This window comes from Dama dama, chromosome 15 (assembly GCF_033118175.1).
Source record: "Dama dama isolate Ldn47 chromosome 15, ASM3311817v1, whole genome shotgun sequence".
NCBI classification, from domain to species: domain Eukaryota; kingdom Metazoa; phylum Chordata; class Mammalia; order Artiodactyla; family Cervidae; genus Dama; species Dama dama.
In genome coordinates, this window is record NC_083695.1 from 22,460,668 (window position 1) to 22,532,756 (window position 72,089).

The 72,089-nt window shown below is 39.0% G+C and overlaps 1 pseudogene; it reads right to left on the reverse strand.

The window, feature by feature from the left end:
- Nucleotides 1-26,074: 26,074 nt before the first annotated feature.
- On the reverse strand, nucleotides 26,075-57,995 carry LOC133070587 (nicotinamide/nicotinic acid mononucleotide adenylyltransferase 1-like; annotated as a pseudogene).
- Nucleotides 57,996-72,089: the final 14,094 nt, after the last annotated feature.

Consider the following 72,089-nt stretch of genomic DNA (forward strand, 5'->3'; position numbering starts at 1 on the left):
AAAGGAGTGGGGTGCATTTGGCCTTGGACAAGCTTGGAGGACTTTTCCTTTACAGGGAACTTAAAGTTGACACCTTCCATCAAGCCAGCCATTCTTTCAGGAAACCTTTCACATCTCTTGCAATTGAAAAGAAGCTAACACTGAAGTCTCTGCTTAGAAGTTCTTACAGATTGCCTCATTAAGAGAGACTTGGATTCCTACGTGGCTAGAAATTTAAATAATTTCCGAGAAGTAGAAATATAAAACCTGGAATGGCCACTTGGGTGATGGGGCTGAGATGAAAGCACCCCGATGAGAATTTTTATAATTTTAAAGTTTGTATGAATTCTTAGAAATTCCACAGAAGTATTGAAGAAATGGACCTTGATAGATCCTATAGTTAATATCTAAGGCATTTGTTATGATTATCTTTCAGACTACTGGGCCATACAGAGAGAGCTGGGTTGGGGTTACTGGTATTCTCCAGGAGGTCTGGAGGCCTTGTTACCATCTTTGGACATTTGGTCTGTTTTACCCACAAATAGTTTTTTATAATCATCTCCAGGAAATGTCAAGTGTGTGTGATCATCCAGGCTCCTAGATGTGACTGTGAGGTGAGGTTCCAGTACCTAACCGTGTTATGAGGAAGGTTGTTCAGCCAACTTGTGCTTGGACTAAAGAATTCTTCATTTTAATACAACTCAAAAACAAACTATTAAACTTTTTGGTGTTTCTTCTTACCAAGGAAGTTGTGCTACATGCCTCCTCATCCCATTCCTCAGGCTCACCACTTCCCTGAACCTTACCCCATCATTGTCCCTCATGTATTTCCTGTATCCCTAGGTAAGGCTTGAGGGTGGTGAGATTCTGACAAAATAGGACCAGTGATAGTGTGTAACATGAGGCTTTGGAGGGGATGCTATTTTTATTTGGTAACAAAATATAGAGATGTCTGTTGCAAAAATAACTTGCTAATAGAAAGCAATGCTTTTTCATTTCTGCTACAGCCAAAAGGGCACCATTAAGATGCTCTGCTTCATGCCACACAACTTGAACACAACACTGCCTAAATAAAAGCAGTGTTCAGAGTCAGCGCCTTGTGAGACAGCAAAAGCCAATGTCCAGGCGACAGTCCCTTCCCCACACCACCTGCCTGCAGGAGTTAGCAAGGCAATCAAAAACCCTTCCTCTCTTCCCAGATTGTGAATGGATGGAAATATATTGACACTGAAGTCTGTTTTGTTATGGATGAAAGTTAGTCTGGGGGTTGGGAATTAACTGTACAGCCACAGTGGTTTTTTAATTTATGCCTGAGTGAATCAGGCTTACCCACCCAGGCACTGGTGGAGCTGGACAACCTCAAGCTTATAGCCCCAGACAGACTCGGGTGCTTCACCTCAAGGCAGAGTAGAAAACAAGCTTGACCTGAGGACAGGCTTCTCTGAGAATTTGAGGGAAAAGATACACCATCCTAACAGTACACAAAAGAAAGCTGAAGTGGCTTTATTTGTATCAAACAAAACTGGTATCAAGTTAAGGGATATTTCCAGGGATAAAGAAGGTCTTTCATAACTGTAAAATGGTCAATTCATCAGAGGATGTACCTAATCAGTTCAGTTCAGTTCAGTCGCTCAGTCATGTCCAGCTCTTTGTGACCCCATGGACTGCAGCATGCCAGGCCTCCCTGTCCATCACATACCTCCAGAGCTTACCCAGACTCATGTCCATTGAGTCGGTGATGCCACCCAACCATCTCATCCTCCGTCGTTCCCTTCTCCTCCCACCTTCAATCTTTCCCAGCGTCAGGGTCATTTTAAATGAGTCATTTCTTCACATCAGGTAGTCAGAGTATTGGAGTTTCAGCTTCAACATCAGTCCTTCCAATGAACACTCAGGACTGATCTCCCTTAGGATGGATGGGTTGGATCTCCTTGCAGTCCAGGGGACTCTCAAAATTCTTCTCCAGCTCCATAGTTCAAAAGCATCAACTCTTCGGTGCTCAGCCCTCATCGTAGTCCAACTCTCACATCCATACATGACTACTGAAAAAACCATAGCCTTGACTAGGCGGACCTCTAGAGTTCCAAATTTACATGAAGTGAAAACTGACAGAATTGAAAGGAGATAGACAAATCTACAATTATAGTTGGGTATTACAACATTCATCTCTCAATAATTGATAGAACATATAGACTGAAAATCAGTAAGGATATAAAGCAGGGGTCAGTACACTCTGAGCTTTGGTCCAAATTAAGCTCATGGTGCATAAATACAGTCATATCTACTGAAGCTCTGACTCAATAGAACTTCAAATTTGAGTAATTGTGACAAGGAATGTATGGTCCACAAAACTGGAAATATTTACTATCTGGCTCTTTACAGAAAAAGTTTATAAACCTCTAGATCTTTGATGTACAAGATAATATTATCAACCAACTTGTCATAATTGACTTTTTGTAGAACACTCCATGGTACAGAAGAACATACATCCTTTTCAAGTATACATGGGACATCAAACAAGATACACCATATTTGAGCTGTAAAACAAGTCTCAATAAGTTTTAAAGGATTCAAGCCTGCAAAGTGTATTGGAAGTAAATTACAGATCAATAACAGAAAGATCTCTGGGAAATTCCCAAATATTTGAAAACTAAAGAACTCACTGCAAATATTTCATGAGTCAAGGAATCAAAAGGAAAATTAGAACATATTTTTAAGTTAAATATACAAATTAAATACATGCAAAAAACACAATGGTAGGCTACTGCTAACACAATACTTAGAGTATATATTGCACAAAATACTTATCTTAATAGAAATAGAAATTAAAATTTAGTAGAAATTTTTAAAGATCTTAAATAAATGACCTCAGCTTTCACAGTAAAGAGCTACAAAAAAAGAATATTAAATTGATTCTAAATCAAATGGAAAGAAAGATCGGGGCAGAAAGAAATAAAATGCAAAATGAAAAAATAATTTTTATAAAATGAAACATTCTTTGAGGAAATCAATAAAGTTTATATATTTCTAGCCCAACTTATAAGAAAAAAAAAAGACACCAATTACTAATTTTAGGAGTGAGAGGAGTGACATCACTCCAGATTTTACATGTATTAAGAAGGTAGGGAGTATATAAACAACTTTATACTTAGCAATTTAATAACTTAAAGTGCAAAAATCCCTTGAAAGATACAAAATCCACAACTTGCTCAAAAAGTTGAATAATAATCTATAATCTAAATAATCAATAATCTAAATATCCCTAAATCTATTAGAAAATTTAATTTTAGTTTAAAACTTTACCACAAAGAAAACTCCAGGATCAGTTGACTTCACTAATGGAGTCTATCAAATATTTAAGGAAGAAATAATACCAATTCTGTATAAGCTCTTCCAGAAAACTGAACTAACTTCCTAATTCATTCTACAAGGCTAGTCTTACCATGACACCAAAACAGACAAAGATATTACAAGGAAAACAACAATATCTACAGACCAATATCCTTCATGAGTGTAATTACAAAAATTCTAAACAGAAGTTTAACAAATTCAGTACAGTGATATATAAAAAGAACAATATATTTGACCTAGTGAAGTTTATCCCAGAAAGGCAAGATTGATTTAACATTCAAAAATCAATCCATAGTTCACCATATTAATGAATTAAAAAAGTAAAATGATATTATCTTCTCAATAGATGGAGAAAAAGCGTTTGACAGGATTCGGTATAAATTTCTATTGAAAAATTCTTAACAAACTAGAAGTAGAAGGGAAATTCTCCAGTCTTATAAAGGGAACTTATGATAATCTACAGCTAACATCATACTGAACATCATGCTGAAATCAGGAATAAGTTAAAGATATCCACTTTACTTCTTTATGACATTGTATTGGAGGTGCTAGCCAGATCAATAAGGCAAGAGAAAGAAATAAAGCATCTAGATTGCAAAAGAAGTAAAACTGTGTTAATTCATAGATGGCATAAACATGAATAGAAAATTGTATGGAATCTGTAAAAGCACTCCTGAAACCAGTAAGTTTTGCACGGTGATGGAAGGCAAGGTAAATACACAAAATCAGTTGTAGTTCTATAAACTGGAAACAAGCAATCATAAATTGTGTTTAATAAAATAATATTATTTATAACAGCATTAAAAATATGAAAGTCTAATAAAAGATGTATAAGCCCTGAACATCAAAAACTATAGCGAGATGGGAAGGAGGTTCAAGAGGGAGGGGACATACCTACACCTACGGCTGAGTCATGTTGATATATGGCAGAAACCAACACAATGTAGTAAAACGATTATCCTCCAATTAAAAATAAATAAAAATATATCACTGAGGGAAATTAAAGAAGACAAGTAAATGGATGAATATACTTTGTTCATAGGCACAAGTCCTAATGTTGTTGAAATAAATTTTTCTATAATTGATCTATAAATTAAATACAAACACAGTAAGAAAAAACACACACACACACACACTACACAAAAGAAACCCAGCAGGCTCCTTTTAGCTTTCTTTTTAGAAATTGACCAGCTGATTCTTATTTTTCTAAATTAACTTTTTGTTGGTGTATAGTTGATTTACAATGTTGTGTTAGCTATACACACACATGTATCTACTCTTTTTAAAATTCTACTCCCATATAGGTCATTTCAGAGTATTGAATAGAGTTCCCTGTGCTATTTAATAGGTTCTTCTCAGTTGTCTATTCTATGTATGGTGGTGTGTATACATCAATCCCAATTTATCCCTGCCCCCCTTTCCATTCTAGTAACCACAAATTTGTTTTCTACATCTGTGACTCAACTTCTATTTTGTAAACAGGTTCATTTGTACCATTTCTTTAGGTTTCACATATAAGTGATATCATATATTTGTCTTTCTCTGACTTACTTCACTCAGTATCGCAATCTCTAAATCCATCCATGTCACTCTAAATGGCATTATTTCATTCTTTTTTATGGCTTAATAATATTTCATTGGGCTTCCCAGGTGGCGTTAGTGGTAAAGAACCTGCTTGCCAGTGCAGGATACATAAAAGATGCAAATTTGATCTCTGGGCTGGGAAGATCCCCTGGAGGAGGGCATGGCAATCCACTCCAGAATTCTTGCCTGAAAATTCCCATGGACAGAGAATCCTGGTAGGCTACAGTCCTAGGGTCATGAAGAGCCAGACATGACTGAAATGACTTAGCACACTTGCACGCACAGTATTTCATTGTGTATATACCACATCTTCTTTGTCCATTCCTCTGTTGATTGATATCTAGGTTGCTTCCATGTTTTGGCTATTGTAAATAGTGCTGCAGTGAACATTAGGGTGCATATATCCTTTCAAATTATGGTTTCCTCTGGATATATGCCCAGAGGTAGGATTGCTGGACAATAAGGTAGTTCTATTTTTAGTTTTTTCAGGAATCTCCATACTATTCTCTATAGTGACTATACCAATTCACATTCTCACCAACAGTGTAGGAGTGTTCCTTTTTTTCCACAATTTCTCCAGCATTTTATGGGTTTTTGTAGGTTTTTTTTTTTTTTTTTTTTTTTTTTTATGATGACCATTCTAACCGGTGTGAAGTGATATGTCATAGTTTTGATTTGCATTTCTCTAATAATTAGTGATGCTGAGCATATTTTCATGTGCTTTTTTGGCCACCTGTATGTCTCCTTTGGAGAAATGTCTATTTAGATCTTCTGCCTATTTTTTGATTGGGTTGTTTGGTTTTTTATTTTTTGACAGCTGTGTGTGCTATTTGTGTATTTTGGAGTTTAATCCCCTGTTGGTTGATTTGTTTGCGAGTATTTTCTCCCATCCTGTTGGTTTTCTATTTTGTTGACAGTTTCCTTCACTGTGCAAAATGACTAGCTGACTCTAAAGTCCATATGGAATTCAAAAATTCTAGAATAGCCAAAACGATTTTTGAAAAAAGACGAAGTTGGACAACTGACACTACATGATTTCAGGACTTGCTATAAATGTATACTAATCAAAACAGAGTGGTATCGACATAGTGATAGGCATCCAGGGTCAGTGGAATAAGACTAAAAGTGTAGAAACACATCCATACATAATTTTCAGCAAAGATGAAAAGACAGTTCAATGGAGAAAGGATAGTTCTTTCAACAAATAGTATTTTTTTCAACAAATAGTGTTATCTATCACATTTAATCCTCCTAAGAAGTCTGTGAGGTCAGAGGTATTATTATTCCCATTATTATTCCCAGATGAGGAAACTGAGGTCAAGCTAATTTGCCCAATATTTCAAAAAAGTAAGTGGTGGAACTGGGATATGAACTCTATTTGACTCCATAGTCCATTCTCTTAATCACTCCACCATATATCATAATGTGCTCTCTAGGAAAACAAAATACCAGATGCCCACAAAACCATTTTTAAGACAGCTGATTATTTACTAAGTAATTTAATATTTTTAAATTACAGAGATGAAGATTTTAAAATAACTTTCAACACTCTGGAAGCACCTACATATTTCAGTCATTCATTCATGAAATATTTATTGAGTGTAAAGGACAAGACGATGCTTCTTTATGCACTAGTAACTGCTTACATACCAATAATTGATATGTGACCATCAGATCATTGAGATCCTCACTTAGAAACAAAACTTTTAAATTTGGCATAAGCTATTTCATGCACTTTGAAGTAATAAAATGGCATTTCTTTGTTTTGAAAAAATCCATGTATTTTATAACCTCAAATTGGCTTTCTCCCATTCTTGCAATTACTTTTGAGCTTTGATGTACAGGATTGCATAAGATGCAGTCTTAATATAATAAAACATAATTCTGGATAAGTCACAGGGAAGAACTCTTTCTGCCTAACTCATTGGCCATTATCACAGCTTTGTGCTTAGTTTAAAAATATATAGAATTTAGTATGTCAGAAACAGAGCTTGAGGCATTGAAGGGTAGCATATTTCACAGAGTAATAGTAACTTTAAATTTCTAAAACCCTACTCTATATATAGAGTAATATGCAATAGAAGATTTTTTAACCAACCTCTATAGATTTTTAACCAACAACTATAGACAGCTCCACAGTATGCACTTCTAATGAAGTTGTCTGCACTGAGACTCAATTGTATTTTTCCCAAAATCTGTTTACACTGGTTCTATTTGTTCCTTGTTATGTAATTTTATCAAGTAGTTTAGAAATCCTTATGAGTACAAGAAGAGAATTGTTTTTATAAAAACTTAGTTCAATGAATTACTTTTGAGTCGAGTGGGTAAGCTAGTGGAAAATTTTAGTTTTTCATAAAATTATAGATTCTAAAAGAATTCTGTACTCATCAGACAGTTTTGCAAATATCTAAATTCCTTAAAGAACCCACTTTAGAGTTAATGAAACTTGAAAAGTAGATGAAGTATTATAAGTGTGGTTTTTGCAAGACAGATGACGGTAAACTCACATAAGCAAAGGTGCAGAGTCCAACAGGAGGCCATGACTGCATAAAAGATTGACTAACCAGTGCATGTTTACACATCTGAAGTTGAAATAAAAGAGTGAAAGTTTCTACATGTATTGTTGTTATTCCTTACTCACTTTTAAATTTCACCTACAAATCACTAGTTTTAAGAGCATAGAATAAGAACACTTCTACTTAACAGATTCTCCCTGGGCCAGTTCTAAATGAAATTGTAAATTAGGAGAATTTTTCGTTTCCTCTTAGAATCACACTTCATCTAACCTGCCTGCTTCTCTTCCCAACCCTGCCCCCATTGGCAGTCAGTACCAATGGGGTCTAATTTAGTGGTGTTAAAACTAGATTGAGAATCAGAATTATCTGGGGAGCTTTAGAAATAAAGATTTCTCCAGAAGCTGGTCTCCAAAGGTATGCTTTTAGATGGAAGATAAGGCCCAGAGATCTGCTATTTATAAAGCTGTCTAGATGATTCTCAATACCAGCCAGGTTTGGGGGATGCTGCCCAATTGCACTGAAGAATAAATGACAACAAATTGAGTGAAGTAAATCAGACAGAAAGTATCATATGATATTCCACTTATATACAAAATCTAAAAAGAATTGATACAAATGAACTTATTTACAAAGAACTTATTTACAGAAACACATTAACAGACTTAGAGAATGAATTTATGGTTACCAGGGAGGGAAGTGGGGGGATAGGATAGTTGGGGAGTGTGGGACTGATATACACATACTGCTTTATTTAAAATGAATAACCAACAAGGACCTATTGAATAGCACAGGGAACTCTGCTCGATATTATGTAACAACCTAAATGGGGAAAGAATTTTAAAAATAGGTACATGTATTTGTCTAACTCAATCTCTCTGCTCTATCTCTGAAACTATCACAACATTCTTAATCAACTACATTCCAATATAAAATAAAAAACTAGAAAAAAAATAAATGAAAAAGAGTAGCTTTAAAAGTTACCTGGTGGGAAAAAATGGCAGAAGAACTGCAGATGAATATGATTGATATTTCATCGTTAGTGCTTTAAAAAAAAAAAAAAGCTGCGTAGAGAGGGGAAAAAAGAGCCTCGGTGGAAAAAATAAGCCCCTTAACCTCACATTTTAAGATGGTGCTCAACAAAAGTTAAAGTGCGTTTTCTTTAATGCAAATAGGTTCTTTAAGGAATTTAGACATTTGCAAAGCTGTCTAATGAGTACAGAATTTTTAGAACCTATAATTTTATGAAAAACTAAAATTTTCCACTTCACTTATCCATTTGACTTTAAGGCAATTCAAACAAATTTTATTAAAAACAACTCTGTTTTTATACTCCCATGGTTGTTGTTGTATTTTTAATTCCTAATTATTTAAAAATTTTTTCATTTTATATTGGATTATAGTTGATCTCTATATCACTTCTCCATATCTCTGGGTCTCTCTCACATTCATATGCCCAAAGAATCTTATTGTGTTGCCCAGTCAACATTCAGTATGGTGTGTCTTTTGGGGCAAGCTCTTGTGTTAAGTTATCTTATGGATTACAGGTCAAGTGTAAATTATAGATAAGTGAGTGTCTTTGAGTCATTTGCCACTCCCTAGAATATTTTGTTAATGGTGCCAGGGTAATGAGGTCATGTGCGACATATTCATAGGGAATCACTTTAAACTGCTTTATTCAGAGCTGGATTATGCGTGGCGGATCCTCAGGTTATTGTGATAGTACATTGGAATATCAGAACCAATCAACAAATACACATTTAAGATGGAATATATAAAAATAATTATAATACAGCTGCATGTATAAAGGAAAATCTGAGTTTATATTAATAACATGACCAAATTTGAGTGAAAGGATAAAATGGAAGGAAAAGCATAGATGTATAATTGTAAGTTTTTTAATGAATAGAGATTCCTCCCTTTAAGTCATCATTGCAACATGAATAGCTTTTAAAATATATACCCACTTAAAAGGAGTCTCTCTCCATTTATTTCTACTCTTTCTAACATTAGTTAATCCAACTATTTTTGAAACAAAGCAAAAAATTTGCAAGTACACATTATGAAATATGAAGAATCCTGGGACCAACTGACCGCTTCAGTGATTATGAAGACTGTAAACTATTTTAAAAAGCAGATTTTTCACTGTTCTTCATTAAGGTCTGATTACCTCGCCCATTAGCATTTGGCTCTTTTATTATCATGATTGTGAAATACTGTAGATGTTACCACTAATGGGTAAAGAAAGTTGACATGGTGATCTTGATTAACTCATCAATAATCATTTGGAATAATTTTTCTTCATTCAGTGAATGGATCATTCGCGTGCCCTATAATAATTGTGTACATTGAGGTGCAGGAAATTAGCATAAAATTATCTACCCTGGAGAGTTAGTTTCCACTTCTAATACCACTAAAATTTGGTTCAGACTAACATTTGAAAGCTTTATCAAATGAGTGAAATAAAGAAATGATTCCTTGGCCATTTTTCTCATAATGCTGTTGTTAGTACAGCCTTTCATTTTTAGGGTTCCACGCTAATTAAGAGCAAGATTAGAAATGTAACAGAACACCTAAATCTCCTTTCATGCTACTTTGTTTTTGATAAGGGGAAAATATCTAGAGGTCTTATAAAACAATATAATAAAGACTCTCTATAAATAAAAAAATCAAATAAGGAAGTCATTCCACTCTTCTTCCACTGATTAAGAAAGAAAGTGGTGGCTTTTCAATTCCAATTCTTAGAATGGAATTGAGATTGTTAAGTGAGTTTAATGTAGTTTAGCCTTCATGTCTCAGCTACTGCCAGAATAACTTAGAAATGCAAACTTGGTTGTACAAGTGTCTTAACAATCACCTGATCTAATCCAGAACAGAAAACTGAGAGACTGATTTACCCAAAGTCATTTATTCGGTGGACAGCAAGATGGAACCCCTTACCCAGATCTTCTAAGACGTCATTGCCATGAACAACTTGACTCTGGCGTGAACCCAGACATGAAGATAGTATGGAAAAGTTGGCTAGGGGACACAGGGAGAGATGTCCACATGGTTTTCCCCTCCATAGCAATCTCTCCTTAATCAGCTCAGGAATGTATTGATTCTGGCTCCTCTGTTCTTTTTCAGGAACTTAGACAATGACTTCAGCTGTTATCTTATCTCATTAAGATCTTGGCACTATAAATCCATTTGTTTTCAGGTACAGGTGAGCATATAGATACTGACTGACGTAATCTACAGGGTTTGATTTCTGGTTATCCTTCCAGTCATGATTTACCTTGGTTGGTTCAAGCAAATTATAACCAGTCTGGGGTCCCTGGTGCCGTTCTTCTATGACAGGCTGTATTTTGTTTCATGGCCACAGACGGGACTCTGAACTCTCACCAGGAATCTCACAAAGAAATGGCCTACTTTACAATGTGGGGAGGGTGTGAGGGGATCAGTGACTTACAAACAACTTGATGTTCATTACATGACAATTGGCATTGATTCAAGAGCTGCCATATATAACTAGATACTGATACCCAGTGGCATTTTGGCAAAATGCATATTGCCAGGACTTTGGGACAAGTGATGGGCAACAGAAATACAGTGCAGGCAACACATAATTTAAAATGTGTTAGTTGCCACATTAAAAAAATAGTTTTTACTATTTTTACAGGAAATAGATGAATTGATATTAATAATAAATTTTATTTAACCCATTATGTCCAAAATGTTATAATTTCAACATGTAATCAACATAAAAAGTTATTGAGATATTCTTATATTCATACTGTCTTCAAAATCTACTATAGATTTTATATTTACAGAACATCATCTCAATGTATACATAATATTACAGTTAAAAAAGATTCCTCTACCCAAGTTGTTCCAAATGTACTTAAAAGCTTTCCAACAACATAATCAATTATCTAAAACTCATTTCCTTTAATATTTTGCATCTACATTGACAAAACTGTTTTTTAAGAAGATTTAATTTGATTTTGAAGCAAAAGCATATCAGTTTCAAAGCTACATCTGTCCAAGATAAATAAATTGACTCCCTCCTGTATCCTTTCAGGATGATTAACATCCCATTCAAAAAAGTATTTAATAAATTGAAACAAAACTTTAAACTTATCATGTGTTTAAATTTTTTTTTTTACTTTTGGCAGCCAATTTTCATGAAAATACTCTACATATTGACTCATGTTATTAAAAATCATCATTAATTTTATTATGAAAAGTTTTCATTTCAACATAAGTTGTTCTGTCTAGCTTGAATTTTCCTTTTTCTTGGAGTTTCAAATTTAACTCATTCATATGCACTGTAATAACAGGGAGAAAATGTAAATCCCACTGGCCATTTTTTCCTTTGATTATTGAATACTTGGAAAGCATTCCTTTTTTCTCAGACAGTCAGAATTAATACAGTAAATGTGTAAAGCTCATCCACAACTCAACCAGTGAGCATTGGCGAAGAACATAAGATCATTAAACTCATTGTCTTCTATTTCTTTCAACAGTTCCATAAACCTCTGATGATTCATAGCATTTGCACATATATTAAAAGATTTTAACAACTATATATGTAACAGTCATAGAGTCTGCCTCAGTAAACCGAGTACATGAATTTTCAATAGATATCTTACATGTTGTGTAAGGAAAATTTTAGTCACTTGTTTTAAAATTCCAATAAATTTGAATTTTTTTACCTAATGCAATTGGAGCACCATCCACTATGATTAAAATGTAATTTTTTTTTCTAAATCTAGCTGAAACTCCTCTTTGACAGCTATAGAACACTCAAAGATGTACATCATGAGTTTGATTTTAGGTCGCAAATTGACAACATTTCCTTAAGAAAAAATGTAACTGCAGAATTAACTGGGCAGTATCTCTCCTGTAACATGGTATTTTAAGTTAAAGAAAAACATTTGCAGTTTTTCAAAGTTTGAATCAAATGATCTTATTGTTAGAATGTTCACATTTGGGCATCTGTTTGGCATCATAATTAAAGATCTCTCACCTTTCGTAAAATATCTTTTTTAGTCTTTTCCTTATAGTTTTCTATCAAAATCCCCATAACTGAAATAATAATTTCTTTTACTATTGATCTATTGTATGTGTGTGTGTGTGCACGTGTGTTTGAATGTGTTCAAGAATCTAAGCAGTTTTACAGCTGGCCAAAGTTAAAGCTCAGGTCCTCTTAAAAATCATTTAAAAAACTTTATCAGGCATAAAATTGTATCAGGAAACTTATTTCATCAAGCTATTTGACTGTTAAGAGGAAACTTCTTATAAATTTCACTACAATTTGCTAAAAATATATCTGAATGCTGTCCATTTTATAATCTTAAAAAGTAATTTTTTACACAAACAACAGCTTTTTCACTTCGCTTTGCCACAGCAAATAGCAAATGCCTTTCACTGTGAAGATATGTAACATACCTTCTTCCAGTCTTTTTTTTTCTTCACTGTTGTACTGCTCCTGCATCTCCACTCAGTTCCCCAGGACTATGCCTTAATTTTAAAGTTCATCCACATTTAGTAATTGTTGTTGTTCAGTTGCTCAGTCGTATCAGACTCTTTGCAACCCTGTGGACTGCAGCACGCCAGGTTTACCTGTCCTTCACCATCTCCAGGAGTTTGCTCAAACTCATGTCCATTCAGTCAGTGATCCTATCCAACCATCTCATCCTCAGTCGCCCCCTTCTCCTCCAGCCCTCAATATTTCCCAGCATCAGGGTCTTTTCCAGTCAGTCAGCTGTTCTCATCAGATGGCCAGAGTATTGGAGCTTCAGTTTCAGCATCAGTCTTTCCAATGAATACTTGAGATTGATTTCCTTTAGGATTGACTGGTTTGATCTCCTTGCTATCCAAGGGACTCTCAAGAGTGTTCTCCAGCATCATAGTCCAAAAGCATCAATTCTTTGGCATTCAGCCAAAGACCTTCTTTATGTTGGACCTTCTTTATGGTCCAACTCTCACATCCATACATGACTACTGGAAAAACCATACCTTTGACTAGATGGATCTTTGTTGGCAAAGTAATGTCTCTGCTTTTTAACATGCTATCTAGGTTTATTATAGCTTTTCTTCCAAGGAGCAAACATCTTTTGATTTCATGGCTGCAGTCACCATCCACAATGATTTTGGAGCCCAGGAAAATAAAGTCTGTCACTTTATCATTGTTTCCCCATCTGTTTGATCTATTTGCCATGAAGTGATGGGATCAGATGCCATGGTCTTCATTTTTTCAGTGTTGACCTTTAAGCCAACTTTTTCACTCTCCTCTTTCACCTTCATCAAGACTCTTTAATTCCTCTTCACTTTCTGCCATAAGCATGGTGTCATCTGCATATCTGAAGTTGTTGATATTTTCACCTAGAAAATTAATTTCGTTATATTACAATTAAAATAGTAAGCATTTAAGTTTGTATCCCTGTAGTGTGCAATCTAAATATAATAATCAGAGAAATGTGTTATTGTGTTACATTGATGCATAGAAAAAATAATTTTAATCAATCCTTTGACTATGTGTTTGTGTATAACACTAGGAAGGACACATGTGCTCAACACACCCACTATAACACAGAGTAATAATACATGATACAAGAAAGTAGAATATAGTCCTACCAAAACAAAAAGCATTTTACACTGCTTCATTGTTAAAATTAAAGCTAATTAAACCTAAACAATCACTTAAACATTCACTTCCTAAGTCATCCTAGCCATATGTGACCAGTGGTTACCATAATGGACAGCATGATTGTGGAAATTTGTGGACTGTATCCAGTTTGTGAATTTGCCCATGTGTGTTGTTTTTGTTTGTCTTTGTTATTTCAAATTTCAGGTTACATTTTAGAGGTCCTAAACTGTTTCCTACTGACCTTGCTTGCTTCTCTAGAAACTGTTGCTTGTTGAGGATTAGGAAGTAAAGAGACAACAGACATGGTGTTCAGGCTTTCACAGCAGAAATGGAATGGAGTGAGAAAACATTTACATTCTCACCTGTCCTTTCAATTTTTAAGAACATTAAGAATTGGTTATATTTTCTTTAAAACCTGTGGGGATAAAAATCAAAAAACATTTTTTTAATGTAAGGGTACTTTTTGTTACATTAGTAAAAACCTTTTTATTTTTCTATAATTTCCATTCCTACCTATTTCTAATTGATTCATAGTCCTTCCTTGCAAGTAAATAATTTAAGCATTTTTATACCTGGGTCCATTTAAGGAGTCAAGCCTTCACCATTTCTGGCATTTTGAAATCATCAGATAGACATAGGTCAAAAAATATTTAGGTGGATTTTTCCATAGTATCTTAACATCTCTGTTCTGTGTACATGAGATATTGAGTATTACAAGTATAACATGTTATTTCCCAATACTTGATGCTTCTTATGAGCCTAGATTGGACAGTCAAAGCAAAGAAGAACCTTTTAAAATGACCAAGTCCCCAGAGTTCCATGTGGGTTCCTAACCTCCCAGAAGCCCAATGTGATATCCACATTGAAGAAAATCCTCTCTACTGTGGATCAGCTCTTATCAAGCACCTCAGTTCTTGGCCTCTGTGGTCTGCCTCCTTCTCTCTACTCCAGGAGAGGTTCTCTACTTTTCTCTCAGCTCTGTCCATACGGAATAGACTGGTATCTTCTTCTCCTTTGAGATTCATCTCATGACTGAAAGAAGTTTCTCAGCCAAAGGACCCCGCTATACCACTTTAATCAAGGTCTCAGAAATTAGTTAATGAGGACACGAGTAGACAATAAAGGACAATAAAGATACCACGTCATTTGACAGCAGGATGCCAGCCCTCAAGGAGGTAACAGACCAATTAAGAAAGACAAAGAACACACTTGTGACCTGTCTTAAGAAAACTTATGTATCAACAAGCACAAAGTAGGGTGTAGAATGGACTAAATTTTCAAAACGTCGAGGGAGACAAGATAAAGGTGGTAAAGGCTCAATGCCAAAAATCTTTAACTGGGGACATTGTAGCTGGCCTTATGCACAGGTGTTTTTTCCATAGAACAATTTCAGGGAAACAGAGGTTTACTCCATGTCCCTCTCCTCTGGATACTTTTTTCTAAATACAATTTTTAAAGATTATGCTCCATTTTACAAAATATTGGCAGTATTTCCTATGCTGTACAATCCATCCTCGTAGCCTGTCTTACACCCGATAGTTTACACCCCCTTACTCCCCACTCCTCCACTGCCATTTGCCCGCACTAGTAACCACGACTTTGCTCTCTATTTCTGTGAGTCTGCTTCCTTGTTTGTTATAGTCACTAGTTTGTTGTATTTTTAACTTTATTTTTAAATATGTATTTATTTATTCACTGCACTGGGTCTTAGCTGCAGTACACAGGATCTTTGATCTTCATTGGGGCATGCAGATCCTTTTTTTTTTTTTTTTTGCAGCATGTGGAATCTTTTAGTTAGGGCATTCGAATTCTTTGGTTGCTGCATCCTAACTCTTAGTTACTGCATATAGGATCTAGTTACCTGAGCAATGATAAAACCCAGGCCACCTGCATTGGGAGCACAGTCTTAGCCACTGGACCACCAGGAAGTCCTTACTGTATTTTTTAGATTCTACATATAGAATACAGTATTTGTCTATTTCTGACTTATTTCACTTAGTGAGTATACTGCCTGCCCAACTTTCCCACATAAGTAATTCCTCTGAGTTGAAGTGCTGAAGGGTGCTATTTAATTAGAAATGTTAATAGACAAGATTAACATGTTAAGTTGTTTTATTACTGTCAATGATATAATTAGATTATTAGATTAGTTGACCAGTCAGCTGGTTCTGAGGGAACCGGACCCAAAGGGACGCATTTTGACAGGAGAGTGAGGTGAGACTATGGAACACTGGTCTGCAGGGTGCTCAGGATGGAAGAGTAGAGAGGCAGAAAGACAGCTCAGGACTCAGAGCTGAGGGAGAAGCCAAAAGACCTGGTACTACAAGGCAAGGCCATCAACTGGTGGGCAAGGAAGGGAGGAATGGAAAAGCTTGTCCCAGCCTGCTAGAGGCCTTTGGAGTTCACAGGGCCACTCATTCGCCACCCCAATTAAAGATGCTCTGCTCCCTGCCTGGCCTTGCTGTGGTTTTTGCAAACAAAAGCGGCTTTGTTATTGGGTGAGCACCGGGGCCTGGAAGCAGCTGTGAGTGTGTGGACTTCCTGGTTGCAGCCTTTCTCCTCTGAATGCCTAGCTGGGACCTCTTGGTCCCAAGCCTTTTATCTCCCGTGTTTCATCTGATTCTCATTGGGTATATTCTGTAATTTGCTTTGTCAACTGCCTCTCCCAAGGAATTATTCCCTCTTGATCTTTCACTCTACAATCCCTTTTTTTGTTTGGTTCAAAATGTAGTTTTTAATTAATCTTTTAGCTTAAACACTTATCAAAAGTCAAAGACTCTAAAATGTTTGTCACTAGAAAGAGCAGTTCCTTGCCTTTCCCACACTTCACCCACATGCAATTATATCTTTTAGTGACTTTTTTTCCTCTAATTTACCCCCAAATTGTTACATAACATAAATATACTGTTACTTAGTTCTTCAATTATGGACATTGTCTATTGGCTTCTTATTATAGTACAAGAAGGCTTAGCTCTCTTTCATATCCTTCTCCTCCCTCATCCTCCCCATTAGTTACATGATAATGTTTGGGTATTAATGCATTTTGAGTGTTTTAGCTATTATGATTAAGCAAATACTGCTTACTGATAAGCCACACAGTATATACTATGATTTAATTACATCCCTGATGTAATTTTTATCTCTCCTGGAGTTAATAATTACTTCATTTTAAAAATTTGCTTAGTTTAAAAATATGACCTGTTTCATGAATTTGCACATCCCTTTGGGCAAGGACTATGTTGAGCTGCTTTTTGTCTTTTCAGTTGTGATATACATACTTCCAAAGTAAATGCTTTCATGCTGCTTGAGTCTTGATGGCTGTTTCTCTTTTATTCAAAACCCCATAAAACCATTTGTCCTTCTTGATGACAAAAGTTACCCCAGATCACAGGACCAAAACCAAGCTGTACACACAACTGATGCTACATAAATACATAAATATTCCCATTTTGTTTGTTGTCCATGATTTTGTCCATATTCAGCTCCTGCCAACACCTTTGCATATTGTAGCAAACCAAGTTTTACTTATCAGTGTTGCACACAGTGAGGCAAAAGTCACCCACATCCTGCCAAGTGAGACCAGTGAGACACTAACTCTCATAGTCCTCAAGATGCACTATAACTGTAGCAACTGGAGATAAGACTTGTGGAAACCTCATCCTTCTGGAAGATAATCTTAAATTTAGGAACAAACAGGTAGTGTCTTAGAACCTGCAGAGGAAAGCAGCTCGTCCCAAAGTGTGGGCCCTCACTCAGAGCTTATTGGATCTCATTAGGCACACAATTCTAGGAGACAAGGTTATTTCATAGTCTTAAGTAAGTTAAAAGTAGCGACAAACTAAAAAGAGGTGTTAATAGAGGTAGACCCAAGAGCAGCAGGAGAAAGAAAGTTGCTTGACCTTAAAGAAATAACAAAACAAAACAAAGAAAAACCAAAAAGTGAAAATCAGAATTGCGTTTAGTTAGTATCAAAGCAGATGTTTGTAATTATGACTTGAAGTGACTTAGCAGTAGCAGCAGTATCATTCAAAAGGCATTCTAGACATATTTCTCAAATATGAAGTCCTGGTACTTGCTAGAGTGCACATGTATTATCTAGAAATACGTGTAATATTTCACCCTTTGTGATGTCAGATAAACAGATAGGTTAAGTTCCATTTGACCTTAATTCAGTGGCAATGCCAATGGCAAACTTCTATGGCCTGGGAAAGACCTTATTTTTTATAGAATGTAGTTTTCAAAAACTTTACCTACAGGGTGATAAGAAATAAATTTGAGTAAAACCAAAGGGATTTGTTTTACTTTTTGTCAACAGAATCTGCAATAAAAATTTTGTTTGATAGTGGCATCCTCTCCTGAGCTTTCATATAGCGAATAAAAATATCTAACATCTTAGCAGTTTGTGAAGTAATCAGAACAGACCTTCAGTTACAGAAAGCTGATGGCTATATATTATATCCCTCTTTCCAACCAAAAAATCAGAACCTGTCAGTAGAGGAGGAAGTGGCTACATTGGAACCAGGTTAGAAATGGAGAGTCACAGTCTCATGGTCACACTTGGCCACCAAAACTGGGTTGGAAATACTCCACATTAAAAAATCTATCTGGAGTGAAGTTCAGAGAAAAACTTTGCTTTCCCTAAGGAGTATACATTTTCTTTCTTGTCCAAATTGAAAAACACATGTGTGATTATTTATGTTTTTCCTCCCTCTTGACTATCAGTTTCATGGTAGAGCAGAGAATGTATCTGCTCATTATATCCTTAGAACTTAGTACAGTGCTTGATACCCTAACAGACACTTAATAAGCTGCTACTGAATTAATGCTATTGAATGATATTTCTTTTTCATGTGGTCACCAGGAAACTCTGGGCTAAATGTATAACTTCCCACTACTGTGTTACTAGGTTGAATGGTGTTCAGTTCTCTATTTTTCTCACTGTCCTGGCTGCTGCTGCTAAGTCACTTCAGTCGTGTCCGACTCTGTGCAACCCCATAGACAGCTGCCCACCAGGCTCCGCCGTCCCTGGGATTCTCCAGGCAAGAACACTGGAGTGGGTTGCCATGTCCTTCTCCAATGCATGAAAGTGAAAAGTGAAAGTGAAGTTGTTCAGTCATGTCCGACTCTTACTTCCTATTTTAATATTAATTTCCCCTGACATATGTTTTTATCTTTGATTATTTTATTGCATGTTTTTCAGCTACAGGCCACCTTAAATCAAGTGTTGAACAGAGCATAAAATAATTTTTATTATGAAAAATGAGTTATTTGCTACTACCAACAGAAACATTCTAATAAGTCTGATAAGGATTGCCTAATTCTAAAAAGACTAATTATAATTACTGTCACCTAATTTTTCCTAGATTAAAATACTGAGAAGGACTTGAGATTTTCCTTGGAACTTATACCCACTTACTCTAATTCAGTTCAGTTCAGTTCAGTTGCTCAGTCGTGTCCGACTCTTTGTGACCCCATGAATTGCAGCACACCAGGCCTCCCTGTCTATCACCAACTCCCAGAGTTTACTCAAACCCATGCCCATCGAGTCGGTGATGCCATCCAGCCATCTCATCCTCTGTAGTCCCCATCTCCTCCTGCCCCTGATCCCTCCCAGCATCAGGGTCTTTTCCAATGAGTCAACTCTTCACATGAGGTGGCCAAAGTATTAGAGTTTTAGCTTCAGCATCAGTCCTTCCAATGAATACCCAGGACTGATCTCCTTCAGGATGGACTGGTTGGATCTCCTTGCAGTCCAAGGGACCCTCAAGAGTCTCCTCCAACACTACAGTTCAAAAGCATCAATTCTTCGGCGCTCAGCTTTCTTCACAGTCCAACTCTCACATCCACACATGACCACTGGAAAAACCATAGCCTTGACTAGACAGACCTTTGTTGGCAAAGTAATGTCTCTGCTTTTTAATATGCTGTCTAGGTTGGTCACAACTTTCCTTCCAAGGAGTAAGCGTCTTTTAATTTCATGGCTGCAATCACCAGTTTCAGTGATTTTGGAGCCCCAAAAAATAAAGTCTGACACTGTTTCCACTGATTCCCCATCTATTTCCCATGAAGTGATGGGACCAGATGCCATGATCTTAGTTTTCTGAATGTTGAGCTTTAAGCCAACTTTTTCACTCTCCTCTTTCACTTTCATCAAGAGGAACACTTTCTAACACCATACACAAAAATAAACTCGAAATGGATTGAAGATCTAAACCTAAGACCAGAAACTATTAAACTCCTAGAGGAAAACATAGGCAAAACACTCTCCGACATAAACCACAGCAGGATCCTCTATGACCCACCTCCCAGAATATTGCAAATAAAAGCAAAAATAAACAAATGGGACCTAATTAAAATTAAAAGCTTCTGCACAACAAAGGAAACTATAAGCAAGGTGAAAAGACAGCCTTCAGAATGGGAGAAAATAATAGCAAATGAAGCAACGGAAAAAGAATTAGTCTCAAAAATATACAAGCAATTCCTGCAGCTCAATTCCAGCAAAATAAAAGACCCAATCAAAAAATGGGCCAAAGAACTAAACAGACATTTCTCCAAAGAAGACATACAGATGACTAACAAACACATGAAAAGATGCTCAACATCACTCATTATCAGAGAAATGCAAATCAAAACCACAATGAGGTACCACTTCACGCCAGTCAGAATGGCTGCTATCCAAAAGTCTACAAGCAATAAATGCTGGAGAGGGTGTGGAGGAAAGGGAACCTTCTTACACTGTTGGTGGGAATGCAAACTAGTAGAGCCACTATGGAGAACAGTGCGGAGATTCCTTAAAAAACTGGAAATAGAACTGCCATATGACCCAGCAATCTCACTTCTGGGCATACACACTGAGGAAACCAGAATTTAAAGAGACACATGTACCCCAGTGTTCATCGTGGCACTGTTTATAATAGCCAGGACATGGAAGCAACCTAGGTGTCCATCAGCAGATGAATGGGTAAGAAAGCTGTGGTACATATACACCATGGAATATTACTCAGCCATTAAAAAGAATACATTTGAATCAGTTCTAATGAGGTGGATGAAACTGGAGCCTATTATACAGAGTGAAGTAACCCAGAAAGATAAAGACCAATACAGCATACTAATGCATATATACAGAATTTAGAAAGGTGGTAACAATAGCCCTGTATGCGAGACAGCAAAAGAGACACAGATGTATTGAACAGTCTTTTGGACTCTGTGGAAGAGGGCAAGGGCAGGATGATATGTGAGAATGGCATTGAAACATGTAAATTACCATATGTGAAACGAATCACCAGTTCAGGTTCGATGCATGATATGGGGTGCTTGGGGCTGGTCCACTGGGATGACCCAGAGGGATGGGATGGGGAGGGAGGTGGGAGGGGGGTTCAGGATGGGGAACACACGTATACTCATACAATATTGTAAAGTAAAATAAATTAATGAAATTTAAAAAAAGAAAAAAAGAGGCTTTTTAGTTCCTCTTTGCTTTCTGCCATAAGGGTGGTGTCATCTGCATATCTGAGGTTATTGCTGTTTCTCCTGGCAATCTTGATTCCAGCTTGTGCTTCTTCCAGCCCAGCGTTTCTCATGATGTACTCTGCATATAAAGTAAATAAGCAGGGTGACAATATACAGCCTTGATGTACTCCTTTTCCTATTTGGAACCAGTCTCTTGTTCCATGTCCACTTCTAACTGGTGCTTCCTGACCTGCATATAGGTTTCTCAAGAGGTCAGGTGGTCTGGTGTTCCCATCTCTTTCAGAATTTTCCAGTTTATTGTGATCCACACAGTCAAAGGCTTCGGCATAGTCAATAAAGCAGAAATAGATGTTTTTCTGGAACTCTCTTGCTTTTTCAATGATCCAGCAGATGTTGGCAATTTGATCTCTGGTTCCTCTGCCTTTTCTAAATTCAGCTTGAACATCTGGAAGTTCACGGTTCACGTATTGCTGAAGCCTGGCTTGGAGAATTTTGAGCATTACTTTACTAGCGTGTGAGATGAGTGCAATTGTGCAGTAGTTTGAGCATTCTTTTTCATTGCCTTTCTTTGGGATTGGAATGAAAACCGACCTTTTCCAGTCCTGTGGCCACTGCTGAGTTTTCCAAATTTGCTGGCATGTTGAGTGCAGCAGTTTCACAGCATCATCTTTCAGGATTTGAAATGGCTCAACTGGAATTCCATCACCTCCACTAGCTTTGTTCGTAGTGATGCTTCCTAAGGCCCACTTGGCTTCACATTCCAGGATGTCTGGCTCTAGGTGAGTGATCACACCATCGTGATTATCTGGGTCGCGAAGATCTTTTTTGTACAGTTCTTCTGGGTATTCTTGCCACCTCTTCTTAATATCTTCTGCTTCTGTTAGGTCCATGCCATTTCTGTCCTTTATTGAGCCCATCTTTGCATGAAATGTTCCCTTGGTTATCTCTAATTTTCTTGAAGAGATCTCTAGTCTTTCCCATTCTGTTTTTTTTTCTCTATATTTTTGCACTGATCCCCGAGGAAGCCTTTCTTATCCCTCCTTGCTATTCTTTGGAACTCTGCATTCAAATGGGTATATCTTTCCTTTTCTCCTTTGCTTTTTGTTTCTCTTCTTTTCACAGATATTTGTAAGGGCTCCTCAGACAGCCATTTTGCTCTTTTGCATTTCTTTTCCATGGGGATGGTCTTGATCCCTGTCTCCTGTACAATGTCATGAACCTCCATCCATAGTTCATTAGGCACTCTGTCTATCAGATCTAGTCCTTTAAATCTATTTCTCACTTCCACTGTATAATCATAAGGGATTTTATTTAGGTCATACCAGAATGGTCTAGTGTTTTTCCCTACTTTCTTCAATTTCAGTCTGAAATTGGCAATAAGGAGTTCATGATCTGAGCCACAGTCAGCTCCCGGTCTTGTTTTTGCTGACTGTATAGAGCTTCTCCATCTTCGGCTGCAAAATGGTAGCCAACAGTCACTAAATCCTAGTCTCTATGCCAGACATCTCACTTGTACTAACTCATTTAATCTTCACAACTCTTCTCAGGCACCAAGAATGTGTCTCAAAGAAGGAGAGACAGTGTTACTAAAATTGGATGATTATCTGATTTATCAACAAGGAATTTATCAGTCCATAACACAGTATAACAAAACTCCATTACAATAGCAGATTGAATAAGTAAAGGCTTATTTTTCTTTGGCAGAAAAAAAAAATTCAAGTGGAAGGTATTTCAAAGTTGGCAAAGAAGATCTACAGTGCTATCAGACTCTTATCTTTCCTTCAGCATCTTTTGTACGTCATCATGCCCATTGCTTCATGGTCCAAGATGGCATCACTATCTCTGTTCTTACATCTGCAGTCTGGTAGGAAGAAAGGGAAAGGCAAGAAGCAAAAAATTTTTACTAGCTGAGCATGTTTCCTTTAACACAAGAACAATAGCTTTTCCTAGATGCCTCACCAGATGATTTTCACTTATCTCATTGGCCAGAATGTGGTCACATCACTATTCCTTTTGCTTATAAGAGAAGTTGGGAGATGTGGTTTGACACAGAGGTAAAGAATTTACTGCCAGTGTTGGAGACAAGGGCTTGATCACTGGGTTGGGAATATCACCTGGAATAGGAAATGGCAACCCACTCAGTATTCTTGCCTTGAGAATCCTCTGGACAGAGGAGCCTGGCAGGCTACAGTCCATGGGGTCACAAAGAGTCAGACAAGACTGAGTGACTAAGCATGCACGGGAAATGTGTTTCTAGGCAAGGCATATTGCTATCCCAAGTAGAATCAAAGTCCTAAGTCTCCCTTCTCCCTCTCCCCTCTCCCTCTCCCCTCCTCCCTCCTCTCTCCCTTCCCTTCCCTTCCCTTCCCTTCCCATTTTCAACCTCCTGACTTGAATCTCTGGAGAACTCCTCTCTCTCCTCTTTTCTCTCCCCTGTCCCCCTCTATCAACGGTATCTCTAATGTTCTCAAATATGAGTAAGCAATAGTAATACATCGTGGAAATTAAAAGAAGGTCAGACTGTATAGAAATAATAGAGTTGGGTCTATTTTTATTCTAGTGGTATTTTATTTTTATTTTATTCTAGTGTAACTTAAGCATAACAAAAAATTTTGGTTTTCACTGTGCTAAAGGTCTATAACCAATGTCTTACATATGCTCATATATGTTATAATGTCTCTTTGTGTATTGAGTTATCACCAGATATTCTATACTAAGAGAACTTCTGATGTGCCTTGCAGATATCCTCGTCAAAAGAGGTTTAAAATTCATCAATGTATTTAAATCTTCCCACACACACAAAGACAAAAAAAAAAAAAGAAAAGTAATGTTAAGCAGTCAGGACTCAAGTAAGTAAAGAACATTTAGTGATAATCAGGATTAATTTTGAGGAAGATGATACTGTTGAGTCTGTCTGCTGGGTTCACAAACCAGTTAAGAGATGGACCCCCTCTTAGCAGCCTCACCAGGCACACAGTTAAAATTCCTACCTCAGCAAAGTGCCAATTGATGTCATGATCCTCCTTGTCATTTCTCACAAGGTAAATCATGAATGTTGAATGTATAGTAATTATATAGTGCCTGGATTCTTTGAGATTCAAAATGTCATGGTTTCAGTGAAGTCCTTCTTCCAGCATTTGCGCTGCTGTCATGCTAGTTCTTAGAGAAAAGCTGTAGACTTTTGGTTAGGTAATTTATCTGAGTTCAAATCTCAACTCTACCACTTACTAGTATGAACTTGGACAATGAATTATGTAACCTCTCTGTGCCTCAAAATGAATTATGTAACCTCTCTGTGCCTCTCTGGCTTCCTTGTCCTGTAAAATGGGGTTAATAATAGGAAATCCTACCTCATGTAGTTATAGGGAAGATTACAAGAGCTAAACTATATGCAAAGTATTTGGAACATGCCTAGCATTTGAAGTCCTGTTAGCTGTTGTCATTTTATGTGGTCACCTTACCTATATAGTGAAGACTCCTATGATATTCTGTGAGATCTATCATCTTTCACGAGCATTAAATGACCTGCTCACGTGGCGATCCCATAGATACCTCAGTTGCAACATATCCAACACTGAATTTGTCCTTTTTTCCCTATTGACCCCCTCTTCTTTTCCTTGTTTGCATGAATGGTATCAGTTATCACTCTCCATCCAGCCATGAAATATCAGTTTTACTCTTAACTACTTGCTTTCATCCATCTAGTTGGTCATGTTGCTTCTGCCTTTCAAATGCCATAGATTGGACCCATTTCTGCACTGTCACTCATCTCTCTTCCTTTTCTAATTCAGTCTACTTCAGGTCAGTAGTCTGGTCACATTAGTGTTGTTCAGTCGCTAAGTCGTGTCTAACTTTTTGCAACTCCGTGAACTGCAGCACTCCAGGCTTCCCTATCCTTCACTATCTCCTGGAGTTTGCTCAGACTCCTGTCCATTGAGTTGGTGATGCCATCCAACCATCTCATCATCTGTCACCCCCTTTTCCTCCTGCCCTCAATCTTTCTCAGTATCAGGGTCTTTTCCAACGAGTCAGGTCTTTGCATCACGTGGCCAAAGTATTGGAGCATCAGCTTCAGCTTCAGTCCTTCCAGTGAATATTCAGGGTTGATTTCCTTTAGGATGGACTGGTTTGATCTCCTTGCAGTCCAAGGTTACATTACTCTACTGTTCAACAGTCTTTCACCTGTCAACAGTCAACAGCTCTGTCTAGAAGATAGAGCTCACCCAACCTGGCTTGGAAAACCTATGTTCCCCATCCCCATCCCCTATACCCTACCCCAATAGTCTGCTTATTTTCTACTTTTATACATCTGTGTTTTTGTGTATGTTGTGCCCTTTGCCTACCAGGTCTTTCTTACCTCCTCAATCTGATGAACTTTTTTTTTTTTTACAGACAAACCTGATGTTAATTTGCTAATGATTTTTACCAAACTTTTAAGTTTTAGTTTATGAGACAGGATCATAATTACTTTCCTCCATTACTAATACCCTGATTATTTCAAATTCCAAAAATGGAAGTCCAGAATATCATGCTGTAGAGTTTCTTAGGAGTTAGCTTCTGTAGTGTTTTTCTGCAAAGGAGCCAGGATAGTCCTCAAATGCCTTTCTCCATTCATAGAGCCATACAAATTATATATTTCACTATATTCTTGGACAAGATCTGGTACCAAGTAGTGAATGCTCTGACCCCTTCTGAGGGCTTGCTGGGTCTTTGTGGATGAGATGTCACTGGTGATCTGCTCATTCACCAGCTGAATGTTGTTCTGGTGTTTCCACAGCACATCAGGTTCGTAGCTGAATTTCTGAGCATCATTTCTAGCCATAGTAATACATATGAGCTCATAGTTTTGCACAGTTTGGGTGAAATCCTCATTCTTCCTCAGATTGAGAACATCAAAGGACTCTGATATATCTGCCCCACACAGCAACATTACCTTTGGAACAAGTTTTGGTTTTGGCCCCAGGGATTTCTTTTGACTAAAATCTTGAGTTTGTTAAGCTCTTCCTTAACTTCCTGTTCCATTCAGGTCTTTCTAGCATAGATGAACTTTACTGGTGATCATAGCTACTAGCCTCCAGTTTTTCTTGATGGAGTCTGAGCACCTTAGCAGTCTCTACTTACTCCTTCTGAAGACTTTTCTGTGTATCCACTTCCACTCACTTTAAATTCTTAGTAGCAAGTGATCTGATGAACTCTTATGCAGCTTTGCAACCTAGATAAAATGTCACTTTCTCTCAGAAGCCTTTTCTGACATCAAATACAGAGGCACACAGATTTACTTTTTCTTCTGTGCTCCCTTGCACTTTGCATTTATCACTATTGTAATAGTTTTACCACATTATGTTTTAGCTATTTCTCTTCTCCTGAAAAATTGTTGATCCTTGTAAAACAGTCCCTAGCTCAGGATCTCAGACTTATTACACATGCAGATGTGCTGCTGTTTAATCACTAAGTTGTATCTGACTCTTTGCCACTGCATGGACTGCAGCCTGCCAGGCTCCTCTGTCCATGGGATTTCCCGGGCAAGAATACTGGAATGGGTTGCCATTTCCTTCTCCAGGGGATGGTCCCAACACAGGGATTGAACCCATGTCTCCCGCTTGGCAGGTGGATTCTTTACCACTGAGTCACCTGGGAAGCCCTATTACACATGTGTTGAATGCATAAATAAATGAAACATTGAAAACTAGTTTTGATCAATAACTGGATACCTAAACTTTGGGTTCCTGGGCATTAGCAATCTCGTATTTTTCTCATCTTTAATCTCCTTCAATCATTGGTACCATGGCTGTCAAAATACCAATCGAAACAACTGATTTTGAAATGGGTTGGCCAGCACCCTAGTGTTCACAACAGCACTATTTACAAAAGCCAAGACATGGAAGAAACCTAAGTGTTTGTCAACAGATGATGGATAAGGAAGATGTGGTATATAGACACAATGGAATATTTACTCAGCCAAGAAAAATAATGACATAATGCCATTTACAGCAACATGGATGGATTTAGAGATTATAATACTAAGTGAAGTAAGTTAGAGAAAGACATATCATATGATACCACTTATGTGTGAAATCTAAAAATATGATACAAATGAACTTATCTACAAAGCAGAAATAGATTTACAGATATAGAAAATAAGTTTATGGTTGTCACAGGGCGGGAAAAGTAAGGAGAGAGTGATAAATTGGAAGATTGGGATTAAAATGTACACACCACTATGTATAAAATAGATAACAAGGACCTACTGCATAGCACAAAACTATACTCAATATCTTGTGTATATGTATGCATGTGTGTGTGTGTGCATTTAACTGAATCGTTTTGCCATACAACTGAAACTAACACAACATTGAAAATCACTTATATGTCAATAAAAAATTTTTAAATGAATTGGGGAAAGATTTAGCAGTAATTCTGACTCTAGATTCTGAAGGCTCTACTTCTTTACTAAATCAGATCATCAGAAAGGCATGTATCTAACTTCTTCAGAAATATTAATACTAAGGACTACAATGTAGTACTATGCCTTCATCTTTTTTGTTGTTACAGTAAGAAATGATCATGCTGATAAAAACTGTTGTTGTTCAGTCACTAAGTTGTGTCCAACTCTTTGTGACCTCATGAACTGCAGCATGCCAGGCTTCTCTGTCCCTTACTATCTCCTGGAGTTTGCTCAAACTTAAGTCCCTTGAGTTGGTGATGCCATCCAACCACCTCATCCTCTGTTGCCCCCTTCTCTTCTTGACCTCCATCTTCCCCAGCATCAGGGTCTTTTCTAATGAGTCAGTTCTTTGCATCAGGTGGCCAAAGTCTTGTCGCTTCAGCATCAATCCTTCCAATGAATATTCAGGGTTGATTTCCTTCAGGATTGACTGGTTTGATCTCCTTGCTGTCCAAAGGACTCTCAAGAGTCTTCTCCAACACCACAGTTCAAAAGCACTCAGCCTTCTTTATAGTCCAACTCTCACATCCATACATGACTACTGGAAAAACCATAGCTTTGACTATATGGACCTTTGCTGGCAAAGTGAGGCTATCTAGGTTTGTCATAGCTTTTCTTCCAAGGAGCAAGCATCTTTTAATTTCATGTTTTCAGCCACTATCTGCAGTGATTTTGGAGACCCAGAAAATAAAGTCTGTCACTGTTTCCATTTTTTCCCCATCTATTTGCCATGAAGTGATGGGACTGAATGCCATGATCTTTGTTTTTTTGCTGTTGAGTTTTAAGCCAACTTTTTCTCTCTCCTTTTTCACCTTCATCAAGAGGCTCTTTAGTTCCTCTTCACTTTCTGCCATTAAAGTGGTATCATCTGCCTATCTGAGGTTGTTGTTATTTCTCCCGGCAATCTTGATTCCAGCTTGTGCTTCATCCAGCCCAGCATTTCTCATGATGTACTGCATCTAAGTTAAATAATCAGGATGACAATATACAGCCTTGACATACTCCTTTCCCAATTTTGAACCAGTTGGTTGTTCTATGTCCAGTTCTAACTGTTGCTTCTTGTCCTGCATACAGGTTCCTCAGGAGGCAAGTAAGGTGGTCTGGTATACCCATCTCTTTAAGAACTTTCCACTTTGTTGTGATCCACACAGTCAAAGGCTTTAGCATAGTCAGTGAAGCAGAAGTAGATTTTTTCTGGAATTTCCTTGCTTTCTCCATGATCTGGTGGATGTTGATGATTTGATCTCTCGTTCCCCTGCCTGTTCTAAACCCTGCTTGAACATCTGGAATGTCTTGGTGCACATACCACTGAAGCCTAGCTTGAAGGATTTTAAGCATAATCTTGCTAGCATGTGAAATGAGTGCAATTGTATGGCAGCTTGAACATTCTTTGACATTACCTTTCTTTGGGATTGGAATAAAAACACCTTTTCCAGTCCTGTGGCCACTGTTGACTTTTCCAAATTTGCTGTCTTATTGAGTGCAGCACTTAAACAGATCCTTTTGTATTATTAATATTATTTTACATATTATAAATATTAAACAAAACATACAAGGTTTCCAATTTTAAATGATCTGTTTGTATGCATCTGAATTTTCTCTCCAGCTGGTCATTTTCTTAGAAATAGGAACTCACTTTTTCTCCTCTGCTGCATCCTCTCTGTGGCTGTCACAGTTCTGCAGGCAGTCAGGGCTCAATAAATAGCTGTTGATTAACAGTATCAAAGCTAATTAATTCAGCCAAAACAGGAGTGTTGTGATCTAATTCTAATACTAAAAAAACTACTTGTAAAGTTGAGTTACTATATTAATAAATCTTAAGACTGAAAACAAACACATGAAATTATGTTCAACCTCATTAACAATCAAAGAAATACAAATCAAAATACTGAACTGCTGTTCTTGGACAATCTTATTAGCAAAAAATGTATAATGATAAGTTACTGGCAAGCATCCTGAGAAATAAATAGAATTCTAATCACTAGAGGTGAGAATGAATAACCTTTCTAGAAGGAAATTTGGCAATATGGGTGAAATCTTCAAACATGCTTATATTTTTGATACTGCAATTGTATGTGCCCTATAAAAACAATAGGGATGAGAAAATCATGTTTGAGGATCTTTTTATAGTAGAAGTTACAATAGTAACAAAATGAAATGACTGTCAGACAATAGAAAAGTGAAAATTGGTACAAATGTTATAATTTGGCAACATTTACAGATACCTTCTATCTAGAAATCATTTTTCCATGAATTTACCCAAAAAGAATATGTGAAATGACATATATGAAAGGATATTTATTTCAGCATTATTAAAAATTTTCAGCTCTATGGAATTGGATAAGTAAAGCATGGAACCTCTGTGACAGAAGACTAGGCATCTTTCAGCTTGCTGTAGTCAAAGAAAATTTATTGACATAGGAAAAGGAACACAGTAAATTGAGATACAAATGCAGTTTTCAAAACAGCATTTATAGGATGTAATCATTTTAAAAATAAAAGCTATGTTAACATTCAGGTATGCCATTGTGCTTTTATATATTTTTCAAATTGCCTACAATGAACAAATAGTACTTGTTTAAAAATGAAAAACCTAGTGGAGGCAAGTATGCATTTGTGATTTTAAAAAATTCAGTTGGAAGCAGCTCACAATAAAATGGCACACCCTTCTGAAGAAAGCTGTTCTCTAGCTGTAGGTCAGGCACTTTACACTGTCTGGACTTAGGCACATTAATAGAAGCTCGATTAGGGCTTTCTGAAGTGCACTGCCTAATCATTTGAACCACGTTAGGAAGCTGGGGTTACTGAAGCAGAAGGCTTCCATCACCTCAGAGCCTGGACACCAACCAGGTTACTGCTTGCTCTCCTGGTCACTGTGGGGTCCAGCATACCATATATGGTTTCTCCACTATAGAAGCTCATAGCTAGAAGCCTGTCTCCAAAAAAGAGCCTGGCCTCTAGGACTAAGGCAGGAGGATGAAGAGAAAATGGCCTCATCACACTTCCTGTTTGGTTGCTGCATCCCAGTAAGTGGGCCTCCACCTTACCAAGAAAAAAAAAAAAAAAATGTGTAAAGCACAGTGTTTTGCTTTCTAGCCAATTTTGTAAATTAGTGTTTTGATGTACAAGGTAGTACTAAGAGATCTGAAAAGAGTTAATATTGCCAGTAAAGTTCCAAATCTAATCCCTTTTTAAAATTTATTTTTATTTATTTATTTGACTGTGTTGGGTCTTAGTTGCAGCATGCAAACTCTCAGTTGTGGCAGGTGGGATCTAGTTCCCCACCCAGGGAATGAACCAGGGCCCCCTGCATTTGGTCCAGTCTTAGCCACTGGACCACCAGGGAAGTTCCCCAAATCTAATCTCTTGTTCATTTTAATTCAGTTTGGAAAACGTTATTGAGCACCTTAACAGTTCAGGGACCCATACTAAATGATGTAGAGAATACAAAGGCAAACTCCAATTCAGTGAGCCCTAACCTTGAAGTTAGGGGCCAAACCTGAACTTCATATTCTTGATCTCTTGCATATTCCCAATCACACTGAAAAGGAAAGTCAAGTGAACGTCAGGTTTCTCAGTCGTGTCCAATTCTTTGCAACCCCAAGGACTATACAGTCCTTGGAATTCTCTAGGCCAGAATGCTAGAGCAGGTATCCTTTCCCTTTTCCAGGGGATCTTCCCAACACAAGGATCGAACACAGGTCTCCAGCATTGCAGGCGGATTCTTTATCGACTGAGCCACCAGGGAAGCCCAAGAATACTGGAATGGGTAACCTATCCCTTCTCCAGATCTCCCCAACCCGGGAATCGAACCAAGGTCTTCTGCATTGCAGGCGGATTCTTTGCCAGCTGAGCTATCAGGGAAACCCCACTGATAATCACCCCTCTGGGGGTCATTAATTTGATCCTCATTTAACAGATGACATAGAGGAACAGAGCAGATACAGAAATTGCCCAAGCCAGATACTAGCTGGTGAAGCTAAAATCTAAGCTCAGATCAAGCTCATCCCAAAGCCCACATATCCCCCACTGTTTATCAATATGTCAGCATCTACTTTAGAGATTTATAAGTCATGCACACAAATATCTTTTAAAAAGTTGTTAGGCAGGAGGCAGGAATGTCCTATAAGCTCATTTCAAACATCTAAAGTAAGACAAAGGAAAGAGAGCACCTCTTCAGGGATACTGAATGAATGAACTTCTTCACAAAAGGGAACAGCAGCATATAAACCAGACAGTGGAGTTTCCTTAAGATTCTGGCAGGATGGTATCGAAATGTCTCAGCAGCTCACAACAGCAAGAGCACATGCACAGAGATGGGACCTAGGAACTCTGCCTGAGAAGTGGTGTCTGTGGGGCACATGGAGGCAACAGGTGGAGACACAGCTGGCAAGGGAGTTCTGAGCCAAGCCTTAGAGAAGCCTGAATTTATCCATGAACAGATTTTGAGCAGAGGAACAGCATACTCAGAGCTGTACTTCAGAATGCTTACTTAGATCCAGTTGATGTTTTCCCCCTTTTTAATTTCATAAGGCAATTCTGATTGTTGAAGAGCAAATAATGCCCATCTTGAAAGGTTGGGCTTTTTTTGGGGGGTGGGGTCCTTTTCTACTTTTTAGTATGTAGATTTCCTTAGGTAAGTTCTTAACAACAGTGTAAATTTGACCATTTAAGAACTCACTGTCTGAACCTCACATGTTAGTCTTTCATTATAGACTATAATGACTATATAGACATTATAGACTAAAATAATGTTATTTTCCCATTCACCAAATTACTTCAGTATAGCAAATGTGGATTGGTTGCCAAGATATTTCAATCAACTCTGCTTGGTTAATAAAGACTATGAATGCTGATGGATAAGTGAGTCCATCAGTGTCCCTTCTAGAGGCTGTGTCATTATAACCTCACCTCTCATTGAAGTCAGCTCAAGTAGATCCACGTTTTAGGATGGGAAGCCAAGTTAACTGGCCAAAACCAATAGAGACTTAATTTGGAAGCAGGGAAAAAAGAATTCTACATGAACATAAAAAGCTAGACATGAATGTGGTCCTCTTTTTTGTTGTAACTCTTCAGTGAGTGCTATCTGACAATCTATTCAATTTAATATAACCCCCTGGGAAGCCCACTTTCTTCCTAATCAGGAAACCGTAAAATGTCAGAAATACATAAAAGGCAGCTTATATCTGAAAGAGGAAAGACAGGTACATTTCTAGAAGAAACACCTATGAGGTGAACCCTGAAAATTAGGCAGTTGGCACTGCTCATCTATTAACTTTTCTTTATTCCCAGCACAAGGACTGCAGCTTAGGGATCTGTTGAAAACTCCTCACTCAGTATTCCAAAGGAGATTATGAGCACCACTGGTAGAAATGAAAATCAAGGAGCAGAAGAAGGTATGATGTTCGGTTCTGATAAACACATGGGAAGTAGGACGAGTGACTGTTTCCTCTCTGTTCCCTCTACTTCCCCCTCCATCCCAGGCTGAGATGCACCACCTCACACCTGAATTCTTTCACAATCGCTGCTTTCTCACCATCCCTCACTGTGACAGCCCTCTACTTTCCAATGCTTCGGATTTTCATGCAGCTAACTAAAGGAAAACCTAAGTACTGTCAGCAAGCCTTAAGGGTAGGGAAAGGGGCATGGCATTTAACAAGTGGGTCCCAGACCCACTCCTCCAGTTCTGCCAGAACTAATAATTTTCATCTATTTTGTTCACTGAGCTTCCACTTGAGATTTCTTAATATGAAAATGGTTTTACTCTGTGCTTTCACTGCCAAGGGCACTGGTTTGATCCCTGGTCAGGAAACTAAGATCCTGCAAGCCATGTGGTGCAGCCAAAAGTAAATAAGTAAAAAAAATAAAAAATAAAATTTGGAACTTTCCTGGTGGTCCAGCAGTTAAGACTCTGTGCTCCCAATGCAGGGGGCCCTGGTTCAATCCCTGGTTAGGGAACTAGACCCCATAAGCTGCAACTAAGACCTGGTGCAGCCTAATTAATTAATTAAAATAAATTTTAAAATACTTTAAAAAAACAAAACCTAGTGTTCTAATGGGCTCCAAAATCACTGCAGATGGTGACTGCAGCCATGAAATTAAAAGACGCTTACTCCTTGGAAGGAAAGTTATGGCTAACCTAGACAGCATATTAAAAAGCAGAGACATTACCTTGCCAACAAAGGCCCACCTAGTCAAGGCTATGGTTTTTTCAGTAGTCATGTGTGGATGTGAGAGTTGCACTATAAAAAAAGCTGAACGCCAAAGAATTAATGCTTTTGAACTGTGGTGATGGAGAAGACTCTTGAGAGTCCCTTGGACTGCAAGGAGATCCAACCAGTCCATCCTGAAGGAGATCAGTCCTGGGTGTTCAGGGGAAGGACTGATGTTAAAGCTGAAACTCCAATACTTTGGCCACCTGATGTGAAGAACTGACTTATTTGAAAAGACCCTGATGCTGGGAAAGATTGAAGGCGGGAGGAGAAGGGGACAACAGAGGATGAGGTGGTTGGATGGCATCACCAACTCTATGGACATGAGTTTGGGTAAGCTCCAAGAGTTGGTGATGGACAGGGAGGCCTGGCGTGCTGCAGTCTGTGGGGTCGCAAAGAGTCAGACACGACTGAGTGACTGAACTGAACTGAACTGAATGAGCGACTGAACTGAACTGAACTGAATGAATGTTCTAATGCTTATAAGAAAGAAGGAAGGAAAATGCTTTCATTACCAAAATAACTTTAAGAACAATGGTTGTATATCACTGCAAGCCTGGGTTCACACTTTTCATCATCTGACCCACTGGCTGTACCAGCCTCGATTTGAAACCATTCTCCTGCCCATCATTTCTCAGTACATTCATTCTCCTCCTAACTCCCTCCAAGTCATAAGTAACTCAAGACATTTCTTTGACTTCTGGTCATGTCTTGCCTTGCATCTATCTCGGAAGCATTTTCATCTCTGTGTCTCGTCTGCCCAGCGGACCAGAGGCTTGGGGTCAGATGGGGCCCCATCTACAGAGACATTGAGCACTCACACATGCATCCTCATTCTTGGCTCCTTCCTACCTCCCTGCCCTTGCTGAAACCCTCCTCCACCCCAGTTCAGCTACCCATTCCAGAGACTGAGCCCTTGAAGCTCTTGCAGCTCTCTTGAAGAGAGCTTGCCTCTCTCATTTCTGAGGTTCCAGTCTGTTCCAACCTCTTCTTCTCAGATCATATGCCCATCTAGTCGCTGACTAGATTTAGCTAGCAATCATCACCTGCCTTGAATTATTCTCTGGTTGTTTCAGGTGTTGTATTTGTCTCCCTCAACCTAGCTGCAGGCTCAGTGAGGCAATGGATTGGCCCTTAACACTTCTTGATATGGGCAAATATCATGTTTTGCTTTTAGCAAATGACACTCAAAGGTCAGTGGATGAGTCTCCTTCTCCTTAATTCCAATAGAAAGGAATTTTCTCTGTTTTAAAAGGCCAATCCTGCTTTCATATTTAATGCTGCAGTCACTGCTATAAAAGTCATGACCATGTATAAAATTTTCTAAAAGGAGAACCATAGCACTTTTAACCTGATTTCCATCCTGATCAGGCTTTTGTAGTTACAAATAAGAGAAGTGTAGTCACACCAGGCAAATGTGTAGTAAGGTGTTTGTAAGGATTCAGGGGAGCACACAGAATCCACAAACAGCAGGTGAAGTGACATCTGGACCCCTCTTGCAGAACCAGAACTGTGAAGTAGAAGTTGACTCCCCTACCCACTCCCTGCATCCTCGCAGAGACAGAAGAGTTGACTTTTCAAGTCAGGGCAGCTTCTTTGTTTCCTCAAGGCTTCTCAGCTCCCTCATGACTCCCCAACATTATACAGACACATATCTCTTCCCACAGCCCCAGATGCTGAGAAACCTTTCAGTTAAGCATCTGCAACTCTCTTTCCCAGGTCCCTCTGTTATCTTAAAAGAGAAAATCTGATTGACTCAGCCCAGTTGTGGGCTGGGATTCCTCATCTGTTAGGTGTCAAATAGGGAAGAAGGAGGCATGTGTACAAAAATGAACAACCTAGGGAATCTGGGGGAAAGAAATAATATTGAAGAGGAATGACTCAGAGACAAAGACTGACCTTTAGGGACGTTTATTATTACTTGTAACACACTAAAATGTGCCATTGGCTCCCTCTGATTTTACCTCTTCTGTTTTTCAAATATGCTTGTCTCTTGAAAAGTGTCCTTAATTTGAAAGTGCACGAACAGAAGGAAATCAGCAACCTGGAACCCACCTGGGTTAGCCTGAGTGTGTCTGATCAGTCAAAATGAAAACCAGCAGGGTTTGTCTCAAAGAAGCCTCTTGTGTCAACCCTCTTTAAAAATCCCCTAAATTTAAATAGACTCAATTTTGTATCCAAATTGGAACACCCTCTTGTGCTAAAAGATTGCATTCTACTATTTGTATTTGAGCCCATTAAAAATGGTCTTCCCCGGTGGCTCAGATGGTAAAGAAGCCACCTGCAATTTAGGAGACCTGGGTTCTATACTTGTGTCAGGAAGATCCCCTGGAGAAGGGAATGGTTATCCACTCCAGTATTCTTGCCTGGAGAATTCCATGGCCAGAGGAGCCTGGTGAGCTACAGTCCATGGGATTTGCAAAGCCTGAGACAAAACTGAGTGACTAACACATACTTTCATTAAAAATGAAGTTTATATGTATACATAAAAATACATATGTATATGTGTTCCATGAGCTTTCCCCAGTGAATATCATTATATCGTGGGATTTTTGACTAATGAACAGCATACTGTTCGTTGTTCAACAAAGAATATACTTTAACATAAGTTTAGTGTCTGAAAATCAGCACTTTTTTTTCAGATGAAGACTCTGAGGAAGCATTTAAAAAAAAATTCTGTCAGGTTTTGAGGTTACCAATATTGTTTTCATTTTAAAAATAAGATAGAAAACTTGTTGCCATATCACAGTATTATCAGTCTATGGTTCTCCACTCTGCAATTTTTAACATAGAAAAATTTCCCATAAGACCAAAAATAAATGAGAATTCCCACCAGACCTCCAACAAAAACATAGTCAAGTAGTAAACTTCAGAAACAAGAAGCTTAATTAATTCTCCAGGAGAGAATTATGGAGACACAGCCAGCATTTTATGGACTAAAGGTGTATAACACCAAAACAAAACTAAACATTTTTGAGACTACTTTTACCTTCAGTGATAACAAATTATTGAATTTTCTGCCAAAGGAAAGACTTATAGAACCTGCAAGACTCAGATTTAACAGAAAACAAATCAGTATTATTGGACATTAATGATTTTTGAGTCTTTGAGATGGATTTTATAGTCAACAACAATGATTCTCTCTTACTCACATTGAATCATGTAGGAAGAAGGAATTTTGAAATTGGCATTTCCCACACAATTTATTGCCTGCAACTAAAGGCAAACACTGGTTTCTCCTGGTATCTCTCAACTTCACCATCACTATTTCTGCATAAGAGCAGAACTCCTTTAACAAGGTTTGTGGGTGAAATTAGAACTCTGCTGTAGGGAAGAAGCTCCTCAGATCCTTCCCACTACCACATTCTTCCTGAACCTATAGATATGCTTTGATGGATACAATATTGTCTTTGTTGATATTCTCCCTAATAATCTTCTTGATGCAATATACACATGACAGTATTGTTATTTTTAGCAGACGGGCACATCCTTTTTTCTGATTCTGAATTAGAGATAACACATTATCTAAGAATTAATTGCTCCCTCCTCCGTGCTGCCATAGCCAAGGATATTTCTAACATAAGTAATGTAACCTGTGTGTGTTAGTCACCCAATCGTGTCTGACTCTTTGCGACCCCATGGACTAGCCCGCCAGGCTCCTCTGTTCATGGCATTTTCCAGGCAAGAGTACTGGAGTGGGTTGCCATGCCCTCCTTCAGGGGATCTTCCCAACCCAGGGATGAAACGCAGGGCTCCTGCATTGTAGGCAGATCCTTTACTGTCTGAGCCACCAGGGAAGCCTGAGTAATGTAAGTTGCATTATATATGAGTAGCTCATCAAACCACAAATGTCTCCCTTAATTGTATTCCTTGAGGGAAAAAAGTGTCTCCATCATCATCATTGTATCTCCCAAGGTCCTTGGTATAGTACTTGGTGGAACCAAGGGACAGCTTGTGGATGTTCATTGTCCCATTCTCAGCCATCTCAAATAAACACATTATTCAAGGGAAGTTGCACTGAACAAATGTATTAAGACAGTTTCTCTAGCCCACTCCTCTTCCTCCTCCAACCTGATTGCATAACCTAAGCATGCTTCCTAAATAGAAGTTGAGCTGCCTGTCACTTAGGAGAAAGGAGTAGGAAAGAGGGCAGGAAGATCAGGAGATAAAGAGAGAGAGGAGAAGGAAGAAGAGATACAGTTAACACTTTTTGAGCCCCATCTGCCTGGAATCATGTTAAATACTTCGCCTTATCTCATTTAATCCTAACAGCCCTGAAAGGGGAATATTATTATTATGCTATTTTTCAACCTAGAAAATTAAAAAGGTTAAACAACAACCTTGAATCCCTGGTAAAGAAGCAAAGCCAAGTACTCAGAAATTATTAGAGGATTGAGTAAATGATCTTATCACTGAGCATCACCTTCCCCTGACACTTCAGTGGGAGCAGTTGAAAACTGGAGTAAGATAAAAGCAGCCCATCATTTCACTCCATAGCATTTCAGGAACACACATGTCCACCCGCCTATCAGGTTGAATGAAGTATGTGGTGTACTTAGGCAAGGATACAGACAATTGTTGGAAGAATGGAGGCCACAGAGACAGGGACAGGTCAAGCATAGCTCCAGTGTATCTTCTTATGGTTCTTAGAATGGCCAACATGATCCCAACCAGGTGTTGGCAAAAGTAAGCATCTACAGAAAGTAAGATCTAATATAACCTGGACAGCCCAGTTTTTGCTACTCTATAGCCTTCCATACTCAGAATTCCAGACAAACTGCGTGCCTGCAAGCTGTGTGCGTGCGTTCAGGGAATGTTTACAAATATTGAGTTCCTCTGGTTCTCTTTTTAAGTTGGAGTACAGTTGCTTTACAGTGTTGTGTTAGTTTCTGCTGTATAATGCAGGGGATCAGCTATATGTGTCCATATATCCCCTCCCTCTTGTACCCTCCTCTGGCTTCCCCCGGCCCCACCACACCAGGTCATCACATAGCACCAAGCCGCACTCTCTGCGCTATTCAGCAGGTTCCCACTGGTTATCAGTTTTACACATGCGAGTTATATATGGCAATCCTAATCTCCCGGTTCATCCCACCCTCCCTTTCAAATTCAGCTGTAGCGAGGCCACACATTTCTCCAGAAAGAGAAAACAGTTAGAGAAACTAGAAACAAACACCATGCTTAAGTGCCCTGAACAATCTCTTGGCTTCCAGCTTCCCCAGCTGGGGCAGCCAGTTCCCTGCACCCTCAATAAACCTCAAAAAAAAAAAAAGAATTGTAGTCTACTATTTTGAGATGTGTGCCCCAGTGTAAACCATCACAATATTGTAATTATCCTTCAATTGAAATAAATAAATTAATTTAAAAAATTTCTTGGTACATTTGTTGGAAAAGCTCATGCCTCACCCACCATGAACCTACGGAATCAGAATATTTAGGACTGGAAAAGAAATCAGCATTGTTAACAAGCTTTCAAGGAAAGTCTCATTTATGTGAGAATAACCTTCCATTTAAAACATTCAAAACCCATTAGTGTGGCAAACTTTTCATTCCAGTGCCTGGCTTTGTAGAAGAAGCAGGGGGCCTCAAGTTTCAAGATTTCTTGAAATTATACTCATTAAACTGCATATTAATCATGGATCAGGGATTGCACATAATAAAACCCATTAAGCTTTTGTGTGTTCCTGGAAGACTGCATATTGTATAAAAATACAAATGATCCAGTAGTTAAAGTCATTGGCTATAAGGAAAAGCAAAATTAATTATGAATGACCACATTGCTTACCCAGTTGACCTAAATCATTAGCAAATGTAATGGATAGCATAAAAGTAAGACATATTTGGCTCTTATAAGCACTTTAAAGGGCTCCACAAGCATCTACTATAGTCCCCAGATCTTGTTGCCAGCTTGGAGGATATTTACAGGAGACTGTGTATGTGAGGTCAGTGATGGTCCTCTAGAGAAAATTCACTATGAATTCATGATAAGACATAATCTTATTATGATAACCTGGATTTATCATGGAAGGAAACTGTTCCCTTCTTTCAGTGAAATTAACTCTTTTGTACCAAGACCATCAAGATGTCTTCTCATTTAGCTAAATCAGCATTTCCACCAGTGTGTTCCATGGAACACTAACCCTAAGAGATGTTGACAGGGAGCTGGAAAGAGGTGTGGAGATGGATCTTCTGGAGCAAACACTCTTAGAAAATGCCACACTCTTGAGTGCCTTTTGGTGAATCACAATGCAAACTAAAATTTTAAGGTTCTGAGAGTCCAGCAGTAAAGAAACTCACATAAGTTCTGCATTACTCAATGACCTAGGCTGCAAGAAGTAGGGTGGATTCTGCCTATCATAAGTAGAAAAGGGAGTCAGAGAAAAGATATGAAGTAGCCTCCAGAATATATGTAAAGCTGGAAGACTAAGGATGTTAAGTACAGAAAAAACACTTGAAAAATCCATCTCAAGCACTGCCATGGCCACCATGAATCATCTCATTTATTCCTTTGACTTTATGTCATTCCCCAGATGAACCATCTTAAAGGAAGCATCTAGACAGGCAAGCCAGAGGCAGAGAAAATTATTATCTATCCTGTCAGATTCCTTGCAGAGGATAATAAAGGCCCTCACTTCAGGATTTACATATAGACAGTTCCCTCTTCCAGACTGACATATATCTAGTAATACTTGTCTAGCTCAACTTTGCTTAACTCAGCATTTTCCCAAATTATTCTATACGATTTCTTCACATAGCACCTATTAATAGTAGAACACACTTTTGGAAATGGAGGTAAATAGTAGTAAATAGCATGTTATTTGGGGCATGTGATTAATATATATCATACATAATTAGGGTATCTCATCATTAGTCTCACCTAGGGACTTCCCAGGTGGCGCTAATGGTAAAGAACATGCCTGCCAATGCAGGGGGCGCAAGATATGTGAGTTCAATCCCTGGGTCAGAGAGATCCCCTGTAGTAGGAAATGGTACCCACAACAGTATTCTTGCCTGGAAAATCCCATGAACAGAGGAGCCAGGTGGGCTACAGTCTTTGGGGTCACAAAGAGTAGGACACGACTGAGTGCACATCAAGAGCAACTGAGCACACATCATTAGCATAGTTAATTTTGAAGATACACAGATCTGTCATTTATGTTTGCAATAGGACGCTGAACAGGTCGCCCCTGGAAAGGAATAGGTTCTGAAGCAAGTCATTCTAAAGGTTTCATTCCCCCCATTTTTGTTAATCTACATGATCTTTGGGTAAAATAAACCCCAAGAGCAGCCTAGATGGAAAGAAATTAACAAAAGGGCAACTTGCAGTCTCTGGGCAGGTTGAAGGGGGTCAGTACCTCATCGTCTCAGTAACAGTAGTGAATAGTGATTTTGTTGTTTTTCTCTCCATTAATACAGAAATCTGTAGGGCACTTTGTATTTCACAGCATGCTTCCACCCACCTTACCTCTTTGATAATAAAAGCTCAAAGCTGATAGTTCTCAAATGAGCCCAGAATCCTCTGAACTCCAGCACACAGACCTTCCTCCTCCTTACTCAGCAGCAGGCTCCCTCCCAGAGTCTAGAAGTGTCTCTGACTATGAAGTCACTGCAACAAGACCACATTCCAGGTCTTATATTGATACTAAGTGAGGGCAAGACAGTACTCTCTGCCCCTGAGCACTGAGGCTTCACTTGTTTGTGTCTCCAGTTTTCCCACACTTTGGAGTCCAGAGTATTCACAGTCGGATTGATCCCCTGGGAGTAAATGAGCTCAATGCAGGGAAAATGAGGACCAGTAAGGACGCAGCTGGCCCACACATGACAGAGAGAGAGGAGCAAAGCTGGGTCTCACAAGTGTGGATGTTAGAGAGTCATCCAGCTGCTTTCAACCCTAGAGAAGAGAGCTGTCCTGCATATTGTTCTGCCTTAATTGTGTCATAAAAGAGGCACGGGTTAGGTCGACTCTGCCTGCTTCTGCCTGTGTCCAGCCTATGTCAGACACTAAAGGCCTGACCCTTGCAGACCCAGCTGTGCCAAAGGCATGAGTACCTACTCTGGAAGCATGCTAGCTGCTCCTCCCCACCAGTGATCAGGGTTCTTACATTGACCTGGAACTAACTCCATTAGTGACCCTGACTGGTCAGCCAGGTGTTGGCCAGGAAGCTGACACTTCCACTACAGTTTCCCAGCAAGATGAGACACAAGCCCCATGTCCCAGGTCTCTGGGTTTGGCCCATTTTTCCTGTACCTTCTCAATAACTCTAATGAACTGCTCTATCAGATAGGATTAGATTTGGCTGCACCTAATAGAAGACCCAGAATGCGTGCATGCTAAGTCTCTCAGTTGCATCCAACTCTTTACAACCCTATTCACTGTAGGCCACCAGGCTCCTCTGTCCATGGGGTTTCCCAGGCAAGAATCCTGGAGTGGGTTACCATCTCCTCCTCCAGGGAATCGTACCGACCCAGAGATCGGACTTCAGTCTTGTATGTATCCTACGTTGACAGGCAGCTTCTTTACCATTAGTGCCAAATAAGAACCAGAATAAAGTGACTTAAACCCAGAAAATTTGTTTCTTTGAGTAAAAGAAGTCCAAATGTAAGTGGTCCAGTACTGGTAAATTGGCTTCACAAAGTCATCAGGGAACCTTGGAAAAGACAAAGGAACACTCATCTTTCTGCTCCTCAGAGACTCTCATGATCTGGAAGAGCCCCTGCAGAAAGAGAGAGCTCTGATCTCTTTTCCTCTTATTATAAGAACACTAATCCCAGGATGGGGGCTCCACTCTCATGACTTTATCTAAAACTTCCCAAAGTCATCTCTTCTAATCCCATCACAGTGGAGTTAGGACTTCAACATTTGAATTTTAGGGGATACAAACATCCAGTCCATAACACACTATGGATGCCCCTGTTTCAGCATTCATATCTTTAGTGCAACTAGGTAGAAGAGAGAGAAGCTGGAGACCTTAAAGACACTGACAGTTCCATATATCTCTCTGCTTATATACCATTAGCTAGATCTTAGTCACATGGGCACACTTTGCTGAAAAGGAGGCTGAGAAATACATTCTAGGTGGCCATTACCAGCTAATTTGGGGGGAATTCTAATTCTTGAAGATGAAGAAATGCATATTAGAGATAATTATCCATTTATATCACCATCTACAAGTAAGAAAGACATAAAGGATATTGGATAAGCAAATAATAATACCTATATAACTTCAGTAACTCCACTGGGACATCTACTAGATGCTGAGACGTGGATTGGCTGAGAAGCTCTGTCACAGCCCTGACCCCTGTGTCTTAATTCTTGCTGTATTGGACTAGATTTTGCCTAGACCAGATTTCTCTTGAATTTGAAGTGATGGTGTCACCTTGCTGCTACTGCTAATTCGCTTCAGTCGTGTCCGACTCTGTGTGACCCCATAGACAGCAGCCCACCAGGCTCCGCTGTCCCTGGGATTCTCCAGGCAAGAACACTGGAGTGGGTTGCCATTTCCTTCTCCAATGCATGGAAGTGAAAAGTGAAAGTGAAGTCGCTCAGTCATTTCCGACTCTTAGTGACCCCATGGACTGCAGCCTACCAGGCTCCTCCATCCATGGGGTTTTTCCAGGCAAGAGTACTGGAGTGGGTCGCCAGTGCCTTCTCCGGTGTCACCTTAGAGCTTGCCAAATCATTGAATCCTGTCTACCCTTACCCTCCTCCTTAACTCGAAGAGCTCCTGGTATGTTTATACTACAAGTTAAGTCAGTTTTAACCAAAAAAACAAGATTCTTGGTTACTTTAAAAAATTATTTTCTACCCATTTCTGATCATAGTGTAGGTCTAGTACCTCTTTTCAAATGGACCTTTTGACAGAACCAGATGGATTTGTAACTAGAAGCATGCAGATGAATGAATGACTGAAGTGAGGTTTTAGCTTCAACTCAACCACTGAGCATTTCATACTTGTCCTCTGCAAGATAATACAGGAAGAAACTAACCAATTTTAACCAATAAAATTATGAGTTCAGCCCACCATCTTGAAATAAAAAATTAGCCATTTTTAAATAGGTATGCCAAGAGTAATAGTTATTTTTGTCAAGTTCAGGGAAACTTCTAAGTTTAGAGTTTATAGGCATGTCTAGCTGGTCCAGCATAAGGTCCAAAGATCTTAGCACATTAGACTCAGGAAAGTTGATACTGCCATAATGGTCCCCAAGTTCCCAGCACCCTGACTATGTGTACTTACAAGAGTATCGACTTCACAATAAGGAAATCTGGTAACTAATTTTAGCACTATTAAAACTTAGTTAACACTAGGCAAGGCTCTTTACCTCGAAGAGCTTCAGATTATTCTTTCTAATGAGGATACAAGCAGTCAGTTGTTAGATTAAGTGAGTACATCTGAAGAAGCTAACACAGAAGATGGTCAGTAAATATACTCTGAATCTGAATTTATATAGAGAAAAATTTCAGTGCTGTTAATTAAATATTGTGCACATCACTTTTTTTAAGTGGACTTAAATCTCATTCTAAATTTCTCTTTTTGAAAGCAAACTGAATAGTTTCAAAGCTCTGTTACTAGTATAATATTTAGTACAATGAGAAAGTCAATTATTTTTCATTAAAAAATATAAAAGCTTGTATTGGAAATTATACCCATAAAGTCCATTTAGTTTTACAACTTAATTATATGTAGTAAAAATTTACTGCCACATTTAACAGGTATTAACCTAATTCTTTTCAAGCAAAAGCAATATTTGACTGGAAGTGAACCCTAAGGTGAGGGAGGGAAAGGGACTTCTTTAAATATTTCCTTAATATTTATTTTTCAAGAAAGGTCAACTCACCTAATGCATGAGTTTGCTTAATGTCTTATTTGTGTTATCTCAATATTTTTAGTAAAACAAATTTGTTACCATGGTGTTGAATTTTAGCATTACTGTGAAATAGGCCAATATCAGGAGGGCAAAACCAACTGTGTGTTTTGCGATAACAAATTTTAGTCAGCTGAGTTTATACCTTGGTTAAAACAATTTTTAAAACTCAAGGAGTATCTGGGAAAGATGGGTCTTTCAGATTAATCTTTTCCTGTATTCTGGAGAATTTGTCTCTTTCTTTTATAATAAAAACAAAAAAGAAAATGAGTCTGCCCAAGTGCACGTTATTTTTTATCTTAATATACTTCAGAGTGAAATCTTACCAGAATTTCCATTTTGTTTAATATGTTGCTGTATAAAATAAAATATTCTTTAATGTTGTCAATAAAAATCCATGACACCATAAGTATTCTATATGAAACCCCAATATGTTTCATATAGAATATTTACATCTCATAACTTCAGAAGGTGTCAGCATTCATATGCATAAGTAATAATACAGACTTCTTGGGTGATTATCTGAAATTCAGTTTGATTCTACAACTATTCATTTGACTAGTATATAATCAGAGTTAAGTTTATATAATGAATGAGATTCATACTTCATATCAGCATTACCAACTATCACTTGTGACGCTCCTTACAGATATTTAGCCATGTGGTAGTTTCTACAGATACAAAGATATGTAAAAATACAGCCCCAAGAAGTATGTATTTATTATATATTATTGTATTATTCTTAATGTTGATAATGCCAGCATATTACATTTGTATAGTGCTTTTAAAATTGTGGAATACATCTATTATTTCACTTAACACCCTCAATATCCTTGTAAGGTAGTTGTGGAGCAGGTAAAATAATTTCCATTTCATAGATTAAGTGAGCCTCAGCAATTAGGCAACCTGCCCAAGGTCACAAAGCTATACTGATGGCAGAAGTAAGATTAGAACCACATTTACATCTAAGGACTTTTCCACCTAATTAACTTCTTCAAAACATTTATTTAGGAAGCCCAGACATATTTATAAGATTTATAAAACACCTAGGCAGTATGATTCATGGCAAATAGATGGGGAAAAATTTAATTCAGTGACAAAGTTTATTTTCTTGGGCTCCAAAATCACTGCAGATGGTGACTGTAGCCATGAAATTAAAAGATGCACACTTCTTGGAAGAAAATCTATGACCAATCTAGACAGCATATTTAAAAGCAGAGACATCACTTTGCTGACAAAGGTCCATACAGTCAAATCTATGGTTTTCCTAGTAGTCATGTATGGATGTGAGAGTTGGACCATGAAGAAGGCTGAGAGCCAAAGAATTGATGCTTTTGAACTGTGGTGTTGGAGAAAACTCTTGAGAGTCCCTTGGACTGCACAGAGATCAAACCAGTCAATCCTAAAGGAAATCAACCCTGAATATTTATTGGAAGGACTGATGTTGAAGCTGAAGCTCCAATACTTTGGCCACCTAATGCGAAGAACTGACTTGTTGGAAAGACCCTGATCCTGGGAAAGATTGAAGGCAGGAGGAGAAGGGGACAATAGAGGATGAGATGGTTGGATGGCATCATTGACTCAATGGACATGAGTTTGAGCAAACTCCAGGAGATAGTGAAGGACAGGGAAGCCTGGCATGCTGCAGTCCATGGGGTTGCAAAGAGTCAGAAACAACTGAGCGACTGAACAACAATAGCTAGCATCTAGTGAGATGAGACCAGGGGTACTGCTAAACATACTGAAATGCACAGGAATGCATTTGAAGAAGAAACCCCAATAAGAAAGAAGTATCCCTTCTAAAATTTCAGTAGTGCTGAGGTTGAGAAATTTTATTTTATAAGTGCTAGTAAAGATTTTGGTTTAGTGATAGAGATGTTTCAATTTCTAAACAGATTATTATAGATAATAATAATAATTATAAATGAGTATATACTATGGAAAAAATTGGGAAATATCATGAAAAAAATTATTGGGAAAGTCTAGATACCTATTGTTTCTGAGCAGGAAGAGATAAAGGTCATTTCCAGAGGACAGCATTCTGGAAAATCTCAGGCAAACTAATTAGAAACCCAAACACATCAGAAACCCAAAGATAAATTGGGTACCTTTCTGAGAAAACAATTTCAGTGCCTAAGGCAATTGTTGTGCTATTTTCCCTCTGAAATGTGGTATCATCATCTCCAACAACACTGTCAGTATAGAGAAATTAAAAATAAATAAGATAGTGTTTAAGACTCAGATTCTCCATGTTCTTTAAAATACAAATTTTTTAAAATAGAGAATTATTTGGGTTTAAAAAGAGGTATCTTTCCGGGCTACCTTTCTTGGAGTCAGCCCTTCTCCATTTCTTCAGATTCTGGGAGATTGATAATTAAGGACTCTCTAGTCTGCTCCACTGGAGTGGTCACATGACACAAGCTGAACCAATCAGATTCTTTTGGGAACTCAGAGCAAGGACAATGAAGCAAGTTCATTTGATGTCTCACCCTGAAGAACTTGTCTATGCATTCCTGCAAACGTGGTTCCCAGGGCTACTGTGACACTTGTTTTCCATAGCCCTTGTTATTCATCTGTCTTTGGCTCCTTGGAGGAACTCCAGCATTCTCCAGACAACTCGCTTTCTTTTTCTTTAGACTTTTTGAATCAAAACCCTGGCTTCACCACTTACATCATGAGTAACCTTACAAAATCACTTAACATCTCTGTGCCTTAGTTTTCTCACTTGAGAAACAGGGATTAAAAAAAGAACCCATCTCTCAAAGTTGTGGGGAGTAAATGAAACAGTATAGGTAGAACTCTTAAAACGGTCCCTCAAAGAGAGTAAATGTCATCTTTGCTCGAACCAACAAACCCCAGGTGATATAATTTGGTATTTTGTGTTAGGAATGGTTAGTGGCTCAGAGAGGGAAGTAGGAAGAACAAGAGCCTTCTTTTTTCTAATCACTCATCCATCCTTCCAACTTCAGCAGCATCACACTTGCCCTTGAAACCTTCACTGACCATTTCCATGCAGGCTCACTCTCAGTAGATACTGTTGCCTGAAATGACTACCATTTATTGAACATGTACTGTCTTTGACGGCTAGTGTCTTTTCCTAGTCTCTATGGCCCTATGAAGGCAGAACCACACTTGGTATTTCTTCCTATCTGTCACACTGACAATATTCAATTAGGAATTGTTCAATGAATATCTGTGGAAGTCAGTCTCCAAGATGCCACCAATTCTCACCTCTTGGTGTTCATGTCCTCGTATAGTCCTCTCCCACACTGAACAGGGCTAACTTGTATGTAAAATAGGATGTTGTGTAAATGAAACATTATGACTGGTTTTCATTGAAGTGCAGTTTATTTACAATGTTGTACCAATCTCTGCGGTACAGCAAAGTGACTCAGCTACACACATAGATATTCTTTTTTATATTCTTTCCATTATGGTTTATTCCAGGAGACGAGATATACTTCTCTGTACCTTGTTTATTCATTCTAAATGTAATAGTTTGCACCAACCCTAAATTTCTAGTCCATCTCTCTCCCTCCACCCCTGCCCCTTGGCTAACACTAGTCTGATCTCTATGCTGTGAGTCTATCTCCATTTTGTAGATAGGTTCTTTTGTGCCATATTTTAGATTCTACATAGAAGTGATATCATATAGAATTTGTCTTCCTCCTTCTACTTCACTTAATTGATTGTCTCAAAAAAATATGATTATCTCTAGTTGCATTCATGCAGCTGCAAATAGCATTATTTTATCCTTTTTAATGGCCAAGTCGTATTCTTAATGGCCGAGCAGTATTGCATTGTATATACATACCACCTCTTCTTTATCTGTCCTTTAGTCAATGGACATTTAGGTTGTTTTCATGTCTTGGCTATTGTGAATAGTGCTGCTATGAGCATAAGGGTGCATGTATCCTTTTGAATTATAGTTTTGTCTGAGTATATGCCCAGTAGTGGGATTGCTGAATCATATGGTAGTTCTATTTTTAGTTTTCTGGGTAACTGAAGGTTTATAACTTCCGAGGCTAGATCCATAGAAGATGTTTGAGTTCCTGTCTTATCCTCTCTTAGATCACTGTATCTGGGAGAAGCCAGTGACAGTGTCACGTGAACACTTAAGCAGCCTTGTAGAGAGGTCCCTATGGTAAGCTCTTGCCTAGAGCTAGCACTTTCTTGCCATTTTGAACCATCTTGGAATTGAATCCTCCAACCCCAGTCAAGGCTTCACATGACTGGTACCCTAGGCAACATCTAACTCTAACCTCATGAGAAATCCTGAGCCAGAACCATCTCAACAAGCCACTTCCAAAATTTCTGACCCACAGAAACAGTGAGATAATAAATGTTTGTTGTTATTTTAAGCCACTGAGTTTTGGGATAATTTAATACAGAGCAAAAGATAACTAAAACAATAATTGATTCCATCCTGGGAGAAATGCAAACTCCACATTTATTTGAACTATAAAAATTAAAGAAGGGGTGACAAATTTGTTTCCCTGATGAAACGGTTCCTATAAACAAAATTACTTTAATGTATGGTGACTCAGTTCCACTTGGAGCCTGAAGGCAAAACCGAAAACAACTTGCATATTGTACGAACTGTAATTCTTAACATGTCAAATACTGAATAACACTACCTTTTTAGGTACTTAGCTACTAAGAGATGAACAGGGTGGATTACTCATACAGAAAAATCTTCTTCAAAAGATGCTGGAGGAAAAAAGATTAAAAGTATAGTCACCAGGTTTTCTGAACCCCAGAGTAGAAAATATAGTTGGTTTTTATGAAAACAAGGAACTAATGAAACCAAGATAGTCTTAGAAAATTCGAGAGATATGATCTCACTACTGAGCCTGCACTGGATGCTTATAAATTGTGCTAAAGACTGAACTTAAACCATGGAATTAGACAGCTACTATTTAAAGATTTATTCACAATATTTTGATTTGTCTGTGAGAAGAATAGCAGCTTTGAAAGGACCTTGTACCATCCTGAGAAGGCTAATTGTGATTTTAAAAAGTAATACTGACTAGGGAAAAGCCTGTTAGGTGATGAAGAAAATAAGTGAGTCATATGCACTTAGAAAGTCAAGGTATATAATTTCTTCTCAGAGTCAAGATTTTAATAAACCAGAAGACCTGAATGTTAAGTCTCAATAACTATGTTTTCTTGTTTCTTTCTGACAAATAATAGGATATAAATTTGAATCTTATCTAGAAAATTCCCCACAATTTAATCTCTATGTAAAGATATTACAGGTTTTTAGCTTACATGTACGTGTGTATATGTACATATGAGCATGTGTGCCCAGTCACTTGGTCATGTTCTAGTCTTTGTGACCACATGGACTGTTGCCCTCCAGGCTCCTCTGTCCATGGAAGTTTCCAGGCAAGAATACTGGAGTGGGTTGCCACTTCCTACTCCAGGGAATCTTCCCAACCCCAGGATTTAATTTGTGTGTCTTTCATCTCCTTCATTGGCAGGTGGATTCTTTACCACTGTGGCACCTGGGACACCCCATATATAAACATACATACATACACATATATGTGGTGTGCATTTCCATAACTGGAATATTTCTATACACACTGCATCTTCCAAGCTCTGGACATGCCACAGTGCCTGCCACTCACAACTGTTTTATGCAAGCCTGCCTTTCTCATTTACTTTATTGACCTCAACTCTGTAGACATTCAAGTTTAAGACTCCTAGTTAAACCCATCACTAAGATACCTTTTTTCTCTAAATTAGATGAATCTGTATGCCTTCAGTGATAAAATCCCATGAGTTAAGTTTCCAAAGATAATGTCAAGGAGCCAGAATAACAATCGTTTCTCCTAAGTTTCACTAAAACCTTTGGAACAGTGAATGTATATGATGTACACAACACTTGGAAAGAGGTGGATCAGGGCTTCCAAAGCAGCGTGACAGCCTTTACTCCAGATCTTTGTTCCTTATCACTACAAGGTCCAAGGCTGGCACACGTGTTCTTGGGATTTAAAACAAAATGATGGAGTGGCACATCATTAGACCACAATGTTCAAGACTAATTCTGTGAGCCTCTGCATTAACAGGGTGATATTCTGTTTGGCTTTATTCTATTAATATTTATAGAGTACTCATTGCCATAGCAACTAAGTGCTTTCCACGGAGGACTGATCAAATTATTAAGAGGTGAACAGGAGAGGCAAGGACCACTGCAGGAGTTGAAAAGAGGCTTCTGATCCCCCTCTAAAGAACCCTTTTTCTGTGATGTACCTGACAAAGTGAGTTCTCATAGAGAATGTGCTTCATGCATTCCCTCTCAGAATCCCAGAAATGTCCAATCTTGATTCCCTGCAAAACTGCTACATGATGTGTTGGGCTCATCTCTGGCAAAAATGACAAAATAGAAGTAGTTCATTTTCAACCCTATCCTGCCTCTCTGTGCCCCTTTTCCCCTTATAGGGATGCAGTAAAGCATAGTGTTTCAGAGCCAGGCTTTGAAATTGAATTGTCTGTTTGTTTTTGATTTTTTAAACCTATTCATTTATTTTTGTCTGTGCTGAGTCTTCATTGGTGTACAGGCTTTTCGTTGCTCTACTCAGGCTTTCCCTAGTTGTGGTGAGCAGGGGCTCCTCTCTAGTTGTGGTGTGTGGGCTTCTCATTGCAGTGGCTTCTTTTGTTGCAGAGCACAGGCTCTGGGGTGTGTGGACTTCAGTAGTTGCAGCACGTGCGTTCGTTCAGTAGTTGCAGTGCACAGGCTTAGTTGCCCTTTGGCATGCAGGATCTTCCTGGACCAGGGATCAAACCAAACCTATGACCCCTGCATCGGCAGACAGATTCCTGACCACCACGGAAGTCCCAAATTGTCTAAGCTTGAATTCTAGCCTTTCCACTCACTGACGAGGCCTCCTTTGGCAAGTTATTTAATGGTTCTGCACTTCAGTTTTCTCATCTACAAAATGGGGATAGAAAGAATAACTTCATAAGGTTACAATGAGAATCAAAGAAACTAGTAAATATTAAGCACATTAAAGAGTTCCTGGTACATAGTAAATGCTCAATAAATGTTAGCTTCACTTCAACATATCCTCATCTTTTGTTCCCAGTCACCAGAGCACCCATGCTGTCCTGCTCTTCCTGGTTTTCCGTGACTGAACAAAAGTTTTTTCTAAGATGAGGTTCCTCTCAGACATTAATAGAGAAGTAGAGGAGGAAAGTTGCCCCTGTTTGGCCAGATCGATTGGGCAGATCAGAAATGCTTAGACTTCTACCACTGAAGACTGATGTCTCTGTGTCAAGCAATTCCTTTGCAAGTTTGTTCTCCTGCTAGATTTAACTTTCATGAAGGAAAGGAGCATGCTTCAGTCATTTGCCTCCAAATATAGAGCCACATCCCCCCTCATGTCCTATTCATACTCAGGTACAAATGAATAATTTGCTATCCTTCTCTGAAAACATGTACACAAGTATGAATAAAGAGTCATAGCAAATCTATTAGTTCAGGCTCTACAACAGGGAGTAGGGGCTAACAAAAAATGATGGATGTATGCTCCTTGTTTCAGGAAAGTTAGATCCAGCAGGAGAAAATACTTGCACAGGACATGTTTTAGCCGAAAAAATAATGAATGTCCACTGTGGAATTTGAGGCACTGATTCAGGAGGAATGTAGTGGGGTCTTTGTAACCACATGATGGAGAAATCCACCAAGGCTAGTAGATGTAAGCCCAGTCCCAGTGTGAAGGCAGATGGCATTCCTCTCCTTGGAGGTTTTCCTGCCTGGTGAGGCGTGGCAGTGCTGATCAATGCTACTGACTCATCTTTACACAATCTCAGAGAGACTATCTCAGACAAAGTCGGAAGCATCAACACCCAAACCCAAGAGTTAAGATTTCAGATAAGCACCCTTGAAACTTGGAAGAGGTCATTGAAGGATAAATAAAGGGACACATTCCTTTACACTGTGGGTAGTAAATGCATTGCCTCATCTGCAACTTGTTACTGCAAGAGCCTGTATAAACCATAAAATTAGGTTCAAGAAGGTTGAGATAAATGCATAAATGAAGAGTTACAAAGAAGCTCTTGAAGTGAAAGAGATTTCAGTTCCATAAGAATCTACTAAGGATCTACCGCTATGTACTAACTACTACTTTGGACACACACCTGATTTTCTGAAGGTCCCATTCTTTCATCAAATGATCCTTGGTGTCAGTCCTGAAGCAGGGGTCTGGAGTGAAAACAGCTTGGTAACCATGGGAAATTTCCTATATCCTAATACTCTTTATTAGCACCATTTGCTTCAGTTCAGTTCAGTCACTCAGTTGTACCTGACTCTTTGTGACCCCATGAACCGCAGCATGCCAGGCCTCCCTGTCCATCACCAACTCCTAGAGTCCACCCAAACCTATGTCCATCAAGTCAATGATGCCATCCAACCATCTCATCCTCTGTTGTCCCCTTCTCCTCCTGCCCTCAATCTTTCCCAGCATCAGGGTCTTTTCCAATGAGGCCGCTCTTCACATCAGGTGGCCAAAGTATTGGAGTTTCAGCTTCAACATCAGTCCTTCCAATGAACGCCCAGGACTGATTTCCTTTAGGATGGACTGGTTGGATCTCCTTGCAGTCCAAGGGAATCTCAAGAGTCTTCTCCAACACCACAGTTCAAAAGCATCAATTCTTTGGTGCTCAGCTTTCTTTATAATCCAACTCTCACATCCATATATGACCACTGGAAAAACCATAGCCTTGACTAGACAGACCTTTGTTGGCAAAGTAATGTCTTTGCTTACCAGGTCTTAATCAATATAGGTCCCCTTTCTCCCTAATTCACACCTTGGATAACTGCTCACAAAGGACAATGGTTCAACTCCAGAGGAACAGTTAGAAATTCTAGTCTGAGTGCTAGGAAAAAAAACAAAGGAAAGCCACATCTGCTCAAGTTTTCAACAATTTGCTTGTCCAAAGTTGAAATAGTCTGGCTAATTAAAATTCTGGGCTCCTTAGTACCCTTTTGCCTCAACTCATTGACAAATGCACCTAAATACTAGTGGATCATAGCTTGGTCTCTTTAGGTCAGTGATTCTTGAACTGTATCATACATCAGAAATACCTGGAGGGCTTGTTATAATAGATTGCCAGGTCCCATCTCTCAGAGTTTCTGCTTCAGTAGGTTTGTGTTAGGGCCCTAAAACTGCATTTCTAATGATTCCCAAGTGATGCCAACACTGCTGGTCAAGGGACCACACTTTGGGAATCACCACTCCGGTTCATGATGTCCAGTCAAAAGCAATCTCCACCTGAGACAGGTCACACTCAAGCTGTCATCAGCCTCATACATACAAGGGTGGAGAAAGTCTCCAAGAGGGGGTAGATCGGGGAAGAGGGATCAGAAGGTCAGGAGGGAACGTAGAGGCTTGTGTTCAGTACTTTGCTGTTTTCCCAGAAGAGGAATCTGGGCTGCCCCTTGAACTTACCCCTGCCCCTCACACACCTGGCTACTCTTGACCCATTTTCTTCAAGAACCCATCCTCCACCACAGGACTCTCAGCCGCCACCTCCCAGACTAGCAGCTCAGCACGGCTGTCACTCTTGTCTATTTCCCTGTCAGGCAACATCTGCTCCCAGTTCTCAGAACCAGCCTGTCAAGTAGTGAGTGGCTGAGGCTGTGAATTGCAAATCGCCCCAGTGCTGGCCCATGTTCCCTGCCCAAGAGGCAGCTGTATCCTGGAGGAGGGACCCTGTCCCCATTTTATACACACGTGATCATATAATACACACACACAAAGAAACCCCTTCCCCACTTCACACACACACACACACCATGCGCACCAGCAGGCCACTGTTTACTCCACCTACACAGAAATCCTTCAGATATTGCTCCTGGGCTCCAAATACCAAGCTCAGCCTCAGAACAAGAGAGCGTAGATCGAAGGGGACATTTTAATCACCAGCAAAATGTGCCAAGGAGAGGGAGGGTGTGAAAAATATCATTTATTACTCAAAGTAAGTAAGTATTTGGTTCTATAATCTCAGCATGTTTAGTCTCCTCTATCCAGACATGTCAGTTGAGAGAAACTCCACTTTAGGAGAGGATGAAAACGAGGAATAAATCCACAGAGCAGAATCTGGGATCTCTGAATAATTTGCCCATGGGAGTTAAGAGTGAAAAGAGTAATTCTCTGAGTCCATTTATCCTTCTTCTCACACTGATCAGCTGAGAAGTGAAAAAAAAAAAATGGTTCACACACACTCAGACTCTTTTTCACTCTCCACTGAAGGACTTACTCCCCTGGTTCTGGAAACCCTGCCTGCTCACTGAGAAATCACATGCATAATAATTGGTGGGGAGGTTGGTCGGACTGGCAACTGGCTGAAGGACACTCCACCTTCCTCCCCACCCTCCCTGGGTCTCTTACTTCCCTCCACCAGTCAAAAGTGTGCTGACTTCCTCACTGCTTGCATTTCGTCACCACAAAAAAAGACATCCCTGCTTTCTACAGAGCCCAAGTCTCTGGAAAATTTTCTAGCATGTCCATCCTTTTCAACACTTTTTTTTTTTTTTTTTTTTTTTAGTGGAAGCAGTCATCTTTAAACCATACAACTGAAATCTTTGTTGTCAGAGATATTTTTTCCTAAATAAATAACATAAAAGTGTAATACTGCACCAAGTTAAATACCAACATTATCCATCTTGTGGCTGTCAAAAATACTAAATATATTACTTCAGTGAGAAGTGATTGCTGATACACCATTAGATAGCTCATCTTCCACAGAGTTATTTTTAGGCATTTAAGTTGGCATGAACGTGCATCTTAATGCCTTAAATTTAAAATAATAATAATGGTAAGACTGTAAGCAAGTTGTGATTCTAAAGGTGCTTTAGCTGAAAACAGTGTCTCAGGGGGACACTTTTAAAAGACCCATCCAAATGTTCTTTGTGCAGTTAAGTTTATTTCCCAGGTTTATAAAATTCAATTGCATTTCTGTAAAGGAAAAAGAATTCACTGTCTTCCCTTCCTTATGACAAAACCCCAGCAGCAAGTCATTATCACTTCTGACTAATCAGAGAGAAACCACCTGCAGGAATACTCCCCTTTCTGTTGACTCCCAGCAGAACCTTCAGATGATGATTAATCACTGAATAAATGGCGGAATTGACAACAGCATAATGACAAAGAGAAAGCAGAGACAGAGCCTGAACAGTGGGTGCATGTGGTCCAGCCCCAGTGGGTGGAAGGGCCAAAGAAGATGGATGACCCTGTTAGCGCTTGACACTTGAGTATCTTGTCTTTTACAAGGGGGTCACTTCTGCCAAATTCAACAAATAAGGCAGCAGGCATCAAGTGGATATGCTTCGTATGACTGTTGGAAGCAAGGAGGAACACCTTAAAAATTAAACTAATGAGCTTAAATTGACATCCTAAGCTCAGATGATAACAGAAATAAGAGATACTACAAATGACAGCCTAATCCATTATTGTGGAAGGCATTTGGAAGGTTTTACTGATTACAGACTCAGATTACCCTAACCATGTCCCTACTAATTTGAAAAATGATGAATCACTAAGTTCAAACAGGGCTCAGAAGAGTCAATTATACTAAGTTATACTAATCAGTGATATCAAAAGCTCATATTTTCTACACTAAGGAATAAAACATGTTATGCCTAATAATAAACAGAAATGAAGTCTATTACCCATTCTCAATTGACCAAGTCATTAGCAATAAGAATGTTTCTCTAATGTTTCAATATTCTTTTCAGGATATATACTCCCTGCCCCAAGGAATCCAAAGTTTATTAACATGAAAAATATTTGTAGTAAATGAAATATTGGTTTGCAACCAGCTTAATGTCCTTCAGATACTGTCAGTTTTCAGGCTTTCTGTGCTCAAAAGAAAAGAACAGTTACTGGCCAGACTCATTATTTCCCAGGCATCCTCAATATCATCATCCATTTCATCAGGATTATCTTCATCTTTATCAGTTTTTCTTTCTGTAAAATACAGGGAATTTAAGTTCACAAAAGAGTGTCATTTACATCTTTCCATTGGTTCTCACTTAAACAGATACCCCTGGTCAGTGCCCTATTCCACCTACATGACACTCTTTGACACTTAGCAATTCTGTCCTATCTCATAGACCACTTTCCATATTGATTTATAGCAACAGAAAGTATCTTGTTGTATGGCTGTGATATCGTGTATCAAGATTTCCCTGTATGTCTAGTTATACTTTTTTCTGCATATGTCTTGTTCTCAACCATGTCTAAAACATAGAACATTGTAGATGCTCAGCAAATATCTGTTAAGTGACTAACTTCTGATTCTTTTTCCAGACTCAACCAATATGATCCCCTTTATGTGAGATCTTTGAAATCCTTTCCAAGGGGAGTTCTCAAGCATGTAGGTTTCATTCAGACCTGGGTAAGCCAGTCTCATTGAAACAGCAGAGGAATCTAGGAATAGATGATTATAGATGGACTTTGAGATAGTCAGTGAACTACCCCATTTCTCACTGCTTATAATATGACTGCATTGGGATTTATTTTTCCCGTCAAAATCCAATCCTACACCATCCTCCAATGGCTGGAGAGTTTAATCTCACATTCAAAATTTGACTTCAGATTCAAACTCTTTGGTCTGGTTTTCAAGTCTTTACCGAAACTCACCGCAGTGCCTACTTAGCTAAGTTCCCCCACCGCCTCTATACTTACCTGTCACACCACACACACACACACGCACACACTCACACATGACTCACCAAGTTCAGTCCTGCCTTTGCCTCCCCACTTCAACAGGCATGCTCTCCCTTTCCTCTACTATTCACTCTTGCCACTTTCTCATTCTTCTTGCACTTCACTACCCTCCTCTGGACCACTTTTAAAATATTAGTCTTGCCTTAGATTCTTTAGGAGGCTATAGCCAGTACCGCCAGCATGAGAGAGCATGGAATTTGGGGTCATCGAGCAATTCCAAGTCCTCCATTTACTCACTACATGACCTCAGGCAAATTGCTTAAATTTTCAAAGACCATTCTTACATCTCTGAAATAGGGATAAAGATATATATCTTAGCGCATTATTGAAAAAAATTAAATGAAACAGTGTTTGGAAATGCCTGGCCCAAATACTGCAAAGATTGTGTCATTCATTTCTGAGTCCTCAGTATAAAGCCTTGAGCCTGATATAGTAAATTTTATTCAATATTGAATGAAAAGTGAGCAAACACAAAGAGGGATAAAATTCATACACCCAAGATTCAAAGTTTTTAATTTAATAAAATGTGACGGCTTTGTTTTTCTCATTTTATCTTTTATATTTAAATCATTTTATCTTTATTCTTTTAATCCCCTATTTCTCATATCTACTCAACCAACAAGTTAAATAGTAGATACCATTCATTAATGAGCACCAGAAACCAAATGTTTACATTTTTATCCTAGTGTGGAGTTCCAGTTTCTCTTCTCTACTCCTCCCATAGCTCCAAAGGGACACCAGGGAGCAGGGAGCCAGGGAGCTCCTATATACATGGCAAGTGTGAATTTGCTGAAGGCGAGGAAGCACAAGACTCTCCCCACTATCTCCTCTCTGCTGGGGAGATGAGAGGCTTAAAATCAAAAAGGACACAGAGGTCCCCCTGAAGGGAACTAAAGGGAATAGGTACTTAGGTCAAATATTAGGGAAAAATGCCACAGAAATTACTAAGTCATTAGATAAGTAATAAGTAGGAAAAAACTAAATATGAAATGAAGGAAAATAAAAGAATAAGATGGGGTAGGTTTAATTTGATAGATTTAAGAAATTCTCAGGGATTTTTTGGTTTGTTTTTTGTGTGTATGTATGTTTTTGTTATTTTCCCCCCAACAGTCATATTTTTTGTCCACAGCAATCTTTACAGTTAATGAATAACTACAAAAAGGAATTAAATATAATTATAAGTTCTTAGGGTAAAATAGCAAAATAAGTCAGAAAAAGATACTTCTTTCTAAAGACTTTCTTGGGAGAATTTCTTTGTCCCACATCTTTCTAGATTTTTCACTTTGGATTTAATCTCCAGGAACATACAAAACATGACCACTTTATAAACAAAACCAAATTTACAAAATACATCTTTTGTTCCTAAACCAAGTAAGTTCAGATTTATAAATGGTGCTTTTAGCAACCGTAACATCAGTAACTATGTTCTACAATTCTCAACTCTTTCTTTATCTTCTCTTATTGTCTTCAATAGATTTTTTTCCCCCCACTATTATTATTTTATTTAAAGTTCATATCTTGGGAGAAGAAGGTTTGTCATGTAAAGTTTTGCACCACCTGTTAGATATTTGAATTTGGTCTTGCACATAGTATGTCAATAAAATTTATTTCATTATTCTTGAGTGTCCAGTGGAAGAGAGAAGAATATTCCTCTTGACTTCTTACTATTGCATTTTACTGTCCAACGCTCCAGACAAAGCAGAGCCATAACTCCAGGCTGCCTGCGTGCAATCTAGGAGCAGTCTGTGAGTGGACTAGGCCTTCTCCCTGAGGGCCCACGCCTCCGGAATGTTCTTCCCTTCCTGATCGGACACAGGCTGAAATCTATGAACTTGTAAGCTTGGTCAGGCATTTTCCTGAAGCCTGTGGGTGGACTGGGATCAGAGATTAAAGTGGTTCAAGTCTTTATTTATTATTACTACAGAGTAGTCTACCCAAGCCGTCCATTTATAGGGACGGGAGATGCTCTTATAACTGCAAAGAACATCATTAGTGTTTTATTTCCTCTCCCAACTACCAGGGTATGGTTGTTATGCTCACTATGACCCAATCAGGGCCCAGAAACAGTTTCCTGGCCTAGGGGATGAAATGTGAGGTCGCTCATCTCCCAGGCGAGGCTGGACACACCGAGACAGCATGGTCCAGTGACCTGAGCAATGGGGTGGAAATTCCAGACTAATTATGCCCCGTCCTGCATCAGACTTGCTGTGTGGTGCCAGGTGAAACACCTGCCTTCTCTGGACCTCTACCTGAGTTTGTTTGATACATGATGGGAATGGCTGGTATGAGATAACATGCAACTACCAGTCTTTCTGAGCCTGGACTGCTTCATCTATAAGCCAGGAATGACTAGCTAGTGACTTCCTTACCTCACAGGGTCAGTGTAAGGGGAAAACACATATTAAAAATTCCAGTAATTTGTACAGTGCTAAACAAATTGGTTCTTCCTAGTGCCATTATTTAGCAACAGGGCAAGTCTCAGAATCAAACCCAGGTTGCTCATTCTTATTCCAGGATCCAGCATAATCTACATGGACTAAACCCCCTTTTCTTTCGATAAACATCCAACAAATATTAGACCCAATGGACTATGGCTTCATGACACAAATGTCCCTGCAAGGGTTGGAGCAGGTTCCAATAGTGGCTAAATTGAAAAATATTTTGATGCCAGCAACCTTTTAGGAGTGTTACGGCAGCTGTTAGGTTGAAACCAAGAAAAATGTGGTGCAACAATTTTATTTAAAGCAGATGTCAAAGTGAGCCACACTTCTAAGTTCTCAAATGTATAGAAAGTTTTCGCTTGAGGATAGAAACAGGATGGCAAGGCTGCTTCCCTCTGGGATGAGTCACACTTGGCCCTCCCTCATTATATCCCTAGTTAATTCTTCAGTAATTGGGGAGCTATGGTCTTTGCAAATGTCACAGTTTTACCACAGTGTATTTACTTCTGGGTGGATTAGCATGAATGTGTCGATTGTCTTGGATTGCCAATTTTGTGGGAGTGATTTGAAAGCCTGCAGAATAAACTGTTATTTAACTTGGGGAAATGGGAAGGAAAAAAATGGAAGTGCTTTATGTTTTGCTCCCTTTGGTTCATATTTGCGAGAAATCCTCATAACCCAAGGCAGCTGGACTCCCAAGGATAATGATAACATTGGTAGTGAGAGATTTGGACCTGGCTGGAAGGTGGGGCTTGTGTAGGAGGCAAATTTTCCACGCAGATGTAAGGCATAAGAAATATTTATTTATAAAGATTACATATGAGGATCAGAAAAATGGACTTGTTTCTGAGGAACCTTGTTGACAGTATAAGCTGAAAGTATTCTGCTAACTTGGTCTCCTTATAAAGATGGTCCCTATCAGATCCACCTGCAAACATTTGTCATTCTGTAGGGCATTTGCTTGTCACTCTTTATCTAGAAGAAACTCTTGTTTGGAGTACCAATGCAATTAGATTATTTATAAAAATCAGTTAACTCCAAGTTGACAGAAATGTCTCTCTTTTTTCTGAAATCGCCCGAATTAAGGGTGGGATAATTAGTGAAACTGATATAAAGAGACTGTTGAGTTTTCACACACAGCCCCTGCTAACCACAGATGAGCATCCTGTGTGCTTCTGTCTCTGGATAAACGAGCTGAGGGCGTCACTCTTCTTCTCCTTGGCTCACATGTATCCTTTCTGCCTTGCTCCTCTGTCCTGTTTGGTCTCTTGAACAAGTTAATAATGATCTCTATTATGACATAATGTTCACTGGCAAGCAGAGACACACAACCACCAAAACGGTGGCCACCCACCTTACTGCTGCAGATGAATTTTGGCCACAGCCTATTGGTGAAGCCTGGATTCTAATAGATTGCCCCCCACCACTGCTCCCCAGAGAACAGGACATCACTGCTGGATAGGCCAGGGGGGTTATGTGAGCTTGGCTAAGCAAAATCTAAATTACGAGGATGACCAATGATTATTGCTGTTTGTCTCCTTTTTTGTTTTTCAAGGAGAAAATAGAAAAACATGATGAACGTGTACTATAGTAAAAGAAGTACTTTTGAGCTAAGAGGCTAGAAACTTGGTCAATAGTCCCAAGGCCATTCGGAGTTTGAGCATGTCACTTATCTCCATGGGCCTCAGTTTTCCAATCTGAAAGTGAGTGGATTGAACTAGACATATAAACTTTTTCAGCTTTTAACCTCAATGATTCTGTTTTACCAATGTTCATTTTTTAGTAACTATTTTTCTTATTACTCAAGCAGTATGTGTCCAGTGTGTAGTTATAACAAATAAGTGTGCTAAGTTGCTTCAGTCTTGCCCAAGCTTTGCAACCCAGTGAACTGTAGCCCACCAGGCTCCTCTGTCCATGGGATTCTCCTGGCAAGAACACTGAGTGGATTGCCATGCCCTCCTCCAGGGGATCTTCCCAACCCGGGGATCGAACCTGCATCTCTTGAGCCTCCTGCATTGACAGGTAGGTTCTTTACCACTGTCGCCACCTGGGGAGCCAATTAAAATCATCTGCTATCTTACTGCTCTGAGATAACTGGATTTGCAAATACATCGTAGTGAACCTATACCAAATATAGTGAAATATATTAAGCATTGAAAATATATTAAAACAAGCAGGTACCATACCAAAGTTTTTTCCCCCAAAAGTTAACATAAGTTTCTTTCTTATTCCTGGAGCATACTTGGACCCATTCTCTTTCACTTCCTCTGTCTGATGCTGCAGTCCTGGATATGAGCTCATATTGGAATGATGATGTCCCTGGCCATCAGAAAGAAAGCATAGAACTATAAAAGAGCACTCAAAGGAATCATAAAAATTATCTGGAACTACCCCTTCATTTTGCAGGGGAGATAGTTGAGACAGAAAGAGCCTAAGTTATTTGTCAAACGTCATAACATTCACTGGATGGCAGAGGCAGGGCTAGAACAAAGATCTCCTATCCTCAGTTTTAAAACTGTTTGCAAAGAGAGGGAATATATGTATAATTATGGCAGATTTGAGTTGTTGTATGGTAGAAACCAACACAACATTGTAAAGCAATTTTCTTCTAATTAAAAAATAAATAAAATGCTTGCACTCCTTTATTATTCTTGTTTTGGGCTTCTCAGTTGGTGCAGTGGTAAAGAATTTACCTGCCAATGCAGGAGATACAAGAGATCCCGGTTCCATCCCTGGGTGGGAAGATCCCCTGAGAAGGAAATGACAACTCACTCCAGTATTCTTGCCTGGAAAATTCCATGGACAGAGGAGCTTGGTGGGCTACAGTTCATGGGGTCACAAAGAGTCAGACACAACTGAGCACACACACTACATTATTCTTATTTCAGGTTTTTTTTTTTTTTTTTCATTTAAACAGCAGAGTCAAAACCTTTTTTTTCTGATTGGACTTTGTTTAATAACAAAACTTAATCTAACCAATTTTCCTGGTTAATTGAGGTCTCTCATTACCACAACCTGTCCTCATAGCTGGTCACAGACAGGCTGCAAGAACTGCCTGGAAGGGCAGGAATGTGTCATGATGAGAATTGTGCTTAGTAGAAAAAAAAGTACTGAGCCCATCTCCCTACAACCCTTCCCAGTGATATGAGACAAGCAGTAGAACCTTAATTTTCCTTTAACTTGTTGAGTTTTCCTTGAACTAAATGAAGGGACCATCCCTACACATGCTTTTTTTAAAAAAAAAAAAAAAATGTCAGATACTTAATATTTGTTTACTGATGGAGCTTGCTCCAATCAAAGGCACTGGCTTTCCTGGTGTTCCTGTTCTACGATGAGATGGGGAAATAGCACCCACCCACGCCTATCTCACAGAGAAGCCAAGAGAGTGAAAGAGACAATGGAGATCGGATCCTTGGAAGAAAAGTACTGTATTTATTCAGATCTTGTTTCTATTAACCATCCAGCCAAAGCACTTGGTCCCTGGGAGGCTACTTCTCCAGCAATGAGTCTATAGGGCTTATTTTCAGTCTACAGATGGCCTCATTCCCCAGATCATTCCACCTAACCTTCAAAAACTCTTCATTCACAATTCTCCACCCAATTCGCTTTCCTAGACCATACCTGGTCCTAGCCAAGGTCAGTTGATAGACTTCAAGTCCAGCTGTCTTTTCTTTTCTTTCTCTCTTCCCCGCACCTGCCTTTCCCCCTTCTCTGTTGTTCTCTCAATCCCAGCTCATGGAAAGGATATAATACTTTTCTAAAGACAAGGTGGGGGAGACATTTCCTTGTTTTGAATAAAACCTTCTAGATGATTTTGATATGCCTACCACCTCCTAATTCCTGGGTGAATCTCTGATTCTGGTTCAGCTAAAGAAACCATGATCCAGAGACTGAAGATGGTATGTTCAGGATTTCATCACTGGTTAGAGGAAGCAGAGGGGTGATCTCACTCTGATTTTAACTTTTGAGGATCCTTTTTTCCACTAGGCTCCTATGTTGTCAATCATGACATTTAATTTTATTTCAGAGTATATATCTTGTTACCTCCCTACACAATCAAGCAAAGTGATTTTTATGTTCATTTTTATTGGTTAACTAATTTTTGGCCGGGTCTTCGTTCCTGCATGAGGTCTCTCTCTAGTTTGGCAAGCAGGGGCTACTCTCAAGTTGTGATGCTCAGGGCTCTCATTGCAGTGGCCTCGTTTGTTGCAGAGCACTGGCTCTAGGGCGCATGGGCCTTTGTAGTAGCAGCACATAGGCTCACTGGTTGCAGTTCCTGGGCTCTAGAGCACAGGCTCAGTAGTTGTGCACACAGACTTAGCTGCTCCGCAGCTTGTGGGATCTTCCCAGTCCAGGGATCAAACCCATGTCTCCTGCATTGACAGGCTGATTCTTAACCACTGGACTACCAGGCAAGTCCTATAGTAGATTCTGAATAAATATGTGAAGGAATTAATTAATCCCAAACTCATTTTTCTCTGGCTAGTCTTTATTCAGTTTTTAGTACTTATCTGGACAAGAGTCTCTTTCAGTTCAGTTCAGTTCAGTTCAGTCGCTCAGTCGTGTCCGACTCTGAGACCCCATGAATCACAGCATGCCAGGCCTCCCTGTCCATCTTTAGTGGGTATCGAATGTAAGCATGCATCCGAATCACTTGGGGGGGTTGTTAAACAGATTGCTGGGCCCCACGCTCAGTTGTTTTTTGTTTTCAAACAGGACAGGTATAGCCTGATAACTTAAATTTCTAACAAGTTCCCAGGTGATGCTAATGCTGCTGGCCCAAGAACTGCCCTTTGAGGACCACTGATCTATCTTATTCAAGGACTGCCTTCTCTAAAAAGATTGGTTTTCAGCTACTTAAGTAGTCCATGCATATTTTCCTTTATGCTTGAGCATATTCCTAATCAGTTCTCTGATTTGCTTATCACGGGTTTCCCTGGTGGTCCAGTGGTTAAGACTCCATGCTTCCAATGCAGGATTCGATTCCTGGTCAGGGAACTAAGTTCTCACATGCTGCATGGCATGGCCAAAAAATAATTTTTTTAAGTTGATTTGCTTGTTAGTTTTCTTAAGTAACACCATCAGTGGTAATCTGAAATACTATTAAATACGTGTATACACACACTTATATTAATCTTTCTGTCAAAAATTTCGTCTGGGATATTTTTTTTTTCTTTTCTGTTATTATCTTCTCCTATACATATAAATGATGTTCATTATCAGTGGCCCATGTCTTCATCCTCACTTAAAAGAAGTTAGTACCAGCATAGTATTTTGACTACTACTTGTAATAATATTTTGGGGCTTCCCAAGTGGTTCAGGGAGTAAGGAATCTGCCTGCAATGCAGGAGACTTGGGTTCGATCTCTGGGTCAGGAAGATCCCCTGGAGAAGGGAATGGCTACCCATTCCAGTATTCTTGCCTGGAGAATTCCATGCACAGAGGAGCATGGGGGGCTACAGACCATGGGGTCGCAAAGAGTTGGACATGACTGAGTGACTAACACTCTAATATTTGTTATAGATGATCATCATATTTAGAACTGGAATAGGATACAAATTCAAGTACCAATCCATTTAATAGTTGAAAAAACTGAAACCCATAAAGTGAGTTTTCCCAGATTTCAGAGTTACCTTGTAACACAGCCAAGACTGGACTGCAGCTCTCCTTTCTTCTATTTCTTTTTTTTAGGCCTACCAGGATGCCTCTTTGACATTGTGTGTCAAGCTATAATTGTGTGCAAGGCTAAACTACCTAATTCTGTATTTTTTTTCAAACCTCTGTCAATGGAAGTCTTCCAATAGTTAATAGTAATTCCTCCAGTGATCTAGATTTTTTACAAATAAGTTTGCAAAAAAAGATATTCTCTATTTTCAGAAATATCTCATTGTTCTCAGGTATCATGCTAAGTACTTTATATGAAATACTCCATTTAATCCTAGAATGAATTCTAGGGTTATGTACAATCCCAGTTTTCTGACATAAAAATTCATATTCACATGTAAAAAGACACAAGGGGTTCCTTGCCCATACTACTGGGATTAGAATTTATTACTGCCATTTTCTCTATCCTCACTAGGCAATGAGCTTCATAAGGACAAAGACTATATGTGTTTATTACTATTTCCAACCCAGGGCAGAGATCATAGAAAGAGTTCAATAAATATTTGTTGAGTGAATGAATAAATGAAAATCTCTTTTTACTACTTTTGGTCTTACCTGCTGCTTCTGCACTCCTTGTTCTACCATGGGGTGCATTTAATAATAAAAACTTACAGGGACTTCACTGGCAGTCCAGTGGTTAGGACTCTGTACTTCTACTGCAGGAGGCCCAGGTTCAGTCCCTGGTCAGGGAACTAAGATCCTACATTCTGAGTGGAGTGGCAAAGTAAATAAATAAAAGCTCACAGTTATCCCGTAATGATGGAAGAATGTATTTCCTTGTACAGCAAAATCTACAGTTTATTATTACTGCCTTGAAATGTGTACACTACCAATTTTTTTCCAACTGTTTTAGCAAAATTGGGCTCCCGTGGAAGCCCTTGCTTGCAAAGGGCTTTTTAGTTATTCACAATTAATAGTCTCAATGGCAAATGTGACTCACCATCTCATCATTCCCATTGAACAGAGGGAAACACATAATCAAGTCACAACCAAGGTCAAAGTCAAATGAATGGAGGAGTCATGATGAAACCAGTGACCCTGGCCCTGAATCTAGTTAGTTATGCCTCTGGCTCCTGGTTTCTTCCAAGATTTCTACACAGTTCCAACCTCTCCTCACTTGCCAGATGTTTACTGCATCTTTCAAGTGGAAGCAAGTCCTTTCAATTAGGCTCACCAGGGGAAACCCACTGTACTTCTCTGAAAGAGGAACGGCAGAACCAGTTCGTCTAAAATAAGAACTGACGTGATTCTTTGTCTGAATTCTGAAGCTGTTCGGACAGCATTTTCTTGTTGGCTAAAGTCCCACCAGTAATGAACTGGAATATAAAAACAAAGACTGTTCTCATGTCGTTTCCCAACCAAAGAGGGCTAAGCACTGGGTGAATACTGTAGTGTCGGCATGTTTATCTGAGTCTTGAGTTTGACTTTTTCCTACCTAAGTGTTCCATCAAATTCCCACCAGGATGTGCTCACACAAAAACTGTGTTTCCATGTCTCTAAAAGAGTCCCAGAAAACAAGCCAATTTCTACGGTCATTTAACAATTTCATCCCTGATAGCTCCAGGTTTTGTTTTCTCTTGGGGGAATAAGGGAGCAACTGAAAATAAAATTGATTAAAAACTTCACTTTAAGTTAAATTTAAATGCTATGACTTGTCTTTATTCCCAATTTCATAATCTAATTTCATGCCTATACTAGCATTTTAAGGGTGCCACATGTGTGTAGTTCCTTTGAAATTTTCATAATCTCATTAATTAAAGAACTGCAGAACATAAAAGGTGAGAGAAATAAGGTCACAGAAGAACAAGAGCATAGCTCAAGACTTGGATATTTAATTAGATTCACTATTAAGCTGTTCCTTCTGGAGTGATCAGCTACTGTGGATCTAGTCTAAGAAACTAATAAAAGTTCCTTGCAGCAGTCTTTCCAAGTTTTCCCAAGGCCTTCAGAATTTGAGACAGCAAACCTCAAACCCTAAAGTATTTCTCTGGAGAGATTTCCAGGTTAAAGTGGGAACCACAAATAATTAGAGCAAGTTGAATTGTGGACAGTAGCTGCTCTGGCAAATTTACCACAAGGGCATTCCTTGGCATCCTTAGTGAGCTGGCTCCCAGGCAAGAGAGGCCAGAGGAAGAGTCTTCACTCCCGTATCAGTGCCTTGCTTGCCTCCTCCCTGTTCTTTCTTCCCCAGCCCTCACCTACAAAATAGGGAAGATCTCCAAAAATCTAGCCCTGACTGCTTCAAACTGGTTAAGGAATCACAATCCAATCAAACATATATTTCAATGGGGAAGAGGATTTCAGCTAATATTCTACACTGTTCTTCTCTAGTTCAGCTGGATTTCTTTTTCTTCTTCTTTGCTGCTTATGTCAAAGACAGAGCTTAAGTTAGAACAAGGCTTGAAAACTCAGTTATTTGCAGGAGAGAGGCATATAACATAAGATGCAAAGCAGAGGGTATAAGAAGCACACATCCCACTTGGCCTAGATTTAATATTATTTTTTACTGTGCTGGGTCTTTGTTGCTGCACATGGGCTTTCTCTAGTGGCCAGCAGGGGCTGCTTTCAAGTTGTGGTGTGCAGACTTCTCATTGTGGTAGCTTCTCTTGTGGAGCACAGGCTCTAGAGCATGTGGGCTTTGGAGTTGCAGCTCTCGGGCTCTAGAACACAGGTTCAATAGTTGTGGTGCACAGGTTTAGTTGGCCCAGGGCATGTGGGATCTTCCCGCTCCATGTCCCCTGCATTGGCAGGCAGATTCTTAACCACTGGACCACCAGGCAAGTCCTGTATTCTTTCAATGAAAACATGGATATAAGGAACAGATTTTATTTTTTAACTTTACTATCTGAAAATAACATTCCAAGAAACATGGTAAATGGCAACTGATATTAGGCCTCAGGGTTGGCAGTAGAGAGTCATGGGGACTGTGGAAAATAGGAACACAATAAGCCCGTATGAAAGTGGTAGACATTGCACACCTCCAGCAACTTGCTGACATGCTGCATTTCAGGACCCAGGGTTGCCAAACTGATGTTTCAGGAGAAACCAGATATCTGGACTTTTCCCAAGTTGGCAACTTAGTCTGGATTTTTTTGTTGCTGTTGTTATTGTTGTTTGTTTTACTTTTCTTAAGAAGCCCTGTTTCCAGGTAATACCATGTGGTCCAAAAAAAACCCAAACAAACAACAAAACAAAAAAACCTGTGTGTACCCTGTGTGTTTAGGTCCTGAGATCACAGTGAGGTTGGCTCCATAGTTTTTACTACCCATATCTCTCCATGTCACTCACTCAGCCCTCATCCTTCATGCACAGCCCTCACTTTTGACTAAATCTAAATTCAATACACAACTTTGGGATCAGCAAAGATAGCATTTGCTTACTTCTGCTTCCTAAATGACGTTAACAGTGAATAGGACATACATTTTGAGATTTTTCTTTCAATTGTAGCAACTGGTGTGCCTTTACCTGTGTGCAATCTCTGCTGTGAGTAGCACTTTGTATTAAAAGAAAATCTGTTTTTGTGAGGAGTCACATCCATGGACATGAAATGTAACAGTGCCAATTGGCCCACATTGAGTTGAACCCCAGATACCCAGGAACAAGTTAACTAAGCAATGAGAGCAAAAAATATGTCATAGCAGTAATACTGAAACTGTTAAAATCAGAGGATCATTCAGACGTAGAATGTAGCTTTAACCATAAGCTCACTTCAATCCATTCATTTTACACCAGAAAGAACTGAGACCCAGAGAGATTCAATATTTAAGGGTGGCCAGAAACCTAGCTACCTGGTCAAGAAACTGAATCTGGGACCGAAGTCTCCAGTTTCCACATTCAATGTGTTTTTGTTACTATCTATTAGCAATTCTAACAATACTCTATGTGATTGGAAATTTTATTCACCAAGTTGAAAACGAGCAAAAAAGTAGCGTACCTTTTGTCAGTCACACTCATAGATTTGGGGAGCTACTTTTGGATGCATGTCACATAGCTCGTTAGCTCCAGAGGGGGGGAAATGATCATATTATTTTATTTTATTTTTTTTTTCAATTAGCAGTAAATCAAGGTTTCCTATTCAGCCACTTTGCTCCTCTTTCTGTGATTAGCAGGGTCCACTGTGCTACACAGAAGAGCAGTGCACAGATGAACTCAGCACATTATGACTCAGCTCTGAATGTTTTTTTCCCTGAAATTACTCAATCAGAAGATGACAGTACCTCACTCTCATAAATACACAATTAAATATTTTCTACAGGCAGACTGTAAGTGGAAGGTTGGAGTGGTCCCTTGAAGTCATTGTTTCTAGCCCTCGAGATTCCAGGGTAGATGGGCCCCAAGTATCTCAGCTTATGAAAAGAGGTTCTACCCTAAGATTCCTAGAGCATGAAAGCATAGTACTGTAGAAAAAGAAGTGGGCCCCAGCAGTAAAGACTACTGGCAGTAGGTATGTCCATCCTCGTCCTTAAAATGACAGGACTGAACAAGATGATTCCACAAGTCTCCAAGTTTCAACATATGCTGCTTTCACCACAGCAAATACAGATTTATTTGAGGTTTTCTGATGGAAAACACATACACACAACACATGCATAATTGGCACCTTTAGGGCTGACATATTGTATAGTGTTATTTGCTTCAGTGGTCAAGCATGTAGCCCAACCTGATACAACCTGATATTTGACTTTTTGTTGTGTTTCTGCTCGACTGCTGCATATTTAAATATTTTTTTCTATTATCTTTATATTCCAGATATGTGTTTATAAACTTTCTAGAGTTTCTGCCTTCATGATTTTGCAATTTGTTAAATACACACACAAAATTAAGATCTTTGTTTAAACCTTAATCTTTTAGGAGACACAGAAGCAAGAGGGGAGGAAACACTTGCAATTTGTTGACTTTTGTTTTCATTTTTTAAAAATCTTTGATTTTTTTTTTTCAAAACTAACATCACAGGAAAGAGAGGAAATTGTAGCAGAGACACTAAAAAGTCTATACACTGCATTTCCACCCATCCTTTCAACATTTCTACATCTTGTGGTGCTTCTTTAACAATTAGTTGAAGATTGATGCTTTTCAAGATAATGAAGCATGGAACTACCTTAAAGACATACAGTTCCTTTTCAGCTTCTTCTCTGCATGGGCCAGGATATTGGAGAAAATCAGCAGATTTCCGAGTGTTAATGTTCAACCAGGTACAGTAATGGGTATAAAGCACAGAAGGCAAGACAGATTCGTTTGACAGACCCACCACTCCAGTCTATTGAAGTTGGCATGTACTAGCCTTGTACCTTGCCTTGTCTAATTAGCTGCTGAGCTGGACCCTGGCTCCTCACTCCTGATGGAAACTTAGTGGGAAAACTCCTGTCACCAGGCATGATGAAGTGGTGCTTGATTGTGCTACAAGATGTCCTGTGGCTGCAGTCCAGACGGTTTCGACTAATCATCAACTTTGCAGATTCCAACACCAGGGCTTGTCTACCAGGGCAGGAGCTTTGCAAAGTCAGCCTGAATGATCTGTAGCTGCAGAAAGAACATAAGGAATTGCTTTGTTTTATTTATTTTTAAAGGACTGACTGCAATAGGCAGCACCATGAGTGTACATGAGAAACTGGGGGTCCACTTTCATGTCAAGACTCCTCACAGCTTAATAAGAAGGGAGCAGCACCAGCATTTGCCATCTGCTAATGGCCACATCAGAAAATTCTGAAAGAGATGGGAATACCAGACCACCTGACCTGCCTCTTGAGAAACCTATATGCAGATCAGGAAGCAACACTTAGAACTGGACATGGAACAACAGACTGGTTCCAAATAGGAAAAGGAGTATGTCAAGGCTGTATATTGTCACCCTGCTTATTTAACTTATATGCAGAGTACATCATGAGAAACACTGGGCTGGAAGAAGCCCAACCTGGAATCAAGATTGCCGGGAGAAATATCAATAACCTCAGATATGCAGATGACTCCACCCTTATGGCAGAAAGTGAAGAGGAACTGAAAAGCCTCTTGATGAAAGTGAAAGAGGAGAGTGAAAATGTTGGCTTAAAGCTCAACATTCAGAAGACTAAGATCATGGCATCTGGTCCCATCACCTCATGGGAAATAGATGGGAAAACAGTGGAAATAGTGTCAGACTATTTTTTTGGGCTCCAAAATCACTGCAGATGGTGATTGCAGCCATGAAATTAAAAGACGC